The sequence below is a fragment of the Ruditapes philippinarum genome, unplaced genomic scaffold (assembly GCF_026571515.1).
Source record: "Ruditapes philippinarum isolate M1 unplaced genomic scaffold, ASM2657151v2 ctg7223_1_1_1_1, whole genome shotgun sequence".
Taxonomy (NCBI): Eukaryota; Metazoa; Mollusca; class Bivalvia; order Venerida; family Veneridae; genus Ruditapes; species Ruditapes philippinarum.
In genome coordinates, this window is record NW_026853463.1 from 7563 (window position 1) to 79651 (window position 72089).

At 32.5% G+C, this 72089-nt stretch overlaps 2 protein-coding genes and 1 long non-coding RNA gene across 3 annotated transcripts in view; 2 read left to right on the forward strand and 1 right to left on the reverse strand.

Annotated features, from left to right (window-relative positions):
• The first annotated feature begins 6808 nt into the window (after window positions 1-6808).
• Window positions 6809-8870, forward strand: LOC132736930 (uncharacterized). Its single transcript, XR_009626649.1, has 3 exons — window positions 6809-7436; window positions 8129-8212; window positions 8454-8870. It is a non-coding gene; the product is annotated as an uncharacterized LOC132736930 (long non-coding RNA).
• Window positions 8871-16711: 7841 nt separating this feature from the next.
• On the forward strand, window positions 16712-59883 carry LOC132736931 (inositol hexakisphosphate kinase 1-like). Its single transcript, XM_060724144.1, has 7 exons — window positions 16712-16808; window positions 42392-42500; window positions 43793-43919; window positions 48809-49052; window positions 51801-51976; window positions 52658-52833; window positions 54318-59883. The coding sequence occupies exons 1-7, from the start codon at window positions 16798-16800 to the stop codon at window positions 54852-54854; spliced, it is 1380 nt and encodes a 459-aa protein (XP_060580127.1). The 5' UTR covers window positions 16712-16797; the 3' UTR covers window positions 54855-59883.
• A 2619-nt stretch (window positions 59884-62502) lies between these two features.
• Window positions 62503-72089, reverse strand: part of LOC132736932 (uncharacterized) — a 24951-nt gene continuing 15364 nt past the window's right edge. The window contains exons 14-23 of the mRNA XM_060724145.1: window positions 71602-71974; window positions 70909-71123; window positions 70134-70526; window positions 69561-69684; window positions 69041-69232; window positions 68137-68359; window positions 67386-67528; window positions 66781-67076; window positions 65027-65089; window positions 62503-64288 (exon numbers count right to left, since the gene is read on the reverse strand). Of these exons, the coding sequence (XP_060580128.1) occupies window positions 64274-64288; window positions 65027-65089; window positions 66781-67076; window positions 67386-67528; window positions 68137-68359; window positions 69041-69232; window positions 69561-69684; window positions 70134-70526; window positions 70909-71123; window positions 71602-71974 (2037 nt within the window). The 3' untranslated portion in view covers window positions 62503-64273. The remainder of the gene's footprint in view (window positions 64289-65026; window positions 65090-66780; window positions 67077-67385; window positions 67529-68136; window positions 68360-69040; window positions 69233-69560; window positions 69685-70133; window positions 70527-70908; window positions 71124-71601; window positions 71975-72089) is intronic.

Below are 72089 nucleotides of genomic sequence, written 5' to 3' on the forward strand. Positions count from 1 at the left end.
ACAAAAACTACAAAGACTAAGAAAGAATAAAAGAAACATAAAAAAGAAAAAAAAGAACATGGTCAATAAGACTGTATGTCCGTTTACAGACAATATAAGACGTCTGAAAAAAGAAAGAACTGGATATTAGCTGAATGGATTGACAAGGTAATGTTCTTTTTTCTCCCTTGATAATTATTGTATATTATTTCTATGGTATAATATGGTATAACAAGTAGGACGGAGTTTATTTTATTTTAACGAGTAGATATTATTTTCAAGTGTGTTCGTTCTAATTTTTTTTCGTTCCTAAGACAACGAACAGATATCATTTTCAAGTGTATTCGATCTAATTCCCTTTTCTTTCCTAACAAAACTTTTTTCCAGGCCATTTCTACGGAATGCCGTTAGGGCCATCGCCTATGAATGTGTTGATCTGAAACGCGATAGTCGATAGTACGATGGTGAAAACGCGAAATCACGAAACTACGATGGTGAAAACGCGAAATTACGATGATGAAAACGCGATAGTACGATGATGAAAACGCGACAGTACGATACTACGATGATGAAAATGCGATAAACTTTCGTGTTTTCACCATCGTACTGTCGCGTTTTCACCATCGTAGTTTCGTGATTTCGCGTTTTCACCATCGTAGTTTCGTGATTTCGCGTTTTCATCATCGTACTGTCGTGTTTTTCATCATCGTACTATCGCGTTTTCACCATCGTACTATCGCGTTTTCATCATCGTACTGTCGTGTTTTCATCATCGTACTATCGCGTTTTCACCTTCGTACTGTCGTGGTTTTCATCATCGTACTATCGCGTTTTCATCATCGTACTATCGCGTTTTCATCATCGTACTATCGCGTTTTCACCATCGTAGTTTCGTGATTTTCGTGTTTTCACCATCGTACTATCGACTATGGCGTTTTAGATTAACAAATTCATAGGCGATGGCCCTAACGGCATTCCGGAATGCCGTTAGGGCCATCGCCTATGAATGGTTTGATCTGAAACGCGATACTCGACAGTACGATGATGAAAACGCGAAATCACGAAACTACGATGGTGAAAACGCGACAGTACGATGGTGAAAACACGATAGTTTATCGCGTTTTCATCATCGTAGTATCGTACTGTCGCGTTTTCATCATCGTACTATCGCGTTTTCATCATCGTGCTTTCGCGTTTTCACCATCGTAGTTTCGTGATTTCGCGTTTTCACCATCGTACTATCGACTATCGCGTTTTAGATCAACACATTCATAGGCGATGGCCCTAACGGCATTCCGTACATTTCAACTTACATTTAAAAGTTGCCTGCTTTATTGATTTTTTTTTGTATTTTCATTTATGAGGATTTTTAGTATAGGTTATATGATTAGATAAGTTATATGACTCAATATAAACGTCTGTAAGGTTATATAACCCGACAGGAGAGCATTATTTTGCTTATAATGAAAATCATTTCGAACACGTTTATCCAATCAAAAGCGATACAAATATGCAGTATTATTCGTCCCTTCTATATTCACTTTTCGATAATTATATGGCATACCACTTGTCATTTAACCGACCAAAAGCCTATATAAAGATTTCATAAAACTGTACAATTGCCTTATTGAAAAAAAAAATAATAATAAATAAAAAAGTATAAAATGTGCAGATTACAACGGCAGGGAAAATCCTAAAAAGGCGTCCAACGAACTACCCATACCTAGATGTTTAGCTAGCTTCCGTTTTTAACTGCTAATTACCAATTTAGGGAAAATCAAGATGTAAATTTATTTAGTCAACTAACACCAGACCGCGCGGGAGTGCCGGAAGTGCAAGGCCGGTGCCTGGCTTTATTCTGGCGACAAAGGCTAATCGGCAGTGTAATCACTGATCGCGTATAAACACTTAGAAGAATAGGCGAAACAAAGGGGGACCACTGCGTCGGAGTTTGACTTCGGATAAGGAAGATAATTGTTATTTTGCAAGATATAATATAACGAAAATGAGATAAAACTAGAACATGTGTAATGTATATCTATTTTAAAAATGAACTTAAAGACGAGACATGCTATGACTCATGTATAGAACATTGATTTATACGTTTTCAAGGGTCGAATTGCTGTGTTGTATATTCTATCATAGACTATAACAATTATAAATATTAACTTGAACCCAGAATTTTAAAATCAACTAAACGGCTGGAACAATAAGAATTTTAAAATGTTCACTATTAAAATGCATTGTAGAAAATAAATACGTGTCGACCTATCCTACACGTTCGCTACATGTATATTTGTATAAGATAGGTAACCCAAAATATTTGAAAGCTCCATTGTTAAATTATTACGTGTCAGGGTAATCAATACATGTAGTGCTTTCATATCTATAATTAGTAACTTTATAAATAATGAACAGCTCATTCTGTAAACATTATGTATTTCGTAATACGCCATATTTATTATAAAAAACATCCACATAAACAAGCAATTATCATAGTATTGCAAGCAATCCATAAGTCCCCTACCGGTAAGAGCCCAAGCAACATTCTGAAGGGCCATTCACTTAGGTTCCTAATTTAAGTAAATTTGTTGAAAAAGTTCTTTAAAAGTGATCACAGGAAACAGTTTTTATGTACAGACAGACGGACTGAAGGACACTCTAAAGTTATTTTCTAAACATCCCTGTTATCAAAATATAACATTTTTAAAATCCTATCATGATTGAAGAAGTTGTGGAGTAAAAATTACCAATTTCTCAAAAAAAAGTCTAAGTTCAAAAGGGGCATAATTCTGGAAATAGTCTTGCTAGAGTATTGAACACTCGCAAATGTTGAATGACAATAAGAAATATTTATATGAAGTTTGAAGTAGATACATTCAGAAAAAGAAGTTATTAAAAAAAAACAATGTTTTTTTCATGAAAATTTTAAGTTCAAGGGAGGTAATTCTGATAAATTTTGTACTAGAGTTGTAAACCTTGCCACATATGATATGGTTGATGACAAGCAACTTATATTTAAAGTTTGAAGAAAATACCTTAAGAAATAAAGAACTTATAGCGAAAAAACTAGAATCAGAAATCTTGAAATTCAGTCTATTTGTTGCCATAGAAACCAGAATTTTCAACATAGGAAGATAAAAAAGGATGTGCATAATTTCCATACTGCCATCTTCCCATATGTCAAGTTTCATAAACATATTTTCAGTACTTTTTGTGTTATCACTGGATCCAGGTTATGTGTAAAATTTGCCATATTTTCAGTCTATTTGTTGCCATAGCAACCAGAATTTTCAACATAGGAAGAAAAGAAAAAGACGTGCATAATCTCCATACTGCCATCTATCCATATATCAAGTTTCATAAAAATATTTTCAGTACTTTTTGCGTTATCGCGGGATCCAGTTTATGTGTAAAATTTGTCATATTTTCAGTCTATTTGTTGCCATAGCAACCAGAATTTTCAACATAGGAAGAAAAGAAAAAGACGTGCATAATCTCCATACTGCCATCTATCCATATATCAAGTTTCATTAAAATATTTTCAGTACTTTTTGCGTTATCGCGGGATCCAGTTTTGTGGACGGACGGACTGACGGACGGACAGACGGACGGACTGACGGACGGACGGACAGACGGACAGACGGACGGAGGGTAAACCTAAAGTCCCCTCCGGTAAACCGGTAGGGGACTAAAAACCCATTTAATACTGAAAAAAAAAAGGAATTAAAAAAATAAATAATAATAATAAAAAGCATAACATAAGCGTTCTATAACCTGTACTTTATAACCAGCATATTTTTCCTTTAAATATATGAGCTAGGATTCATGTTCGTCGTATTTTTTTTTTAAATAAGAACATTTTTATAAATCTTGATAATTCGCATTGGTTAACATTGGCGATTATGTATACATTTGGTCAATACATAGAGGATATTTAAGTTTGTTTCTACAATTTCATCGGGTGATATGTAAATAAATATTTCATGAATGTTCTGATTATAACATATATATTTTCCCTTTTCTTAACACTACAATTTGGAAAAAAAACATCCCCTTAAATTTTCCCCATTGGTTGAATTTAGAAGAAAGTAGTCCGGCAAGACACCAGTGAAAATACGGAAACTTTGTTTCACTAAAATGAAAAGTACAGAAAATGAAAATACGCATTTCATTTCATCAATATTTCTCAATATTTCATTTATAAGTGTATTATAAATGTACTTCAATTAAAATTTGGAATACATTTTAGGATATAAAAAATTATATCCCCCTCCTTTCCATTGCAAGCCTGAAAAAATCTCTATATGTATATCATGAAGGGAAAGGAAGACTCTAAAAAAACATATTTTATAAGCTGTATTTCTCACACAGAAGCATTATTGGCTACATATCAATTTCGGTGAAATTTATTCGCCAATTTGTTAAAGGCAAACAATCGAGTGGGATGTAAATAAATATTTCATGAGTGGCGGTAGCCACTAGAAAAATAAGATAATTGTCATGCTACAAGATGAAAATAAATCATGTATTTATAGAAAAAAACTTGAATTTTCCGTTTATTATATTCATTTTCTCTATTTTTTGGCATTACAACTGAAAGACTTCCCCTTCAATTTCGTGTACTGACAGAATTAAAAAGAAAGTAGTCTGGCAAGACACCAGTGAAAATACGGAAAATATGTTTCACTGCAGTGAAAAATAAATTTTTACAGTGAGGATACGGAAAATGAAAATACGCATTTTATTTCATCAATACTTCTTGTTAGGTTTTTTGGGGGTAATTTGGTAGATAGGCAGTTAAAGGGGTACATATTTCTTATCGTTTTATCGAACGAAATGAATGAGGCAGTGTATAACTACATTTATGTCAACATTTCAATTTGTTGTATCTTTGTCTGAAGAAGTTTTCTCTGTTTGATAATTTTCAAGAATAACAACTACACTTTGAAATTGAAATGGCCATTTAATAATAAATGACGGAAAACATATAATACAATGTTGATATGAAAGTTATCAAACTAACATAAAATTGTGAAATGGCCATTTAATAATAAATGACATATAAACATATAAAACAATGCTGATATGAAAGTTTATAATATAACATAAAATTGAATACAAAGCAAGCAAACATTTCTGAAAAAAATGTATATAAAATTATATACACACATATCCCGAAAAATTATCAAAGGTTGGGTTCTAAGAATATTGCCCAACCTAAGAATATTGCCTAAAACTGTGTATGAAATTAATATACACACATATCTTGAAGTGAAAAGAAAAATCATTTGTATATAAAATTATAAACAAACACAAAACTTTTTGATGTTTATAAGCTTGTCAAAAATTGAATACTGAATGTGGGTGGGATGGTGGGTTATTGAAAATTGTTATGAATTATTTCCTTCTTCTAAAATGGGCGGATCTTAATCAGCATCAATTATCACATTGTACTTACTCATAACGATAACCTTAGTGTACTTACTAGTACGGCTTTTTCGAAACCAATATATTCGACCTATGAACTAAAGACAACCTAATGAAACCCACCAATCACTTGTAAACTGACCATAAAAAACATTTTATTTTGCAATAAATTAAGTTTTACTTCACTTTTCAATTTGTTTGTATCTTTGTCTGAAGAAGTTTTCTTCTGTTCTGAATTCCCAGAATAAAACTACACTTTGAAAAAATTGAAATGGCATTTAATAATTAAATGACGCAAAAAAATATAATACAATTTTGATATAAAGTTATCAAACTAACAATAAATGTGTGAAATGCGCCCAGTGTGTCAATAATTAATTGACGATGTAAACATTATAAAAACAATGACTGATATTGAAAAAGGTTATAATTACATAATTTGCTATACAAAGCAAGCAAACATTTCTGAAAAATGTTATAAAATTAAGTATTCCAATATCCCGAATTATCAAGGTATATGACTATGTTATTCTAGACACATTGCTTAAAAAAAACCTTGACGAAGTATGTAATGTCCATGGTATATATCATTTCCTTCAATGTTGATTTATTACCTACAATCTTGTTCGTTAATTGCCGATATTTTTTTTTTTTTTTTTTCTACCAAAAAAAAACCCGAACAAATACGACGGCGTACCATTTTAAGGGCAGTGTGACCAGCCTTAACAAGAAAGGCATGTTCCTTAAAAAAAAACAGTGTTATGTGAACTAAAACCACTTTATCAACTTATATTCGTTCTTATAAATACATTTATATTTTTCATATTCTGTTGAACATTAAGTTATTCTACCTTTAATTTATAAACATTTCCCGCCATCTGTCAAATTGACGAGTACGGCCAGCATTCGGAACTGTTCGGAGCATATCGTCGGTGTTGTCCAAATATTAGCGGAAAGTGCAGAAAAGGTGCGCTAAGACAGAATTGATCTGTTTCAGAAAATGTTACTTAACCTCGAGCAAAGTACTCCCAATTGTTACATGTATGTTATATGGTGAATTTGGAGTTACTCCAATATCTTTGCAAATAAAAGTAAAATTATTAACTACTGGTATAAGCTTTTGAATGGTAAAGATTTGTAATTTTTTTTTATAAGACTGCAGTCTCTGTCTATGTTAGATATAGAACACAATTACCGTAGCTTTCTTTTGTTAAGGATTCTTCGGTTATCACATTCTTGGTTAGATCAATCTGTGCCTAGTCCACTTAATTGCTTAATGTCCAGTCTTTAAGCAAATGTTTAATCTACCGTTTATATAAATCAGAATTTTATTCGAAGATTATTTTAACATACTTTCTTGGCAATTATCTTTAGCTTTGTTAAAATTTAAATGTATCCCAGCAAACACATGACGTTAAAATAACGTCAGATTACCGTTAGATTTTGGTCACGACGTCGGCGACCAAAATACGACGTAAATCTGACGTCCAAAAACCGATGTCTATAAGACGTTTCTTTTTGACGTCGTACTAACGTCAGGTTCTGGTCGGTTTCCTGACAGTAGGTAAAAAATTAACGAAAGGTAATCCTTATTCGCTGTTGTAATCATTTAAACTTTTTTTTAAATGATATTTGGCTTACAAATTAAGTGTATATATATATACAAGTTCCTTTCGAAGACCACGTGCGCGGCGCTGCAATCTAATAAAGCATATAGGTGGCGCTGTATATAGGTTAATTACATGTGTTATTGTTATGAAATCTATTTATAGCCACAGATCTGTTAACGAGTTCCAATCATTTAACGTTACAGTATTATCATTTGTGGTACATTATATGTATCAAAATCACGAGTTCTTTATAGTTCTTTAATATTTAGTCATAGTGACAGGAAAAGGAAAGAAAACATAATTATAATTCGAATCTACAGCCACGTGGATGGAAAATTCAAATTCGTAGGCGTTTCGTATGTCAGGAATCGGGATGCATTAATAAAGTGAATATTCCAGATTTTCTTGAACAAAAAGGTCAGTTCAATTTATGTAAATTTATTTCTACTTTGTATTTGAAAAATAATTGCATGCATTCTTAGATTTGATTATCATTATTTGAACAGTTGAAGCAAAATGTCACACAAATTCGCGATAATGTTTGATAAAAAATCATTTCAAATTTGGCATGTTTTAACTCTGCTCGTGAAGAGTTTATAATGTACCTTTCTGTATTACCAAAGAGAATGCTTAGTTTTCATATTCTTGTTAAACTATGATGTTTTTGTCACTTAAAATCTGAGAATTGAGAATAAATTGATACGATTTCGAGCATTTCGGACCAAGACGTTTCGGTCCTAAATAACCCAAGACGTTTCGGTTTCAGACATTTCGGCATTTTCCCAAACGGTCCAATTTTTGATCAGAATAAACTTACTTTAATGTGTTTTACACCAGATTTATTAGTTCTAATAAATGAACGGGAAATAAATGAAAGAGCGAATTGATTGATTATGTAATATAGAATGAGGCTTCATATAATCATTAGTAGGAAAAATGTAATCAAAACAACATAAACTTTTTAACAAAACGTAGTACATAAACATACATTTATTATCAACAATTTCTAAACACTCTTTAATTTGAAACTATGAAAAATTTAAGACTTGCGTAACTGTTCTATTTCAAAAGTAGAATATACATAAGTTAGAATATAATTTTCTTTTCAGGTAGTTCAAGCGTTTGACATGCTCTCAAAGGTTGGAGGGGCAGAAATACGTGATAATGTAAAAGGAAACATGAATCATGGGAAAGTAAGATTTTGTAAATTCTATTACATACTATAATCCATACAAAATTGGAGTTTTAAAGCGTTTTTTTTAAATTTTCAGTATTTATGTTTACTTTTAATTTTTGTTAAAGCTCACTTCTGAAAAGCTAGCAAAGTTGTTCATTAATTTAAGATAACTTTCATAATTTCATAAGGGCAGATAACCATGAAAAAATTTTTGATTGTAATTTTTCCAATTTTCATAAATTTCTTTTTTTTTTCAGTGAAAATGACATCACAAACGCCATTGGACATTAACATGTTACATCCTCCGGACAGAAGAGGGGTGGTGAGAGAAGGTCATATATCTAAAGACATCACACCTCCAAATTCATGCTAATTCTCGTGGATGTTTAAAAGTATATTTGTGTATAACTTTGTGAAGTAACTAAAAGGAAGTAATTTATACGTTAGTGACAATTATAAAAAGGAGGTCAAAATATGAAAAGTACCACTAAATGTTTTAGTATTGCTGTAGAAATATAGTTAAAATACTGAATATCTGTCATTAATTGCTTGAAACATTATTATCCGAATCTTTTAACTTTTCTTAAAATTATAATATTTTCATTATTTTGTTTGATAAGGCAAACTTTGATAGAAATATACATACATTGTTTTGTTCTTTAATATTTGTATATGATTTCTTAGTTTCATTGTCATTGTTTTTGTAATACTTTTTGTTTTGTTATAAACTTATTTTATGTTTTATTTGGTTTAGTTTATGAAAAGTATTTAGCCTTGCAGAATTAACTAAAACTGTATGTATTAGCTTTAAATTGCAACTTTTATCTTAAATAAAAAAAACCCATAAAAACATATTTTTGCTTTTAGTTTTTTGTTATACATTTCATTGGAGTGAAAGTTACTTAAAAGAATGAGTTACATTACATTTGATCAAATCAGGATTGGCCAGAAAATATTTATAACATTGTAAACAAGGAGGATTAGGGAAATGATCAGATTAAGGTCAGAAAATGGTCAGGTCTAGGGCAGAAAAAGGTTAAGATTTAGATCGGAAAATTGTCAGATTGAGGTCGGAAATTGATCAGAAACTGGTTAGATTTAGGTTGGAAAATGGTCAGATTGAGGTCGGAAAATGGTCAGAAACTGGTTAGATAACGGTCAGATTTTGGTCGGAAAATGGTTAGATTTTGGTCAGAAATAGTTAGATAATGGTTAGATCCTGACGTCTATCTGACGTCAGATTATTACGTCAAAAAAACTTTCAAATCCGACCGTTTTTCCGACTGTCATCCGACGTCAGAACCTGACTTAAATCTGACGTCAGTATGACGTCTTGTGTTTGCTGGGATGAATCATAAAATGCAAATTGAGAAAGCTAGATTCCTTAATATAGAGAGAAACTTACGTATATGTACTTTATGTGAGTCAAACCAACTGGGTGAAGAATTTCACTATCTCTTTTATGAATTTCACTATATTTTTAATTGTTCACATTTTATTAATAGTAGACGTAAATTTATTAAACCGTATTATTATAGGTATCCAAATGCATTGAAATTAGAAGATCTTATGAACAGTAAAAACAAATAACATTAAAAAAAAACTTGCTTTGTTTTGTAATTAAATAATTACAACAAGCAAATAATAAGTGTAATGTTGTATCATTAGTCCCCTAGAAAGTGTTGTTAATCATAATGAAGCAAAAATTTCAGTTATTATTAAGAATCTAGCCATATTTTTATTTTATTTTACGAGTACAATATAATTGTCACTCATTCTCCTGTTTATGTATATTTTTTCTGTGTTCCAGTTGTTACATGTTCACAATTTTGTATTTTATATCACATGTTCTTATTAACCATGACAGTATTGAATAAATCTTAAATCTTGAAAACCTTAGGTAATATATTTATATGCGGGTAGCTGGAAGCTCCGAGAATTTATGCAACTATATAAGTTAACAAAACTTCGTATACTCGTGGCAAAATTTACAATTTGTCAGGTGTTAAAAATACAGTTTATTTAAAGATGCGTAATTTTTATTCTCTAAAGTATCTCCCTGCTTAAGCTGAAACAATTGAAAATGATAATTTAACATAATAAAAGTTTTTAATTTGAACTAAAGATGAGTTTTAACGTAATCGAGTACTTCAAAATTTTCTAAGCCTTGTACAATTATATTGATAAATAAATTAATATTTAACACATTGAAATGCTTGATGGCAAGTAAAATCGCAATCTCAACTTATATCACATACATTTGTATGTGCTCCTGTCTAATTAATAATGATCTATAACACCTTGTTGCTATTTATCAAGAAGAATTGCGTCTAGTTAGAAAAATCCAATTACAAGTACATGTATGAATTCATTTAATGCGCATTTGATGACCTGCTTAGTACAATCAGAAAAAAACATATTAATTGCCACATGGAAACTAAGATATATTTGAAGTCCAGTTACCACGTAATACACATACAACAGCCACAGACGTTTTCAAATTAATCGTCACTACAAGAAATTGTTCACAAAAACTGATATATTCATTTATGTAAATATATTTTTCTAAGCAGTGCTCACATCTAATCTTCAATGAATCGAAGGAGTGTCCACAAAAATAAAGAAAAAAAGGATTTACAAACATAAGAAAGCATGTTTTTCACTGCAAGATAGAACCAAAATCACACGAATACCTCAATTAATTTGATATAAACCACTACATACTGATATACATCCCAAAAATGCACAAAAAGATTGTTATTGGTTACTTTAAGAGAATAAACTTTTTAAAATTTCGAAATTTGCACTTCATGATCGACTTACTTTTAGCATGATACATTTATACCTGAAGAAGTTATATTAATGCTACTTAAACATTTTAATTATATACCTAATATATTATTTTATCGAAAAAAAAAAAAAAGAACGACCCACACCTATAAAACCATTGCTTTGCCTATATATTAATTTGCCTGGATATATTTACTATTTACATCCCTCTTTTTGCTGATATATATATTTTCGGTTAATATATCGTACAAAATATAGGACACGCCCGCAGCTGATTGTCAAGGGAGGTAATCGTGAGGCCCGTAATCAATTTCGTTGCTGTTAAAGCGCGTGTACTGTAGCGCCCTTGTTTTAGTTTAATCGCATTTTATTAAAACTATTAGAGAGTTTTGCCCTACCACATTGTCCCAATAATAGTAAAATGTGCATAAGTTCTGCTGTATCTGAAATTGCATGTACAAGAAATGGTACATAAAAGCATATAAACATTTTTTTTTGATTAAGTCCATTGTCGGGTCATGACGTTATTTAAGGAAATATAAATCATAATAATTTTATTACAAGTTTAACTTACCAAATATCATTCTAGGGCAACACTAAATGAAGGTTATAAATAGGAGTCAAAGTAACAGATTTATCTTTGAAATAGTTATTGATAAAAGCTTGGCAAAGTTCTCGGAAGCAAAATCGTGGCATGACACTTACATACATGATACCGACGTGTGAGAGATTGATTGTCGTAACGAATAAATGAACTTGTTGTAAAATGTGTACTCAAAACAAATCCATGGTCGCTCTCTCTAACACTCGCTTTCTTCGTTCTATATTCTATTCGTAAAACACATTACATGTAGTACAATTTACGTTAGTTGCTTTGATTTTGAAACGGGCTATAACGGACAGGACAATTAACATTTGAATAGACCATACAATGCTTTTTCTGATGAATTAACATGCATGGACTCAGCCAATTGGAAGGGGGAGCACTATGTTTTTTACAGAAAACGAAAAAGAAAAGTAATTAAAACAAGCAGGAATAACATTTAAATATTAAATTTGAGATACAATATATGATGAGGAATAACATATTTGCCATTTTGTTACTAACCTTTTCTGCGTATGATCAATGATCACAAATGTACTGTTTTTCTATCGTCTGCTACAATAAATTTTGTTTACATTTAAACTAAAAGTGAAACTTTCAATATCAAGATGGCGCAGTCCATTCATTCTGAATGCTTTGAAGTTCTAGGTGAAGTTTACTATTGTTAGGATTTAGTGAATTTCAGGAAACATAGTTCTTTCTTCTCATGAGAATGAATAATTTAGTATATGCTTTTTATATATATTGCTATCTATTATTAAAATATATAAGATTAAATGTAAAATAATATGTCGCTGCAATTATGGAAATTGTTCACATTTTTATATACATGCATGAAAAAGAATTGGCACAATCATGAAAATGTGCCATTCTGTCTTATATAATGATAGATGTTATCTTAAAATATTTTTTGGTGTATTTCATATTTTCAGCATTCCAAACGGCACTTAAAACAAATGAAAAAGTCTGGTTGAGACAAGCAAAGAAACGAAGGGAGAAGGCGTAAAGAGTTTCACTTTTGGTTAAAGGGGGCGAAATATGGTTGCAAACTTGGTGTAATGGCGTCCTTGTTGTCAAACTAGCTTAAAATGTGTCCAGGTATATGGGTTTCTATGTTATTTTGAAATTTGTGAATACATACTTGTAATCAATGCAATGTCGGAGTCACAATCAGATTAAGGTTTCAGCTTTGTAGTTCCAGGCAGATGTAACAAGTTTATCGAAGGTATTAACTGGTATTTGGTAAAAAAAAAATGTACGAAATGTATGAACTTCTACCCTTGGATGAATTTGATTTGCGATTGATGTGGTCAATATGCTTGATATTGTTTTTACTTTAATTCACACATCCTTATAGGTATTTGATATCGATGGTCTCCACTTTAAAATGTCGGACTTACATTTTTTTTCGATTTTGCGTTTTTGGAAATTTCCGAAGCTTTAATTAAAGTGCTCCCGCTTCTTTTGCCGGACTCATATTAAAGTCAGCAAATCACAACCTTCACATATAGAAAAGCCGAACTTTCATGGGCCAACTCTTTTAAATCAGAAAATGCCGTAGCTACACAGTAGCTCCGGTGTTAAAATATTATATAATTATGTAGTTACACGCTCGACACAAGTTTATATTTGGGTTGAGGTTGATTGCGTCAATGGAAACATCTTTTTTTATTTAATTAGATTGAGGTTGAACTAAGTATATTTGTGAACTTTTTCCAGTCCAGTAAAAACTTCTTATTCACTTTATTTGCTTCAGGGTGCCCTGCTGTGGTAGCTTGGGTGTCTCAAGGGGCTGCGTCCTGTGAACGTTGCCTTTGCCTTGTTGATCTCTTCAGCACATATGGAGCTCAAATGCAATTTTGAGCAGCGATTCCCTTTGTTTTGTAGCCAAATCTCAATAAATGTTTAAATCAGGATTTGTCTGTATGTTAAGCATCGGTCTGTAGTGAGATTTCGTAAAATCTCTGTTTTTTTTGAGTCCGTTTAGTGACATTTTTTTCATTCACATTCCATGTTTGGACACACCAGACCCCACCCACGTCGAAAGAATATCTCGATGAAAACTGCATAGAAATCCAAAACAAAAAATGGGTAATATAGAGAAGAGTCAGGAGGTAGAATCACATTTCGATTTTCTTAAAAATAGGATTAAATTTATATATATGTTTAAAAGATGAAAACTTACCCTGCGATTGACCTTTTTCTACAGTCACATCTGGTGTTATGCTTCACATCTGGTGCAGCGGAAATTCACATATAATTTTTACTTGATGCTCATTTTTTGAGATACATATGGGGTTCCACCCCCGTTATAATGCACTAGTTTCGTGGCTGGCGTAATTGTCCTGTTTCAGAGACAACATTGGGTTTTCTTTTACATGCCCTCTGAAGAACACAGTAAAAGGGACCTAGGTTTTTTAAGGTCACTCTGGAAGACCATTAGTTATGTCGTTTTAGCTCTGATCGGAAATAATGGACAAAAACAGGGCTGTTGTAATCATTGCGCTTGCTCCCGCGGACTTCCACAGTGTCTATACATCACCCACCATACAGTAGGACCTATCTAATCTTCACGTGATCCATACCGCCATATATACCTATGCACATTACCGTTCTATCTCAACATTTCATTACACCGCACTCCCAGCGATCCCTGACTTGTATCCTCATATTATTTATAGTTTGTCGATATTGCTCACTATCTTCTATACGCGCGCGCGTGTACATGGCATTCAATTCGTCATAGAAATCCTCTCTCGTCTATATATCGAGCGATCTGAACGCACCTACTTATCTCGTCCATATGTGTGATCGCTCATAAATACGCCTGCGTTCGAGGGTACGCACTTGTGGACTAATGAGAGCCAATGACAGCCTTCCGAGATCGCTCTCTCCCACGGCATTTCACCATCTTATTTCTAGCCGGCAGATTCACCGCATCCTAAAATATGTTACAAAGATCTGTTCCTTTTTCGATTTCGACATTTTGCCTTGGTTAAACTTTTTGAAAAGGTCCATTTCTCAAAAAAATTTAAAGGTATTCACTTCAAACTTGGTTTACTTATTCACTAAGAATTCATAATTCATTTTTGCTCCTTTGTCGATTTGGATTTCTTGATTAACCTTTCAGTTGAGGTTGTAATATTAGTGAACAATAACACTTTGATTGTATTCCTTAAGGAGGGATAACCCTAAAAGTTGTTTTTTTTTCATTTTGCCGTATCTTCTTGTAATATTTCCTTTTCTTATAAAAATCTGGAAGTGATCCCTCGGAAGCATTAATCACAACAAAATTACATATGCAACATCCCTCGAGCCCCCTAGCATCGGCTTGAGCGGTACTAAATTCTAAACACTTAATAGTGCTGGCATCAATGATCCCGAAGGACCAGATAAATATAACAACACTAAATCGTCAGTTATATTCACTTCACACTTGAAATAAGTCATATTCCTACGCAGTGGCCCCGGTTGCTTCATTACGAAGACAAAACAAATCAAATCAGTGTGAGGTGTTTGGCCACTTTTTCAATTTCAGGGAAGGGTAACTTTTCAAAGCATTTTTATAGAAAAATGCTCTCTTTTTCAGATTCATACATACATTTATAAGGCTTATAAATCACTTTTATCACTTGATTATAATGCGTTTAGTTAGCCCTCTAAAGAACAACAATATTGCGTTTTGATTGGATTATTTATATATATGGCTTTCTCTTTATTAAGCCCCCAGTTTAAAAGTGGAAGCATATTTCTATACGTCCTTGCGTTTGTGATATCTTCATTGTCTGGTCAATAACTATATAATGATTTGGCCTACAGTCCTATAAGATTTAGTGTAGAGCATGATAGAAAACCCTATAGATTTGGTGTCAAAGGAACACTAAATGCCTTAACCTACAGCCCTATGATTCGGTGTGGAGGTTTGCCATGACTAGAAGATGAACCTATTGATTTTTAGTTTAATAAGTCTAAGGTCAATATCTTCATGGACTTGACAAATAAAAGATTGTCCAGTCAATAACTAGAGAACACTTTGGGATTTTGGCCTAAGAATTGGTGTGGAATTTGGTCATGACTACATGTAGATGATAACCCGTGTCGATTTTGATATGTGAAGTTTGGTTATACATATTCATACCTTATTTTTGTCTCATTCGTATGCACATATGTACAACTTTTTCGGATAAAACATGCATACGACCATTCTATTTAAGAATTTCAAGAGACATTATATCAATGAGGAACATATTCAAGACCTATTACATTTAGAGTACAATTACAATTTATATAAACAGAATATTAAAAGCCATGACTTATACTAATGTAGGTGACCCCTATTGATTTAGAAATGTCAAAGATAAAGGTCAGCATAGCCTTGACCTGTCAAAGCTTGACCGACCAATGCCTACAGGCATATAATTAAGTGTGGAGATTGGTCTTGACTAGTAGATCAGTCCTACTGGTTCTGAGGTAATAAGGTCAATGGTCAAGGTCATGATCAACTTGGTCACTAAAAGGTTGTCCGACCATAACCAAATAAGAAAGTTGGTTCTACTGTCCTTATATTTAGTGTAAAGAATGAAAAGACTGACACCGAACCTGCAACATTTTCATTATTTTTTTTTTACTTTTGTGCTTTCTTTTCCTCTATTTGATCATGACTCTTTTGATTTGCAGGTCATTTTCTTTTGGATATCAAATATATGTAAACATTCGTTCTACATTCTATCGAAGATTACACTCTGTTTTTAAGTTGTTTAGCCCTATATACATACCACCATATTAACATATACCCTGCTCCTCTGACATAATGATAGTGTTATATTTTTGCAACATCATAGATCACAGTTACATGAACATAAACATAGATCTACATAAAACAAATTACCATTTAACAAATAAAATATCATTTTATAAGATTAATATAAATTAACTAAATTATAGACTTAAGACTATACTGTATAATATAAGTTAAGACACATGTTGCAATCATGAAAAATCACAGATAAGATTATGACTTCAACAAACTAGAAAGAGTCCAAACCCTTGCACATTCAGGGTAGGTAACCGCTGCGTGGTTTGAATGAACCCGAATCAGGGCCTCTTATCAAGGGAGGTCACTCCAACTATACTGCAGTTCTATTTTAGTTACGCATCTTTATTACAAGTCTACATCCACTGAGAAATATTTTATTCCAAGAAAATTGATGTTACGAAGGTATTCTTATGATATTATTTTTGTAATTCGTATTATCATGGAATTTTCATTTCTCTTACGTATCCAAAGATTTTACATTTGATCCGCTCGAAGTGGAAACCAGGAAAATTTACTGAATAGAGAATCTATGTGGGTGGGGATCGAAAAGTGTAAAATCTTTATTATGATAAATTAAATCATGGTAAGCTATTCTGGATAAATGTATTGTCTACTGACATAAATATGACGTAATTTATTTGATTATACGGTTTAACGTATTTTAAACATCTCTTTTAAGAGAACAGGTGAAGATTTCATTTCTGCAGTGTTTCTATACTCTGAATTATGAAAGATAAATAAAGTGATATAGAAACAGTGTTTAACTTTTAAGGCATTTTATTCAGAATATATAATGGAAAAAGGGTTTGTTATTTTTGTTTAAGTTTTTTAATGAGTATTTTAATCACAAAATTATATGTAACATGTACAAACAATATTTATACTGTAATAAGATATAAATCTTCAATACTTATGTGAGCAGTTCCCGTACAGAAGCAGTACCCGTATTTTTCGTTTATACAATATTTATCGAAGGATATAAATCTTCAATATTCACAAATATCATACAAGTGTTATTGTTTCTGTTGGAAAATTAATGGCTGGACTTTGATAAGTAATGTTAAGTGAAAAGGGTAAATATATGTAATGTAAATAGCAGAGATCTGCCGAGGATGCGATTTTGCGCCATTGGCGCTAAAAAAATGAGAATGGGGCAGGAAAATCGGCAGCAAAGGGCCATGGGCGCATCTGAAATCTGTGCCAGACTTATAAGAAAACAAAACTGTCTGCTGGGTTATTTAGTCATCCAGTCAAAACTGGTACCAACAGCAACATGTTACCCATTCCCCTGTAATTACGCATATTCTTGAGTTTATCCATTCCCCTATAGCTTTTGTCCATGTTATCTACTTACTGCACTTCTCATAATCCCTTTCCCACACAGATACTCATTTCTACTACCGTAAATTTAATCAAATAAAACAAACAAACAAATTATACAACTACTTAATATTTAAAATGATTATCGGTAACTGAAAAAAAAAAGTTGCTATTTTAAGAAATGCTATAAGTTACAGAATAATCTGACAGGTGTACAACTTGATCACCCCTAAGGTCACTCAAGTTCACGCAAGCTTTGGCTGATGAAGTGTAAAAAAAAAAATGTCTATTTCGTCATCAGAATATTTGACAGGGTGATTAACCAATCAGGGAGCATTGTTCATGATCAAAAGGTCTGTCGGCAAGTGTCTTTGATGTATGCTGTCTACACAGAGGCATACAAGGGGCAATAAAATTCGTCAATATACAGTGGTAAGGGACATTTGGTGCAAAGTAGGAACAATTAAATGGATAATGCACAGTATTAGACATTACAAGTAAGAACCAGCACATTATGTGAATAAATTTGCATATCAAAATTGGAGATAGATTTGCTGAAGAGATCATGATTAAGCGAGCTACATCATAATAGATTCTGTCTTAACTGGGCCTGTGTATAGCCAATGAGGTAATACAAAGGCGGTTTACTGAGATTGGTATTAAGTTTGCTTTGAAGTTGCTAAGAATTGGGCTGGATTTCACAGTGTAAGAGTGTTCCAATCTCTAATAACAGTTCTAAGGCAGAAATAAGTACTGATACTTACATAGTTGAGTTTTAGCATGAATGTTTGGAATATCATTTGTATTTCAAAGTTGATATCAAGTTTTTGTTTCAGGGCCTTTTTACCTTCTATAACAGGGGCCGGTATAGGGCTGCTTCCCCAAAGAAAATTTCTTTAAAATCATGCAGTTTTCCCCAAAAATTGAATTTACATCAAGTTTTTTCTTCCCCTTTTGCAAATATACCATGTAATTTTTCCCCAAAATTAAGGGCTGGGCTGCTTCCCCAACCTGTGAAAAAAAGCCCTGTGTTTGTTGTGGTATAAGGTGAGAATGGTATTAAGGTGTTAAGATTGTTTTTCATTTTTAAAATTTTATCAGTTTATGTTTTTTACTTTGTTTTTGAAGAGTTTTCACTTTTAAATCATAATACAGCTCTTCTATATTGCATAGTTCAGTTGCACTAAGCGACTATTCTTGCAGCTTCTATTAGGATAGATTTGATACTTTGTTTTTCTGCTTGTGTACAACTATCCCATACTATGTCACTATATTCAAAAAAGGTCTAATTAAAGTAAAAAAAGATAGTTTTAAGTAAAATTTTCAGTGACTAGAATTACAATGCATTTTCTTACTTTTGAGACAGTCAATAAAATATATGTTTGCCATTTGTCTTAATGGTGGTAAGTTGATGTTGGTTGAAATTTTGAATTGGTAATCTTAAAAGCAGGATAAGTTTATTTCTTTTATGAGAGAAATAAAACGTTCTGTTGTGTTTGGATTAAAGCCTATTAACCATGATGTTGCCCATGTATGAAATTTGTGTAAGTCAATGTTGAGTTAAGATGCTGTAGTGTTTCATGTATCAACAATTAGATATAAGCTAGTGTCATCAGCAAAGAGACTTATCGGGGTCAGTACTCACAGTGATGGATCCTCATTAACTAGAATACATACATACATGTACATACATACAAAGAGACCTATATTTGAATTGACAATTTAAACAATGTCATTTATATAAATCAGGAAGAGCAAAGGTCCAAGGATAAGGCCTTGTGGGCCAGGGTGCCAGCTGCAACAGGGCACCAATCAGATAAAGAGTTACGAATAATAAGTTGTTGTTGTCTATTTGAAAGATATGAGTAGAACCACTGAAGTATTGTTTCGTGAATACCATTAGATGAAAGTTTACTCATAAGACCCTTATGCCAGACAAGGTCATATGCATTTGAAATGTCACAAAAGATCATTCTTATTTCATTGCCATCATAAGTTCTTGTTTTAAAAAACTGTTCAGGTAAGAAAGTTTTTAGATAATTCAGGGCCCTCATTTCACAATTTTTCAGTCCCATTCTTGTCCCAAATTAGTGTATTTTTATAAGTTTCTGAAATTCACTAGCCTTTTAAAATAAAAGCAAGAAACAAGTAACAATATCCTTCAGAAATTTGCTTTTTGTAAAATGAAGTGTGCAATACTTAACATTCAAAGTCTCCCTTAAAATGATAACAGGAACATATTCAGCAAAAAATATATAAATGTTTATTATGGTCACAGTCTTGTAATATTAAGGTTGAATTTGCCACTTAGTTATTGTTTTATTCTTGTTTTTCTTTATATGTTCTATTTTGTATCACATTTCCTAGAAATATATTTATGCTAAGCTGATTTTACAGATTTGACCTATATCAGCAATCAGTATCTGTCTATAACTTAGATTAGGCTGAATTTGAAAGGATTCATTCTCTGCAAAATTCTGAAGGTTTCTTAGTTGTAAACAGAGATTGTTTTACATGGGGTATACATGTACCTGAACATTGTGGCATGCTTCTATAACATAAATAACATAATGCTGACAGTGCAGATTATTGCCATATTGATTTGCCATGTCTTTAAAGGTCCATTATATTGTTATCAGTGGCTGTAATATAGTGTGAAGTACCCAATATTTTGTATGGTATCATTATTATATAACACAGGTACATTGTCTATAATTGTATAACATAAATGTTTAATTAACATTGTTTCTCTAAGGCAGTATAGGAAGAAAAGAAAACCTTTTGAAATGTTTTATGGTCACTAGGTAACAGGTAAATTAATATTCCCTTTAGTTATTTATGAAACAATTATGTATTGATGTGTATTTTGTATGTGAACTGCAAGTTTTATAATACAATGGATATGGAGGATTTTGTAGGATTTTCAAACTATGACTTGTCTGACAACTTAACAGTTGATAATCTGTTTGATCTGTATGTCAGCCCAACAAGTGACAATATTTCTATTACATTTTTTCAACAATCAACACATGCAAAAATTCTTCAAATTTTAAAGTCTATGTATCAATTAGAACCTACAAAGGACAATACTGGGCTAACAACAACAATAACTCCATCAAACAAGAAAGTTGTTATTATAGTATATAACAAAACAATGAAAATGTTGATCCAAGGAACTGGATGCAGGGTATGGCTCGACACTGTCCTCGAGCATATTAAATGTAACTTAAAACGGTCAGAGTGTAACAATGCAACGACCGATCAAAAAATGCAAACCACGTTGCCTCAAGCTCCAACAACCTCAACACCAATGTAAATGGCTCAACACAGCATCATTCACTTCCTCTGTCACCATCTCCTATCAGTAGTCCTAATCTAACACCTCAAAAGAACCTCACCAAATCAAAATCAACTGGTATTTTAAGTACTGTATCTAGAGCAATCTTTGGTCCATCTATAAACAGTGGGATGTTGAAACTTGGTAAAGAGTTGAAAAAGGCTAAGAAAACTGAGAAAAGAGGTGGGCAAAAGGTTGATTACCAAGAATTCAACAGACAATAAACTATTATTCAAGAAACTGGCAAGAAACCTGTACAAAAGCTACACAAAATTGGACAGTCAAAATGGAATACACCAATGAACTATAGAAATATGACAAAAAGTAGTGAAGAGACAGTGCCAAAATCCACCTCATCTTATTCTAATGAAACATTGCCAAAACAAATCCTGCTTGAAAATGAATTTCCTAATGAAACAAATGGGGCCAAATATGAAGAATCCAAAGCAAAGCAAAAGAATGAAGATCTACAGGGGGCAAATGAATTTGATTGTAATATATACTTGCCAAAATATTCGATGCTTGAAAAATCTGCTGATTTGATCTTCCACATTATAAAATGCGACACAGCAACTCTGACAGTGTGATTTTGAGGATAATACAAGAATTGAATACGCTGAAGAAAAAATCAAAACAACTATCATCAGCATATAAAGAACTTGAAGCCACAAAAGAAAAATTGAAAACTGCAGAAACAACATGAAAATCATCAGCAGGAAAAAATAAATCTAAAATCCGAAAATGAAAAACTCCAGTCAGCAAACATTGATATCAGAAATAAGGTCTCGGCCAATCATATAACTGAAAACTATGAACTTAATGCCAAAATTCTTACCTTGGAAGAAGAAATGACCAAACTTTTAAATATCAACCAGTCATTAAAGAAAGAGAACAAGACACTACGTGATAATTGTCTTCAAATCAAAATCTACAGGAAATTAATGACCTACATGTACTCCAGACAGAAGTAACTTCTATTTAAGAGACACTTGAAAACCTCATGACTTCAGTAAATACCGTACAGAATAGGACACAAAATATGGCATCAAGTACAGACATATGTCTGCTTCAACATGAGATGTCTCTGCTTAGGAAAGATCTTAAAAACAGCCAAACAACTGAAAATCAACAAGATACAAGACTAAGTGATACTGATCATTCAATGCCAACACAAAACCAAAAACCTAAAACCAATCAGGAAGCAGAAAATGAAGAAAATAAAAAGAAACAATAGAGTATAGGAAAAGTCCTTATCATAGGTGACTCTGTCACAAAAGGTCTCAATAGACAAAAAATGAGTACAAATAATGTGTCTGTAAATATCAAATCAAATCGAGGTTCTACAGTTAATGACATAAATAATCTTGTTACAGAACAGAAAACACATCCAAATACATTAGAATCAGCAGATATCATCATTGTACATGCAGGAATAAACAATATTTCAAATGCAGATAAACCCTCCAGCATATGTGAAGATTTTACTAAACTGACTGACACATTGAAAACTCTAAACAAAAGTGCCAAAATAGCAATTTCCTCGATACTTCCAAAAAAGAGAGACCTTCTATCAAAAGACAATATTATAGAAACAAACATACAGCTCAATTAATTGAACAGATACCAAACAAAAAAGGAGAAAAGAACAACGCACTTAGACGAAATCGAAACCAGTAAAACCGTGGCAACCACCTTTTGAATGCGCTTTAGACACGAAACCAACAACTATACCAAAATTTAGAATCATTCAAGGACAAAAAAATTGGCTAGCCAAAAAGTTTACTCCGGAACTAAATTGCCCACAAATGATAAATGAAATGACAGTAGAAGAACCACTTTCACCATTACTGAACTCTCCATTTAGATCCGATGAAAACTCGCCGACACATACAATCTCAGATGTAACAATTTGCCAAGATGAAAAAGACGATTTGCTCTACACAAAACACACGGACATAAAGATCTACTCGATCTATGGTATTTTTAATTAAATAACAATAACTCCATAAGAACTATAAACATTTATTATTATTATTTTCTAATTACTCATATAAATAACTATATACGGACAAAAGAACCACCTAACAATAACTTCTATAAATAGATTTGATCACGTGACAAAAAGAACCGTCAAAACTGTACCTTAGATGAAAAATTCTGATATATCTGTACCCTAATGAAGGCTATTGAAAAGCCGAAACGTAGGTCTTTAATAAAATTGTAGAAACCTGACCCACTTTGTTTCGTGTGTTTCACTTTCCTTATTCAATACATTGCGCAAAGAGAAAGGATATATCTTCATTGATACCTATAAAGGTTTCACTAGCAACAATAAAGTTAGCCAAAGTCTTTTCTATGATGAGGTGCACATTAATGCTGAAGGCTCTAGAACACTAGGAACCTGAACTTTGAGATTTGAAATATTTTTGGTTTGGTTGACTCTTCATTGTAAAAAACCAGTAAATTTTCGATTTGCCAGCACCACCAACATCACTTTCATGGCCAACCTCCACAGGGTTACCAGAAACTAAGGAGTCGCTGGCCTCAAAATTACTGGGTACTTCCACCATACTAGGAAACAACTCTCCACAGCCAGAAAGTAGCAACAATGTTAACTCTGACACTGCTCATACAATTAATGCAGAAAACTTGACTGAAATTGAGATCAATGAAAATCCAAATATACAACCATTCTTCAATAAACAAGGATTAAATATTTTTCATCTCAATATCCATTATCTCTACCCAAAATATGATCAGATGAAAATTTTATTACATTACCACAAAGAAATTGATCTACTTTGATTATGTGAAACATTTTTAAATAGTCATTTTGAAGACAGTGAATTTCAACTTAATAATTACAATATGTTTCGAAGAGACAGACAAAGTAATGGAGGAGGATTAGTTGTATATGTAAATTGTAAATATTTATAGTGTTCAAAGACATGACCTTGATAGTGACATGCTTGAAGCCATCTGGCTTGAAATAAAGTGTTCTAAACAAAAGCCATTCATATTTGGATATATTTACAGACCTCCATCTTCAGACTGTGCCTGAAATCAGGAATTTGAACATATTTTAGAGCGGCTATATTCAGAAAACAAAGAGGTTATCATAACTGGTGACTTAAATTATAACATGAGTAATTTAGATTCAAATTCTACATGGAGGAACACTATAAATGCATATGATTTGACCCAGATGGTTGAGAAACCCACCAGAATCACCCATCAAACTTCTTCCATCATTGACCATGTCTATACAAATATGCCATGTAACATAGTTGAAATATGTGTTCCCCACATTAACCTTAGTGACCATTATCCAGTCTGCTTCACACGAAAACTGTCATCACAAAAGGACTCAGGACCCACACATAATAGGATTAGATACAGAAATGTTAAAAATTTTGATGAACAAAATTTTATCAATTCTCTAAAAGCACAGCCATGGTCTGTAATTGATATTTTTGATGACATAGATGATTCACTTGAATATTTTGTCAACCTATATAATGATTCACTAATTAAAACAAAAAAGGGTAAAACATAAAAATCTACCAGACTGGTTTAATACAGAAATATCCATTGCTATGATGACCATGCCAAAAGGTCTAATGATGAAGATTCCTTCAAATACTGGAGAAATAAAACAAAATCACTAATAACAGATGCAAAAAAAGTCATTTTATACAAATTCAATAAATAATAATCCTTACAACCCTAAAAAGCTATGGAAAAATCAAAAAGACATTTCAGGTAAATCATCCAAATCTCAAACTAACTTTATTGTTGACATATCAGGTAATCCTATACAGGACACACACACCGCTGCTGAATATTTCAATGATTTTTTTGCTAATGTATTTAAAAAAGCTCCAGAAAATTGTTCTTTACTTTCAAATGAAGACAAAACAACAATTCACGAGTTCACCACTAAAAACATAAAGTGCAACTTCTTCCTTTCAGATTCCACAAATACAAGAAGAATTTGTCATCAAGCAACTCAAATCCCTTGACTCAAATAAAGCAACAGGTTTGGATGACATAGGAACAAAATTTTTAAAAATCTCAGCTGAAGTAATAGCAAAACCACTCACACAAATATTTAACCAAAGCATTTCAACATCTGCTTTCCCTACATTTTTCAGAAAAGCAAAGATAATACCAATTTTAAAAAAAGGGAACAAATCTGATGCAAATAACTATCGTCCTATTTCCATTCTCCCTGTTCTTTCCAAAGTACTAGAAAAACATGTCAGTAATCACGGACACCTTAAAAATTTTCTTGAAACACATTCATTATTGCATAAGACTCAGTCAGGTTTCCGTTCAAATCATTCATGTGAAACAGCATTAACAGCTATCATTGACACTTGGATTTCTGCAATCAATGACAACAAACTTGTAGGCACTGTTTTTCTTGATCTAACTAAGGCATTTGATTTACTTAATCATTCACTCTTAATTCAAAAGAGGACACAATATCAGTTTGCAGGGGAAACACTTAACTGGTTTAAATCTTATCTCTCAAACAGAACACAACAGGTCTCAATCTCTGGCAAATTATCAAGTGCCAAAGAAATATCATCTGCAGTCCCTCAGGGTTCTATACTTGGCCCCGCTCTATTCATTCTATATATAAATGATATGCATTTAAACCTTCCAAATACATCTACTGACATGTTTGCAGATGATACAACTGTCACCTCATTTGGATCATCTATTGACTCAGTCTACAGATCACTTCAAAATAGCATTGACATCATCTACGATTGGTGTGCAAGAAACTCTATGCTACCAAATCCTCAAAAAACAAAAGCAATGATAATCTCCCCATCAAATATTATTTACAACACAATTAAATCAAGCAATAACTACAGTTTCAAAATGCAGGAAAATGACATTGAATACTAACTCTGAAAAATTACTAGGAATTCATGTGGATCATAGATTATCATGGAACTGTCAAATTGAACATCTGATTAAAAAATGCAATTCATTACTGTATCTTCTACTTCGTATTAAACAATACCTAAACAAACAAATGAGACTAATTTTTCATAATGCATACATATTGCCACACCTAGATTACTGCTGCACTATTTGGGGAAATTGCAATGATGAATTACTGAACAGCTTATACAAATTTCAGAAGAGAGCCGCCCATATCATACTTGATGCAGACATTGATACACCCTCAGATATATTGTTTCATGAATTAAATTGGTTAAAAATACATGACCGCATACATTATAAAAAGGCAATTATACTTGTTTACAAATCCCTTAACAATCTATTACCACAATATATGTCTGATTTATTTTTCGCACACAAATCACATAACTCTTAGATCACACACTCAACAGACACTACATATACCCAAACCTAGATTAGAATTTTGCAGAAAAGCTCTTGCATACTCTGGGCTTAAAATCTGGAACAAATTACCATTACATATCAGGCAATCAAACAGTCTTGCACAATTCAAAAAAAACATACTTAAAAAACATACTTATGTTAATTTTCACTTTTGATAACATCCAATTCAATGTTGAATGTATGTATATATTATCAACTCATGTCTTTTGTTTGTTCAAGGTTGATCTCACATATTTCAATGCTGAATGTATAATAATGAAATCAACTTATGTAATTATTTAATCTGTTATTGATGTATTGTATAATTTTATAAATTGTTTTGTACATTGTTGAGGCTCACAGGGAAGACTGGGCTTGCCCAACTTTGTTGCCTCATTAAATAAAGTCGTTACTTACTTACTTACTTACTTACTTACTATATAATTTATAGAGACAATTTACAAGTGGCAATCAGGCTTTAAATGAATGTGTCAGCTTGTTGTATTTCTATGGCAATATCATATATCATATAAGCTGCATTCCCTTGTCTAAGGTGATTATCTGTCAGTACAGTTTACTCAAGTTTCTTGTCCAGTTAGAGAGGCCAGTTTCAACAGTTACTAAAATTTCAAAAATATATCCAGTTTCCATAAATTATGTATGAATAATAATTGACTAATTTTAAGTGATATGAACATTATGTGTAACATGTGGTTGGGAGATGAAGCTATGCAAATTAGCTGAAACAACATATGGGCATTATAATACAAGTAAAATGGTTTCCTGCGGGGAACATTTTTAATGATATAAAGATATTTCATTTACATGTAACTATTTTCAACATTGTTAATAAAGTTGACAATATAGAAGAAGGTCTTTGGAAACTAGTGACCGTTGAAGACCAGAGACCGGAGAAGGTCGAACATAAAACAATTATTTCTTTTTAAGAAAATGATTAAATACCATTTTCTGAATAATTCCGAGCAAAAAAAAATGAAGTAAACACACGCAGAAAATATCTCTATTTTAGTATGGCAGATGCCACTACGAATATTTTAATTTTGTAGATTTTCAGTGTAAACAATTTATAGTTTGTAAAATTTGAGATAGATATTAAAGAAATATTGATAATTTTTAAAGTTTCACATCATTCAAGTTTTTCCAACTTAAACGGTAAAATAATTACAGAAAATTAGAAATATCACGTAATAGTTTTTTGTTGTTAATTAGGTGTAATTCGGACTTATTCCCTAGAGGTAAATCCGTAACGTACCGGCTAACGGTATTTAGCTAGGTTTTCGAAAAGGTCAATAAACCAATCATGTACGGTTTACAGATCACATGCTCCTCCATGTACCGAAAGCAGGTCACGTGCTCCTCCATGCCTCAAAAGTTAAACGCGTACCAATACCCTGTGGTCTTCGGACAGCAGGGAATGAAAAATTGTGAAGATTTGTAATAACAAAATATAGTCATGAATATCCAATAACAGTTTAAGTCCATCACTGTGAAAGAATGAAACTCAGTATCAATACGAGTGGGAAAGCTTGGCTCCAATGCAGATTCAGGTTGCATGTTTATACATAAATCTTTATTTAGCAAATAATTGTGACATATCTTGATTATGATTTCATATAACCACACATATGCTGTAATATCATACAGAAAGGAAAAGGAGTCAGTGGAAAAAGGGCCAAATAAAAACTCAGTAATGAAATATCTAAAAAGCTTCTCCCAAATTGGGGAAAAATCAAAGAAAATTTATTTTTTAAAATAAGGGGGTTTTTTTCCCTCAAACTTTAAAATTTTTCTTTTAACTTTACCCTTGCTAATTTAACCTTTAAAATTGGAAAAAAAAGGTTTAGTTTTCTTTAAAAACCCAAATTTAACCCTTTTTTTGAAATAAAATAGTTGTCATGTTTGGCCTGTTTTTTTAATATATTGATGAAAGAAATTTGATGAAAATCAGCAAAGTTTTGGGGTAAAGGGGCCTTTTTCCCCCAGTGGAAAATAAATTTAAAAGTTTTCAGGTTGGTATGGATTCCCCCTTTAAATTTAAACATTTCCTAAAAGGCTGTTCCCCCTTCTTTTTTAAACCAATTTCAGTGAGATGGGGAAATAAAATCTTTTTTTAAAAAATAAAACCATATGTTAAAGTTTTATAAAAAAAAAATGTATATAATAAAACCCCACAACATTTTTTTGGGTTTCCGTTTTTTGTGTTTTTTTACGAAAATCTGTGTGTCTGCCCCGGGCCCATTTGCCCCATCTATCCCCTTACATAAAATTTTCGTTATAAATGTTTTTTAAAAACGGGAAAAATCCAAAGAAAAAATACACAACTTGTGCAAAAAGTAAGTCAAAAATACAACACAGTACCAAAGGGATAAATTGAGGGAAATGTGGAGGGGTTTTTTTTAAATTTTTAAAAAGTTCTGTTAAAAGAAAAGGGTTTTTAAAAGAAAAGATGGGTTTAAAGCATGCAAAGTATAAAAAATTTTAAAGAAAAATAGTATTTTAAATTAAAAAATTTTTTAAAGTAGGTTCATTTTTGATAAAAATTTTTAAAGGGCCTTTGGAAACTTTAAAATGGGAATTTAAAAATAAAAGCCCCAAAACTGAAGATAATTAAAAATCATTAGAAAGGAAAATTTTTCCCAAATGCCAGCAACCCTTTCGGGATGAGGAGATAAAAATTCCCCCATTATTCCCCCCGGGTTTCTCCCTTCACTTTATTTTAAATTCCAATACATTTCTAATACTTTATACATACTGTAAAGGGTTTTCCCTTTTGAAATATAAAGAAACCGGGAAAATAGAAACCTAAACCGGAAAATTTCATTCGTTGAAAACTCAAAGTTTATTTTTTTTGGGTTTAAAAATTTAAAAACAAAATTTGGGAACTTTTTCTTTTGGGAAATGATATCTTTTTAAAACAACGGGGTTTAAAAAGGACATTTTGAATATTTTTTATAAAAAATAATTACTGAAAAATTAAAAAAATGAATAAAATTTTTTTTTTAAAATTAGGGTTCCCTTAGCTTAAAATTTTAAAAGGTTGGGGAAATTTGAAAAATTTTAAAATTTTTTAAATAATAAAAAGAAAATTAAAAACTTTTTTTACCTGGAAAAACAGGGTTAATTTAGCTGGGGTTTAGAAAATTTTAAATAAAAGGTTTGGGGGTTTAGAATAAAACATTTACAAAAAGTGTTTTATTGCAAAATTTTTTGCACAGGATGAAATTAAACAGTTGATGTCGTAATGATTTTCTTTTGGGGAAATTTAAATTTAAAACTATATGTGTAAAATTTTTTTTTAATTAACATATTAAATGTTATTAGCTCATCAGAAAAAAAAGGGTTGGGGTGGGGCTTTTTAGTATAAAAAGGGGGATACTCCGGGCGTCATTGCGTAAACAACTCTTTTTCTAAAAATGGAGGGGCAGTTTTCCCTAAAATTTTGGGGCCCTTGGGAATTTTGGTGCAGCCCAAAATTTTAATTTTGCTCATGCCATTTCAATTAAACCCCCCCTTTTAGATTTAAAAAAATAAAAAACCCCCTTTAAAAACATTTTCTTCAAAATTAAAAAAAAATGTTTTGTCTGTAGAAATTTTTTGGGAAAACCCCTTGTATAAAAATTTGGGCTTTTTTTTAAATTTGTTTGGGCCCCTTTTTCGGGGGAACCCTCTAGAGCAAAAAAATGGGAAAAATCTTTAGCCCTCTTTTTTCTACAAATCAAAAATTGATGGAGGGACCCCAAACTTTTGTCTGTAGAAAATTCTTTGGTAGTCATTTTTTTTTACTGAAAAAAAAGTTTTTTTCCTTTGGGTGAGCGACTCGGGGCCATAAGGGCCCCCCTTGTTTTTATTTTTCCCTTTCCCAATTAATAATTAAGTTTATTTAAAAAGTAAAAAGGAAAGTCATGAAAGCATTTTAGAAAGTTAAAAAGTATTTGATTTTTTTTTAATTTTCCCCAAAATTAAATTTTTTCCCTTGATTATCATTTAAACCCAAAACACCAATTTTTTGCTTAAAATTTCTTTTGGGTTTGGGTTTTTTTTTTTTCAATCGATAAAAAACCCAAAACTAAAAAATTAAAAGGGGTTTTGGGGAAATAAAAAAAATATGCAAAATAATAAATTTAAGCATTTTTATAAAGGAACAAAATCACCAATAAAATTTAAATCTTTAAAATTTTATCTTTTAGGGAAAATAATTTAAACATTATATTTTTAAAAAAGTCTTTAAATAAAATACTGATAAAACCTTTCCCCAAAGGGTAAAATTTTTGTTTAAACTTAGTAAAACCGGGCCGGGTTTTTAAATTTTTTGAAAAAATTTTTGCCCTTTAAAGTAGTTAAAAGTCTAAGGTAAACTTTTTTCAAATTTAAAACCCTAAGTACCCCCCTTTTTAGAAACAAGTAAAAAAAAAATTTTTTTGTAGGGAACGGGTTTGATATTTCAAAAAAACATCTTTTAAAAGCAAAATTTTTTAAAAATTTGGGGAAACTATACAAAATCAGGGGGAACTTTTTTTTTAAATTCTACATTTTTGGGCATCTTTAAAAGTTTTTTATTGTAAAACTAATACGTTAAAATTATATCTTTTTAAATTAATTAAAAAAGAAATTTTTTAAATTCAAAAATTTTAAATTTTTTTAATGAATAACTAAAACCATTAGAAAGCGCCCACAAAAAAACCCAAAAAAATGCTTTTCCCGCAGCAGGAAATCCGACCACCCTAGGCATCCCCGCAGTCTGATCGGGGAATCCATGCTTTTCCCCTGCCCATTTTTTCCCACTTTTAATAGATTTGGGTGGGGGCGAACGGGCATGGATCCTAAATCAGTCTGTCCCCTCGCGAATTGCGCGGGCCCGGGGTTTTGGACCCAAGGGCCGGGTAGCAAACCCCCCCAATGGGGGGTTTTTGTCGTGCCCGGGTTTTTTTAATGTTTTTGGGTGAGTTTTGGGTTAAATTTTGCAATTTTCTTTTGCATTTCAGTTAAATTTTTGATTGAAAGTGTACTATATTTTTTTTTAATTTGTTTTAAAAAAAAAAAAAACCTGTTAAATTTTGAAATTTTAAAAAATTGAAAAAAATTTTGCCCCAGTCTAAGTTTAAATTTTTATTTTTTTTGGTAATTTATATTTTCGAAATAAATTTTTTAAAAAATTTTCTGAAATTAAATTTAAAAATTTAAAAAAAAGGGGGAAGGGGTGAAACTTAAATGGGGTTTTTGGGTGGGGAAAAAATGTTTGGGGGTCGGGGAATTTTAAATTTCCCTGTTTTTTTTGGGGTGGGAACCCTAAAAAAATCTTCTTTTTAATAAAACTTTAACTTTTGGAAACAAATATTTTTTTTTAATCCCATATTTTCCCAAAAATTTTTTAAATTTTTTTAAAACCTGAAAGGTAAAGGCTGACTGGATGAGTAACCTTAATCAGATTTCATTTGAAATCATGTTTTCATTGAAATTGATAAATACTCTAAGGGCTATTTTAAGCCATTAAAATTAATGATATAAATTATAAGGAACTAAAGTAATAGACATCTTATTTTTTTGGAAATTTGGGAGTGACTTAATCTGAAATAATATTAGATAAGATCTAGTTTGTATGATGTTAATTTGACTGTATGTAATATAACTGTGGTTTAGTTTAAAAAAAAAAAAAAACAAGAAAAAAAACATGGAAAAGTTGAGATAAAGGTAATTTAAAAAATGGTTAATTGATTTTAAAATCAGAATTATTTAAAATAAAATCCTTACATTTTATATAATTTGTCAATTTATATATCTGTTTAGATTTGCCCGGTGTATTTTGTACTTAGTTTTTTTTTTAATTTAAATTTTTTTTTTAAGAAAAATAAGACAAAATAAAAGATTTATTTAAATTTAAATTCCAAAACAGAGCGGGGGCAAAATTTGGGCATATATTTGAATATGGTTAATGGAAATTTGTTTTGGACAAATTTAAGGGTTTTTTTCAAATTTCTTTAAAACCCGGGAAGGGGTTTTCCCCCCCAAATTCATAGAAGGGAAAAAAATTTAATTTTTATTGTTTAGTAAAATTTTCCCTTTGTTACAGTATATTAAAAAGATTTTATTTTGAAATTTAAATTTTTTTGGTTAAAAATTATTGTGGGAAATAAGTTTAATGATGATTTAAAATTATTAAAAAAAGGTTTTTTTGAAATGTTTGTTTTTCCCTTCCTTTTTAATACCTGAAAAAAAATTTTAGTTTACCGGCCCGTTTTTCTGACTGCTAAGGAATTTTTATTTTTTAAAATTTGGGGGGTTTTTACATTTCTTTTAAAGTTTAAAAGAAATTTTTTTTAAACATTAGGGTTTCATTCATTCGAAAATTTTTGAAAATTTTTTAAAATTTTAAAAAAGAAGTATAGAAAATAAAAAGTATTGTTTATTTCAAGTTGGTCTTTGTAAAAAAAGGGAAATTTTTTTGAGAAAATGTTTTGAGGTTTAAAAAATTTTAATTTTTTAAAAAGAATTTTAGGGGGTTTTTTTTTTAATAACAAAAAGGGGTCAAAAGGTTTAAATGGAATTTAAAATTAAAAAAATTAAAATGGCCCGGGTTTTAGTTTTAAAATTTAAATTTAAAATATTTTTATTTTACCCTGTATATAAACAAAGTACCCAAAAAAAATTTCCCCAGCAAGGGGCAATTTTTAAATTTTCTTATGTTTTTTCAAAACCTTGGGTTTTTTTGTGTTGCAACCCGTTTTGGGTTTTAAAATCAAATTTGGGTAAAAAATTTTAAATTTTTTTCTATAGTTTTTCCCGACCTCAAAATATAAAATTTTTTAAAATTTTTTTTACCTTTTCAGTAAAAAGGGATCATTAACATACTTTTAAAAAAGGGGTTTTTTCAAAATGAAAAAAAAAGAAGAAGTTTTTTCTGGGCCCAGTCAATATTGGGGAAACCTTGGAAAATTAAATTTTAAAAATTTTTTTCTCTGTTTATATTTCCCGGGGATTTTTTGGGTTTTAGTGCAATTAAAGAAAATGATTGAACTGTTGTTAAATGGTTTTAAAACCCCCTGTTTTTTTAGTTTTTGCATTTTCCCGGAAAAATTCAAAAGAAACATTTGCTGTGACAATTATGTGTGATAATTTTAGCCAAATTTCCCTTTTAAAATTGTAACAAAAATTTATATTAGCCCTTTAAAAAGGAAATTTAAATTAAAAAATTTATTTTTGTAAAAATAAATAAAAACCCTAGTAAACCCCAAAAAAAAAAAAAAATAAAATGGAAAAAGATAAAAATATGGGAAAATTTAAAGTTTTTATTTTTTAAATAAGAAGCCTTTTTTAAGTAAATATCCCATTTTTTTTGTTATAAATTTTTTAAAGTACCTGCAATACTTAAGGGAATTTTTTTGGGTTTTTGTAAATCCTTAAGAAATGCCCCCCCCCCAAAATTTACAAAAAAAAAGAGTTAAACCCAATTTCAATAGCAAGGTTTTAAATTTCAAAAACCAAGAATTTAGCAAAAAATTTTAAAAACATGATGAAAGCTTCCGGGATAAAAAAATCCCAGAAGAAAGCAAAATTTTGAAACAGTTAAAACATTCTTTTTTTTTTTTTATGAAAAACTTTTCCCCCACAAATTTAAAAGAAATTTTTCTAAAGGGGACATTTAAAAAATAAAAATTTTTTTCCCCTCACCCAAATTTTAAAAAAATAAAATTAACTGATTTTTTCCCCTTTTTTAAAAAATTCCCCCCTTTTTTTCCCCCCTTTTAAACAATGTCCCCCCTTTTTTGCTGAGCTCTGGCACCCTTTAAAAATTTTTAAAAAAAATTTTTTGGGAAAATTTTTGAAAAAATTTACCAGGATAATGAGTTTTAAAAATTTTAAAAAAGCCTTTTTAATTTTTTTATGAAAATGGGGTTGCCCCCAAATGATTTTTAAAAATTTCCCAAACCCGTTATGAAAATTGTTTTTAAAAAAAAACAAAAATTTTATATTTGGGGATAAATTTTTTATTGAAAATTTTAGGGAAATGGGCGGGGATTGAAATTTTAAGGGAAATTTACAAAACAAACAAAACGAAATTAAAACCCTTCCCACGTCTGGGTCGTAAACCAAGCTTTGGAAATTGGCCCAATTTTCTTAGTAAAATTTTTACAACCAAAATGGCGGGCCCAAACTGTCCCGCCCAACAAAAATTAGTTTTCCCGGTTTGGGCCGGGAACCCCTTCCCCTTAAAATTCCCTAACTCCCCTAACCCGTACCCTAAAAGGTAAATTTTCAACTCCTTTCCCCGGGGCCTAAATTTTTTAAGGGGGGGGTCCCCGTTTGGGGGCCCCGGAAGTTAACCAAGGGAACTGGGCGCCTTTTCTAAATCCCCAAAGGGGAGACTAGAAACTTTTCCCCCGGGTTTATACCGGGGGGACTGGTACCCGACCATGGGTGCCAGAAGGGGTGGACAAAATGGGCCTTTCTTGACTGAACCGTAAACCCAAATTTCAACCCAAACCCCCCAAAAACCCCGAACTCAAATGGCTTTTCCGACACTTTAAGGGAAAAGCTAAGGAGTTTTGGGGCTCCTCAAACTGACAAAGGCTGAAACTTGGGGTTTCAGATTGTCTTCCCCGGGTGTCTTTTTCCCGCAAAGGAAAAACAAAGACAGTAGAAAAGGCCGACTGCAAAAAAAACTGTTTAACAGATTTCCCTTTTAAACCCTTTTGGGGGGGAGATCTTTTGGGGAAGGGGAAACCCCAAGAACCTCACAGAACCCCCCTTTGCTTGGGTTTCCTTTTGATTAAATGGGTTTTAAAAATTTCCTGAAAAAACCGGGAAACCAGCACACCCAAGGGGAAGTTAACCCCGGGCAAACAAAAATGCTATTAGACCCCAAAAACCACCCGATCACCCCGCTTTAAAAAAAAACCCAAAAACCTCCCTTTTGTTTTTTAATGGGGTTTCACCTGTCAAACACAATTTTTGGGAAAAATGCCCCGGGGGGTGGGCTTTCCAAAAGCATGTCCTCTGGGTAAAAAATCTTCCCAAAAAATCCCGGCACTGGGCAAACCCGGGGAAACCCCCTTTCTGGGGCCCCCAGGGAAAAAATCCCTTTTAAAATCCTTTTGCCCGCAACGGAAAAAATCCCACATTTTAGGAATGGGCCCCCCATATCAAAAAATGTTCGGTTCCCCCTAAGCAACCTATACTTACCTTTTCTTTCCCCCCCATGGGGGGGATTTGGGGCCCTTTAAAGAGGGACTGTTGACCAAAAGGCCCCACCGGGCCCTCATTGGGGAAAAGGGCCGGGGTGGCCTTTTCTGGGATCTGAAAATTTGGGTTTTTTTGAAAATCAAAAACCCCTAGAAAGTAAAAGAAACCCTGGTACCCCCCGGGGGCCAACCCAAACCCCGGAAACCGAAAGACTCCAAATTTGGTTTTGGGGTTAAACCCCAAAGGGAAACCCCCTCAAAACTACAAAACTGGGGAAGAAATTGACCCAATTGGGAATGGGCCCCTTTTTAAAAAATTTCACATCCACCACAAAAAATTTTTCAGCCCGCGACCAGCAAATTTCCCCCTCGGGATGTCCCACTTTTGGGAGTGGGGGATTTTTGGGCAATTGCGTCAGCAAATTGGGAAAGCTCGCGAATCCCCGTGTTTCAAAAACCTGTTAAAAAAATGGGGAAAAAGCTTTTTCCCAAACCATTTTCCCCCCTGCCCCTTTTTGGCTCCCTGAAATTCCCTGAACCCCCTCAAAAACTTGAAAAGGTTTAGTCCCCGACCCCAAATGGTCCTTTCCCAGCAAGTAGTGTCGGAAATGTTTTTGGGGAAAAGAAAATAAATGCTAGCAGCTCTTTCCGGGCATACAAAAAACCCCTGTTGCTCCTTGGGAAAAAAGCACAGCTTTCCCAAAAACCCAAAAACTTTCTCTTGGGCCCTCTTTCACCTGCAAAAAATTTTTCTTTTCCCAAACGAATCATTGGGGAAAACGACCGTTTTCCAAAAATAAAATTTGTCCTGTTTTATTTGGCAAAAAATAAAAAACCGGAGGTTTTGGGGAAAAAAGGGGGTTCAAAGGGCCCCGAAAAGACTCTGCTTTTTTCTTTTGCCCCAGACAAAGTTGGCTTTTCCCGTGACGGCGGGGACAAAGGGGGTGCTACCCTAAAAGGGAAGGGCCTTTAAAAACACTCTTAAAAGTAGTTTTTCCAACCCCAAAAAAACCTCTCTACCCGCTTGGGAAAATGTTTGGAACAGGCCAAAACCCTTCCCCTACTGGGTTTTGTTTTCTGTCCCTAGGCAATGCTGTTTTTTTGCCCACTTTACGGCCTAAAAACTCAACTTCTTTTTTGGAAGAAGGGTTTCATTCCCTTTTGGGTTAAAACTTTAAAACTTATGCCTCCCCCCAACTCGAAAGGGCCCTCCCCCAAGTTTGGGGAGATGGTCCTCAAAAAAATTTCGTCCCAAACACGATGATTCAAACCCCAAAAAAATGCCAGGATGGGTTCCCTTTCCCTGTCAAAACCCCTTTAGGACTAAAAATTTCCCTTAAATCTGGCAAAAAAATGGGGGGGGGCCAAACCCCAAAAAAAAACCCAAAACCTTTTCTTTATGTTCAACTGGGGAAAAAATGCGGGGTTTTTGGGATCCAAATTTTTTAAAAAAACCCAAACCCCTGCCAGCAAATGTGCCATGCCCAAACATTTTGAAAAAAAAAGGGGAAAAGGTACACGTCTTTGACTGTAAAAATTAAAATTCAAAAGTCCTAAAAGTCCTATGAAAAAAAAGGGACAGAGCCGTCATGTTTCCTTTAAAAAACCCGGGCAGATGCCCAAATTTTGGGTTTTGGCATCTTGCCCCACCCCCGCCTTTAAGGGGATTTTTCCCGAGGGTGGGGCCCTTTTTCCCCCCCGCAAAACATGCAGGCTTTTCTTTATACCTTCCCTTTACAGGGCCCTTCCCCCTTTCCCCCGGTTAAAACGTATCACATTCCCCCCATCGGTGAAGTTTTACCAAAAACCCAAATTCAAAACCCCTTTAAAGAAGACCCTCCCTTTGGAAAATCAATCAGGGAAATTTCCTAAATTTTAATCCCCTTGACCCTTTTAAACAAAGGGTTTCCACAAGAGGGGTTCATTAGACCTCCTGGGAGGTGGGGGTGGTATTGGGGGCCCAAACCGGGACCCCGGGTTTTAAAAACTTTTGGGTTTGGGGAAAAAATGTTTCAACTCACACTCATTCCCGGGCAACTTTAACGATGGCCCTATGCCCCCCCTATCTCTGGGTTTCCCCCCTTTGCAAAGGGGATTTGCTATCTGAGGATTAAAAAAAGACCCCCAAAAAAAGGGGTGTTTTGTGCCTTTAAAAGTAAACACTTTGGGGAGGCCCGAAATTTTTCTGGGGTTTAAATGGTTTCCCCGATATAGGTATGAGGGGAAAAGTGTAAACCTGCATTGGAAAATCTTCGCCACAGATGTGGAAAGGGAAAAAAACCTTCCCCTTAGACAAACCCTGACTTTGGGTATAAAAGGGCTAAACGGATGAATGAAAAATCTAGGGAGGGTGCCCCATTTCCATCAAAGGGAAAAGCTTTTGCTTTTGGGTCATAAACTAGAAAAAGATTTTTTCCAGGATCAAAGAAGCAAAAAAAAACCCCAAAAAGCCAAATTTTTTCCCCAAAAATTGGGGGGAAAAAAAAATTTTTTAAAACCCCTTTAACCCCTGGGACCAAACCTTCAAACCCTTTAAACCCAAAACCCGGGTAAAAAAGGCGCCATAGACAAAATTCCCTGCCAGCAAGTTTTTTCAGCTTGAAATTCCCCTTTTCCCTTTGGGGGGGTTGTGCCTTTTAAAGGGAAAATTTTAGACCTTATCAGAAATGATTTGGGCCAAAACCCGGGCCCGCAAATAAAACTACCCAAATGCTTTTTTTAAAATTTGGGCCCCCCCCTACTTGGACCCCCCTGGTAAAAATGGGGAATAGGAAAAATTTACCTGAAAGACAACAATAGGGGCTGGTTCGATCCCCCCCGGCTTTTCTTTGGCCTTTTTTAAAATTTGGGAAACCAACCGGGGTTTTTTAAAATTTTGGGAGGTTTTGGGCTGCAAAACAGGGGCGGGAAACGACCCCACCCCTTTTTTTCAAACCCTCCCCAAATTTTAGTTTTTAAAAGACTTATGGTTGTTCCCTTAAACTTTGGGGCAATTAATTTTTTTAAATGCCCCCAAATTTTGCCACAAATTTTTAGGGAAACCGGTTTATCTTTCGGGGGGTTGGGGCAATTTTTGAAAAAAAAGGGTTTTTTGGGCATCCCTTTGGGTCCCGGTTCCCCTTTAAAGGGTTTGGGGTTAAAACATTGGGTTTTCATAGGCCTTTTTCTGGGGGCTTTCCCGTGATGGTGGGAGGCAAACCAGCAAAAACCCTTTTTTCCCGGTTTTTTTTTTTCCCGGGCAAACCAAAAACATGGCTGCAAAACCCCGCTTTTAAAACCCCCCTTTGGCGTTTTTATTTGTATGGGCCCCTGACAGGAAACCTTTTGGTTTGTTGGCCCAAACAAACATGGTGGAACCCGGCCTTTTTGGTCTTTTAAACCCTACCCCGAAAAGAATCTGGGTTTACTGTTTGGAAAAATGGACAAACCCCTCTGGCAGCTTTTTTAAAAAGCTTTTTAAAAAACTAAGTTTAGCACTCGGGCCCCCCACTATTTTAGGGAACCCCGGGTTTTTCCCCTTTTTGGGTGAATTCTGAAAAACTTTCCTGTGGGCAAGCTGGCAACTCATTTTTTGGGCCCCAAACGGGGCCCGCCAAAATTTCCCAACCAGCCTCTTGTATGTTAAGCTTTAAAACCCTTTTTGTTTAAACAAGCCATAAAACCTTCGACCGGGTTTCCATTTTAAACAAACGACAAAAGGGACAACTTTTCTTATCATTCCCCCTCGCCTTGTTTAAAAATAGCGAGTGAACTTTAAAAAGAACGGTTTCCCCAAAAAAACTTCTTAAACCCTCATAAAGATAATGTTCGGGTAAAGGAAAATACCAGTTTTCTAACCCTAGAAAGCCTTTTGGGGATGGGGGCCCGGCAAAAAAGAGTCCCCCTCAATGCAAAACACTATCCCCCAACCCGGTCCCAAAAAGTATGGTACGTTTAGGGGGGGTTTTCTGGGAAATGGTAGGGGGGGGGTTTGTGGATTTTTACTTTTTTTGGGAAATAAAAAACCGGCAGGAGTCCCTCAAAATTCAAAAATTTTTAAAGTGGGAAAAACCCCTTGGGCATTTTGTTTTAAGGGGGCAAACAAAATGCCCCTTGTTGCTGCTTGTGGCGGCCAGAAAATTTGGGTTTCCCCCTTTCACCACCCCCCAAATTTTTCCAAAACCCAAAATGTGGCCCCTTGGCTTTAATTTTCTTCCTCCCCCGTCCCCGTCTTGTCTACCTCCCAAGCTAGAATTGGCCTAGGGTTGTTTAGTATTCCAGCTGGCAAGAGGGCCATATTTTTGGGCTAAAGTTATCATAAACAATATTCAGGGGGGAAATTGCCGACGGGAAACAGCCCTTTTAAAATCTCCCTGGTTTTAATACCCGAGCTCTCCCCCCCACTGGGAAAAGAGTGCCCCCTTGGGGTAGGGGTTGCACCCAAAATTGGTATTTTCCCCGAGCCCCTTTTTCCCCCAACGCAAATTAATGGGCCCAAAAAAAGGGGGGTTTCAACTGAATAAATTTATCATGCACCACACATTCAAGGGAAAACTTCGTTCTGAATAAATTTATCATGCACACACTCCTGATATGTAAATATTTGAACATTTTACTGTCTTCATGTTGTTTGAATAAAGAAAAGGCTAATGTGTAAAAACAATAACTTCTTATTTATGTTTATAGGATTAAATTTATTTTTGTTTAAATCATTAATATTTTTTTTTTTTTTTTTTTGATAAAATATTTTTTGTTAATTTTCAGTAACTAAAAGTTTATTTGAGTGTGAATGAAAACTTGTGGGCAATCTTATATCAATCTAATTTGATAAAACTCTTTTTATGTATACAAGAATCATGCATTACCAAAGGTGGCAAAAAACATATTGATGGCTTTTTCGTTGAATTAAAAAAATTGGAAAAGAAAAATCAAGGAATGAAGAGTTACACAAGAGAATTGTTTATAGTACACACAATAGTGATCTAGATTCTTGGGGGAAATCAATGTGTGGACTGGAAAAATCACTTTTAGGTTTAGACATTTACTGCAGAAGGAAACATCATTCATTTTGTGTGTCTGAATACTCTATAAAAGACTATGTGAAAAGAATATATTTATATACTGTACTATAAAAGTAGAGGATATATATGCCAGATTTAATACCGGATTATTACTTCTCATCTTGATACCAGGAAGAGATCTTTGTCTGCCGATAAATGCTTGTAAGATAGCTTATTGAAATATTTGGCAACAATAAGATGTCAGTCTGCTGAAGCTAGTGTATTTCACAATATAATTATCTAGATAGGTGGGGAATGAAGGATTATTTAAAGTTTTTATTTATTATTTTGAGATCCTGTTGTCATGTTTTCTTGTACAATAATTATATTAAAAAATGAAATCTGTCAATACACTCTATTCATATTTCCTGGATGAGTTTATTTCCATTATTATAATAATGGTACATCATATACATACACACATACAAGTTAGGATAAGTGTATTGATAACTTGAGGTATTAAACCGTCAGAATACTTCACAAACCAGTTAGGATGCTTTCCAAAACCATTTAGGTATAAATCATAATAATCATGTTTACTCTGTTGATTATCTTCTAAAAAATTGGAGTAACTGTGTGAACTCTTTTGAAAAAAGAATTTACATTAACTATATCTCTGTTTTTCGAAAACTGATGATAATTGTGAGTGTACATGACTGTTTTTCCAAAAATGATTTAGGTAAACTTTCAGAATGATTTTTTGTGTCTTTTTAAAATGTGAATATCAACATACAAACATAACAACACACAGGGTATTTAATCGATCTCAAACTCAAGGTATAAATTTATAAATAAAAATAAATCCTCAGCATTGTTTAACATATTGTTTACAACACCAAGGGTAACCAAAAACAGATTGTAAAGTAATAAACAATTTGTCAAGATTGACAAATATATCTTCTATATAGTGAACACTTCCATTATTTACAACATAAGCAAACAATGTATGCACTTATTGTATATGTTGCTCTTTTGTAAGTGTGTAATATTGAAATAATTGTTTTGATCTACAATATTTAAAAATGTCAAGAGTGACTGAAAAACATGTCTTTCATGTTAAAGAGACAACCAATTAGCATGAAAATTTAAATGATTTTAATGCTAAGATAGCGGGAAGTACTTAAGAAAATTATATTTTGACGAAATATTGTAAAATAGAAAAAGAAAAAAGTGTTAATATGCAAATTAATACATGTAGCTCAAAAATTTTAATGTATAATTCTGATTAAAATATTTATATACATGTATGTTAAGTGTTTATTCTTCCACATATTATTTGCTTTATAGTAAATGTAATGTCCTGCATTGAATTAAATATCTGTAGAGATTCCACCTAAACATTTTATCATTGTGAAATCAACTAGATTATTGACCAGGCTTAATAACTGTTGAATTGGCCTTCCATTTATTCCATCATATGATAAATAGATTTATCAAATACCTGTGTAAAAAAGGTATTGCATGGCTGCACATATATTTTGATGTGAAGTCGTTTGCATTATACAAACAAAATGTCAAGACACCCTGAAAAGGTTTGCTTGAAACTTCTAGATTATCATTCATTTCTACTGTAAAACCTATTTCATGTAATTGATAAATAGAAAATTAATTTTGTTTAACTTCATTTCTGATTTTGCTCAACATGTTGAATAAAATCAGTATAGGATATACACTCATTCAATATTACGATTATAAAATATAGTTAATGTATATAAATGACTATTTCAGTTATGAGTATATAGAGGCTGGGACATCATCCGAGATGCCAGACTATAGCAGCACCGATGAGGATATAACTGACACAGAACCCGTCCAACTTGAACCATTTATACACCAGGTATGTTGTCATACAACATTCACTGTCTTTTCTTATGTACGTTTTATCACATACCCATGCTGATTTTGTGACCCTGTAAAATGGGATTGCACGGCCGTGCATATATTTTGACTTGACATACAAACGTAGTGTAAAGATGCGCTATATGTTAGCATTTCACTTTAGGCACGTCATGGAAAAAAAATTCTTTTGTACTTTAAACAGTCTTTCTTTTGGGTATGTGACAAAAAAATATTATATTTGTGTACCTAGGTTCATTACCAAATTTATTAAACTCGTTTGCCAGAGGGTCACATAATATAATTTTATTCAACTCATTCAATAAGTTCAGTATTGAACCTACACTCATTCAATATCCTTTATAGAATTAATGTTTGAGTTTGAAACTACATCTCCTTAGCTGCGGAGAAGATTTTGACGGAGGACTGAAGCAAGTTTGACTTTCTACAAATTTAGCTAAAATTATTCAAGTCTATCGAATCGAACGGCTTCCTTATTTGAAAATTGAAAAAAAGTAATAATATTTTGTTAAGTTGTGGGCAGGTTTTGTTGAAACAAATGGGAATGGCGATAGGTGATCCTGTACAAAAGTAGTTAAACTTGTTCCAGCTTGGTGAACAACATAGCACTCACAGTTTCCATAACCTAATCTTGAAAGAAAGACACTCTTAATAGCATAACATAATGCTTACAAAAATAAAGATGTTTCATTAAATAATCCTTACAAAGACACACACACTTTTATATAACCTTTAATGCTTATAAAAAAGGAAATTATTAATGAATGGTGTTAGAAGTTTTCATTTCTGACAAAGACTCATATATAATCTGTTTACATTTGCATCCTTGTAAAAAATAGTGCAATAGATTCTAAACTAGCCAGGAATGAAAGATTACCTGTAAACAAAGCCAGGTTGATACAGGTAAATAATTATATTCTTTTGAATCTGTAAATAACATATGTTATCTTGTCCATTAATAAATGCTGATAAAAAACTGATATTTCATGCATAGAAGTGATTTGTTTTATTAGGATTACCATAGTCATGTGGTGAAAGTTTCTGACTTTTGAATCACTTGTCTGAAAAATCATATTTGTAGAAATGCAAATTGTTTTGTGGCCAAAATCTATCAAGATTTTTATAGAAGGTTGTGGTTTCTTCCAAAGTGATGCCTGCTTATGCCTGAAGAAGTGGATTTTACTTTCCTAACTCCTATGGTAGATCTTGAAAAATCATCAATTAACCTTAATATTGCTAGTAATTAAACTGAATATATATTTATGATTTCAGGTAGGAGGGCACAGTTGTGTATTGAGATTTAACGAGACGACATTATGTAAACCATTGATCACCAGGGAGCACCTTTTCTATGAATCACTGCCATCAGAGCTGAAGACTTTTATACCAGCATACAGAGGTAAACAAAACACTCAGGGAACAAGCTTTTTTACCCTTCCTCCACTGATTCTTTTTGAACTGTGACACAATGTCAATTTCTTGACATCAGATTGCATGGTATATATGGTCTGGTTTAATTTAGTATTGGTGGTATGCCACTGTTGGTGGTATGCCACATTGTCATCAACACCCAAACTCAAAAGTTACCAGAATATTTTCAAAGAATAAAAGATAAACTCAATAAAAGCTAAGATATTATCACAAATTTTTATTATAAAATTCAGCCAAAGTAACATACATGTATCAACAAAATTTATATGATTAGTAATAAATTTGAATATAAATCAGTGAATTTTTTTATGGTTAATTTTCCAGTCCAAGTCCAAGTTTATGTCCTCATTAACCTGTCCTTCAATGTTTATGAGCAGGACATGAAATGACTAAAAGTAATAATTATATAGACATGTATGGTAATCATTTGAACAGAAATTGAACTTGAAATTATTTCGTTTCTTAGTGGAGGTAATGATTTAAGGATTGTCCTTGTATTTAAATACACTGGTAGATAAATTTGTAGGCACATCTTCTTTCATTGCCAGTTACATAAAGTTTCATCTTATATGATCATATAGGAAATAAATATTAAAACATTTTGTTAGAATGTACTGTGATATATCAAGATGTTTTGGCAATGTTTTTATGCCCCCGCCATGTAATGGCCGGGGCATATAGTGTTACCCTGTTCCGTCCTTCCGTCCTTCCGTCCTTCCGTCATTCCGTCCTTCCGTCATTCTGTCCTTCCGTCATTCCGTCATTCTGTCATTCCGTCATCATCAGTTTCCGTTCATTATCTTAGTAACGGTTGCACACATTCAACTCAAATTTGACAAATGGATATGTCGTGAGAAAATACAGGTCAAGTTCGAATTTGGTCATGGTTTGATGATTTTTGGCAGAGTTATGCCCCTTTTACTTTAAAATAATATGAAATTTTCAGTTTCCGTTCATTATCTCCCCAATGGTACAACACATTCAACTCAAACTTGACATATCCACTTGACATATGGATATGTCATGAGAAAATACAGGTCAAGTTCGAATTTGGTCATGGTTCGATGATTTTTGGCAGAGTTATGCCCCTTTTACTTTGAAAATGATATGAAATTTTCAGTTTCCGTTCATTATCTCCCCAACAGTACAACACATTCAACTCAAATATGTCATATGGATATGTCGTGAGAAAATACAGGTCAAGTTCGAATTTGGTCATGGTTCAATGATTTTTGGCAGAGTGATGCCCCTTTCACTTTCTGTTTATTATCTCCCCAATGGTACAACACATTCAACTCAAATTTGACATATGGATATATTTTTGGAATGCCCAGGCCAAGTTGGAATTTGGTCATGGTTCAATGATTTTTGTCAGAGTAATGCCCCTTTCACTTTGAAAATAATATGAAATTTACAGTTTCTGTTCATTATCTACCCAACTACTCAAATTTGACATATGGATATGTCAAAGGAATGGGCAGGTCAAGTTGGAATTTGGTCATGGTTCGATGACTTTTTGGCAGAGTTATGTCCCTTTCACTTTGAAAATAATATAGATACATCTTAGGAATAAGCAGTTTAAGTTTGAATTTGGTCGTGGTTCAATGATTTTGGACAAACTTATCTTTCTTGAATGTTGTAAAAATTTTGAACTTTCAGTTTCAGCACTGAAATGTATGTAGCCATTATATTGGCTACAAATATGAAATATGCTATTTTCAAAAGGTTTAGACTGAATAATTTCAGTGCCTTGAACATTGTATGAAAATGGTTTGTGTTAACATTGAAAAGTTTTAAGGGCTTTGAACTTAAAATGAAAAAAATTATTTGTGCAAACAAATTTGGAACTAAATATTATAACATCTGAAATTTTGGCTGCATGCGGGGGCATCCGTGGCATGATGACACATTTCTAGTCTTAATTCAGAAATTTTACAAATATTTTAATGTGAGTGCATAGAATAGAAAAAAGTGCAGTTTTTCACGTTTTAAAAGTTTTAAGGAAACATATACTCTGAGCCTATTATTAAACACTCTGGTCTTAAGTGGAAACTTTGCTGAGATTTCAAGTTTGTACGAAAGAATAATTTTAATGACATCAAGTAAAATGTCTATCAATTTTATTATTTTGAATTGAACTTTTATCAACTTCTCCTCAAAATGCCCACTTGAACAGGAAAAAAGAGTACAACAAACATTTTATGTGCTTACACTTGAAATGATTTACTGGAATAGGGCAGGTTTATACTCTTAACATTTCTAGGCCTACTTTTTTTATCAGAACTACTTGAAAGCCTCAGCAAATATTCTGAGTATGACTGTCTCAAGTATTTAATTGTTTAAAGTAACAAAGTAAGAAGCAAAGATGGTTACCACAATTTCAATCATGTAACACTTGTCTTAAATGACATGTTACAAATCAGATTGTGCCAGTCATATGTCTGTACATATAGGTAATATAACTACAGGGTGTAATCATACTGTCCCTCTAACAGGAAACTTACCAACTGTTCTAATGTCACCGATATCTTCAATTACACATTGATTTTGTATATGGCTACTGTCACAAATTGAAGACAAGGTTATGTTTTTGATATAATCACTTCACATGTTCATACATTTTACCAATGCCTGTTGAAAACATTAGATGCCTCTTGGTCATGTCAATGAAGTAAGCCACAGACAGGAATGTTGTTTGAGAGGCAAACTTAGTATACACCCTATGCTAATTTGAATCTACAGCTGGAAGGATCAGTCCTAACAAGTCACTGACCTTAACTACTTGACCTTAATTAACCCCTTAGTGGCTGAATGGAGCTTTGCCAGGTTGTTATTAGGGAAACAAGACTTCAGTTATAGTTACCAGTTAAGTGGTGAGAGAGAAAGTACATTACTTTGGTAAATAAATGTGTATACATGTATATCAAACTTTGATAAGATTTGTACATATTTAAAGCTAAAATAATTTATGGTGTTTATATTATAAGACATTTTTGTTTTCAAGCATCAGGCTTTATCTTAGACATGAACTTTCAATCATCATTTTGAAATGTCATTGAACTGCTGTATTGGTCGAGTAGATAATTGATTCATAATTTAAGGTCACACATAGGACACTCTTTGTAAACTCTTTTGTAATAAAAAGATGAATGTCTAATTTTATTGTATTCAAGGCTAATCTATAGAATAAATTTATACATGCACATGAACTATTAAATTTTATCTGTTGGGTTAAAAATAAAAAAAAAAACATTATGTATATGAAAAAACAAAACAAAAACACAAGTTTTTTGGCATAATTTTTATGAAATATTTCCTATATACAGTTAGAACAGAATTTTGAATCAAATGTTGATATAACTTTACTATTGTTGAATTAACACCTGTAACAGCTGGGGAAAATAGTAAAATCTAGGTCTTGTTCACATGACAAAGCTAGACCTGGTTCACTCCTTAATTAATCTGACTGGCTTTTACTGTCTATGTCATAATAATCTAAGAATATCACAAAAATTGTCTTGGCCAACTTCTAAAATGGATTTGAAAAAATAGGTTCTTTATTATAATACATTACATACTTTTTTTCAGAACTGCATCTTAGATAACTGACCAGTGAAACTGTCTGTACACTCTGTAATAACTATTACTTAGACTATTTCTTGGTTTAAAGTAGATCCTGTATGTCCTGTTAATAGTGTAGTCTATAGTAAATCAAATTTTCATTGAATTATGATCTGTTATAAATCTAACTGAACATAATATGTTTCAATTTTTTTCTCCAATTTTCATCAAATAGCTTTCGGGGAGACCAAAAAGGACTGACAGATCCGAGTCTGTGACTGGTCACAAGAAAATCATCATTTGTTGTTGTCAGATATTCTGTTAATGTCAGTGCTACGAGGTACTGTCATAGCATGCATAATTTACTGTTGCTCTACTTGAGCATGCAACATTTTCATTTATCTTGTAAGACAACGTTTTAAGGTTCCCATTTAAGCGATTTACAATTACAGAATAAGTTTTTCCTTTGTATAGAAATGATCAAAATTTGATCTTTACGGTCCTGATAATGCTATGAACTATTGGGATATTTTCTGGCCTCTTTGCATTCAGCAATAAAGATTTGCTAAAAGGTTTGAATTTTTTGCTTTGCTTTGCTTGGCTTTTACATCGCTGTTTGAAAATTTTGCGTAATAAAGAATTTAAGAACAAGAAAAACACATTTCTCAAGTGTGTGAACCTTTTAATCATTGCCCTCTCTCCTGATTAGAAACTTAACAGCGACAATGTTTCACATTTATTGTCATTTTATTGATGTTCCTGAATATCAATTAATTAGTTTTAAGCTATAAAATACTAGTTTGTTCAAGATCTCCCGGGACAGACTGTGAAATTATGTACTGAATAGAATGTGAGATGTAAAGAATTTTGTTCTTTTAAGTTAACAACAGCAAAAAAATAAATGCACTTGACATATTCATGAAAAGCAAAATGGGAAACAAATACATGTATTCTGACTAGAGAAAACATAAACATACTAAATTGAAAACCTGTCATATTATTTGTATGTAACAGCACAATTTGGTTTAAAACTTCCATTTTTCAAGCACTACAGTCATGAAGGTATGTTTAAATCATTTTCATCTATGGTTTCTGACTGACATGTATCAATATTACTGTGACAATCATGTGACTACCTCTTGTTTTAACCTCAGAGAGATTGTAAGTTTATAACCTATGGTAACTAGGGAATCATATGCAACCTTCTTATTATATAACCATTAACCTATCATTTCTTTACAATGTAATATACATGAATGATTTTAAACTGATTTAATTCTAAGCTACTGGTTGCAGGAATCATTGAAGTGGAACTTCAGGAAGATAATGATGGGGAGATAACTCTGATTGGGCATCCTATGCCATCAGACAGCAGTGAAGGTCAGGGATCAACATCTCAGAGGTCATCACCGAGGGTGTCTCCAAAACAGTTTGAGAGGGCAAATTCACCACTGTCAAGTGGAAGTGAAAATGAACACCCCAACAGTCCAGTTATACCCTCCAGGAAGAAACATTCAAGAGTTGCTGGCAATTCTTATAGGTAATGTTCCTTGACAATGCTATACTTTTTTATGCCATCATTTAAATTTTTAGTCCTGTTGTAAGCATATCTCTGCCACAGATTAAAAAAAAACAACACAACATTGTGCCCTCTTTTGTGCTTCAGGAAAAAATTTCAGGGAGCATATAGTTGCAGCTTGGTCCTTCCATAGTTTCTGTAATACTGCCTCGCTTTCCTTCTGTTTCTCTTAGCAACTTATTTATTGACTGATTTCTTAAATTATCTTTCATATTTGTTAGTCTTACGAAAATATTTAGTTTGTAACAGAAAGATGCAAATGCATCAGAAAAGATCCTGCCTTGACTGGGATTCGAACTTGCAACCTCCTGCTTACAAGAGAGTGACAATGCTCTAGACTACTTAGCCAAAGAACTGATTCCCTGATGCAGTTGTCAGAGGTTGTACTGATTGTTATGAAGGTAGGTGTGTATTCCAACTGTAACATTTAGGAACATAGCTTTTGTAATTCTCTTACTTTTGGTGGAGGGTCAAGGTTAATGATGCTTAAGATAGAAATTATTTTGCTATATTTGGCATTGAAATACATTGACAACCATGCTAGTATGGAGAGCATCTATCACCTGCAGTGATATGTCTTGTTTTCAATAAGCTCCTTTCTTTGAAATTCTCATATATGACCATTGTCTTAACTTGAAAATTTTAGAACAAGAATGACAATTAACAATGTACAGGTGGTCATCTCTGATTAAAAAGAATTTCAGCAGGTCAAATCTTCGTCAGAATGTTTATTTCAATGATATACAGATCATGTTTGAGTATACATGTTGTAGGTCATCTTGGATCAAAGACTAGGTCACCAGAAAAATTTGAAAAAATAACCTTGTTAACACTTTAGCTCTCACAATTCTTTATTCATTAATTATTAGTAATTGTAAGAAAACCAGTTAGTGCCATCATGGCCCTCTTGTTGACCTTAAAGTTTTTTTTTAAATCGTACCCTTTTCCCTCTAGAAAGTAATAAGCAAGCTGTTCTATAGGCAGTTCATGTTATTTAGGGGTTTTAATGTAAAAAAGCTCAAATTTACCAGCAAATTGTATAGAATCCAGTTATACTGCACAGAATGTGCATGTTACCCTGACATTATACTGGTTTTTGTTGTAAAGGCAAATCATCATCTTAACAAACATGCAAAGAAGGACAAAATCCTTTACCACCTTTAAGACTGTGACTGTTTGAGCAAAAAATGTTATATAATCCAATGGAGTGACTGTAACCCTATATTTTAACATATTCATGGTCTTCATACAAACCATGGTATACATGTATGTCATTTGCTAAGTAATGAATAATTCATATTGTATAATGCTGTTTTATCTCTAGTTTAACACAATTTTCTCCTATTGGTAAGCCAAATGTCAGGAATAATAATGGAAAAACATAGAATAAAGGGAAAATGTCAAGATACAGGAGAAAACAATAGTGTCACCTGTATGTAGTAAACATATGGCATATAGATTATTTTGTTGTTCAAAATGATTTTTTAAAATATTTGAAAAAACTATAATGTTATTGTTAGGTAAGCCAATGATTGATTAATAGAGCCAAGATTCACAGATTTCATGTTCTCATGTATGAGTACAACAGGTAGACTTTTAGTTGGTTTGGAATGACTTTTCATAGTTAATAATTGATGAATAAAACCAAACTGTAAACAAATCTGTGAAACATCCAGACTATAATTATAGTTTATGTTATATGACTACCTGCTGGTACAGATTGAATTCTCTAACGAGGTTGTTGGAATGGTGTCAGATTTTCTTAGTATTTGTTACTGTCATACAAGATGAAATCCGTTCAGATGACAGTAATTAACTTGACTGGTTTTGCTGATCGAATTTCGAGAGAAAATAATGAGTTTCCTTGGAGACATTTTGATGTGACATTACAAAATTACAAGGTTGTCTCAATATAAGTGATTTTCTAACATTTGTCAAGGTATAACACATTTGATGATTTAGTTTAAAACATATTTATTAAAGCTCGATAGTGAAACAAGTTCTTGCAACTTATATTTATCACTTTTAAGTCCGCTTCCAGGAAGAAACATGGTCGTGACCTGATTAGGGCTCGAACCCATGATCCCTGGGTTGAAAGGCAGACACCTTTACCACTAGGCCACCACTCCCCTTTAAGCATTGGTTTAAACAAATGATATAGTTAATGATTGTATGAAAGGGTTAAATGGACTCTACTGAGGTATTTTGACATGATGGGAATGGAAATAATTATTTTTAAGATAAATGGTCCATTTGATGTAGGGCTGGACCAATAACTTGTTTGAAAAATTGAAGATCATTTGCTCAGTCCTTTTTCCAGAATAAATGTTCTAATTTTGAAAAAAACAAAAAAACTCTTCACTCCAATCGGGCACAGAATAGCACAATAATTGGATTTTCAATTTATTTCTAATTATATTTCTTAATTATCATTTGCATATCTTCATGGTTAAAGTGACCCAGTTGATCTATGTAAGAAATTCAAATTTTAAGTTATAAGGCCTTTGGACCTCAGATGATTTAGCTGCCAATATATAGCTATATGCCCTTTATCATATCTAATTCCTTCATTTCTGACAAGCATTTTCGCATTTTATTAAAATGTGTATTAAAATTTTCAGGGTCATTGTTGTTTCTCCACACACTTTTTTCAGAATAAAAAATTCTGATGTGCTTAAAAAGTTAGTTATGTTGTTAATTTATTTACAGTGTCCGGCTATTAAGAAGTGGAAGTATTGAAGTTAGTACACAGACAGATACAGTTTTCCACTCTCCTGATCCCAAATCTGGACCAAAATCAGCTAACCTCAATCCCTGGAGCTTGAAATGTCATAAACGATCACTAGCAAAAATGAGGATGGACAATCAAGACTCTAATTTTAAAAGTGAGAAATGAAATTTGCTTTTTCTTATAATTATATTTAAAGAAAAGACAGAGTATGTATGTACTTCAACTTTGATACAACATTTAAGTGGGTAAAATGATTTGAAGTAAAGGACATATTCTATTTCCCCATTTAGATCATTGTTGAAAAATAAACTACATTTATCTCTGTTAATAATACTGAACTGGCCATGATGGAATTCCTATTTGAACTAGGACTTTTAAACTATTGCCTCTTTCATTATGCTGAAATTCAGAAACCAATTGGATCTTCACTCTAGGTCTTTATTAAAACAAGGTCTATTTGATATTGCACTCAAAAACTAGTGTCAGCTATAATAACGTCAAATTTCAATTTGCTAAATACACTCTTTAGTTGCATTCAGGTTCATACATACCAAGGTGGTGCCTCAGTGGCCAAGTGGTTAAGGTCAATGTCTTAAGAGTCACACACATGTCACTGCTGTAAGTTTAATTCTCAAAATGAAAAATGAATTCTTTGATAGGATGGCAAACTATCCAGCTGGTTAACAGAATACTCTGGTGCCAGCTTGTTACTGAAATAATGCCCAAGGGACACCTGAGGCCTTCCTGAACCAGTAAAGCTGAAAAATTACTGTATAGGTGTGAAACAAAACAAAATAAATAATACTTACTAAGATGTTTTCCTGTTTTTGTTCAGAGTTTATATTGCTGGAAAATGTAGCAGCAAAGTTTAAGTATCCATGTATACTAGACTTAAAGATGGGGACCAGACAACATGGCGATGATGCTCCAGAATCCAAGAAAAATAGTCAGATGAGAAAATGTGCATCGACCACATCCAGTGCTGTTGGTTTGAGACTTATTGGCATGCAGGTAGTCTTTATTGTATTTATCCTGGCATAATGTTTCCTTCCAGTGTTCTACTGTAATTTTCAGAAGTTGTACACACTTGTCTTCTTTATGATTTTGTCATTGTTTTCTGTCATCAGTTCCCTCTCATTCTTTTTCCATCTATGAAAAAAATCATCTGTAAGGGGCAGACAACCTCTTTCCAGGACAAAAGAGTCTTTGATTCTGGTAAGTGATCTCTCTTATCTTATCAGATATAAAAATAGTGGAATTAAACCATGACTCATTACAAGTATAGTCAAATGTATTAGGACCACCTATTGCATGTAGGTGACATTTATTCACATGTTAAAATATTGTTTGATTGCTTAACCCTTACCTTGTTAGAACGGAAAGTGATTGGTAACCATCAGTTTAGAGCTAGATTGGTGTGCACATCTGTCCAGGCTCTATACTCTTGGTAGCTCAATTTTGTATTTTTATATTGAAATCCCTAAAACTTTAAAAGGATTGTCACAAAATTGAAGCCTGGCAAATATTTTTCACAAATTCAGCAGGTGAAGGGTTAAATTGGATAACAATTTTGTGATATTTAAAGGGAACTGGACTCTGTTCACAGAGGGTCTTGAGTACAAGTTTGACTATACTTGTTTAGTTTTGAACATGCCTTTGTATTTGGCAGGGTTGAGTATGGCTTCAGGGCAGCCTAGAATGTTAACAAGGATGCAACTGCCTTGGCCGTGATTTTTTCAATGTTGGCAACTTACAAGATTGGTAATTCTTTATACCAGAAAAATTTAAAAATGCTTTAAAAAATGTACTTTTCAAAGAATTTTGATACCTTTTTTACATGGAAAAGAATGAAAATATAAGAAATTAAATTTATTTCATTAATTTTTATAGAATCTTTGTGTGTCTAGAATATTCAAATTTTATATGTTAAAGGTATTCAAAACTGAATGCAGATTTGAAAAAAAAATCAAATGTCAGTTTCTAGATGGAGCACAAACTATTATTAACTTGACCAATGTCTTTTATTTAACTATTTAAAATTTTAAAGGAATCATGACTTTTTAATTTAATGCTATGAGTATGGTTTAAGGTTTGTTATTATATGATTAGCTTTAAAGTAATTAAAAAAATTCACTATCTGAAATAAAGCATAAATGTAAAGTGTGAGATATTGAATTATTGTGTTAACTATGTTTGCTATAGAAAAGTTTTTGACTTGGAATTTTAGAGTGGTATGCTACTAACTTTTTATTATTTGCTGCTACATAAAATCTGAATATTTATTCTTTAAAATATTAATTTTCTGTTAAAATGCTTTAGTTTTAACAGCTTGTGTTTTAAAACCAATAGGAAATTGTTTGACTACTGTAAATGCTTCCTATTTATAGATTATTACAGTAAATTTTACACTGTAGTAATGCTATGATGTAAAACTGTATACTGGAGTGAAGTGATAAAGATGATTTATTCATATGTTTGTTTTATTTTGACTTCAGGTTTACCAGTCTACCTCTGGACAGTTTGTTTGTCAGAACAAGTACTTTGGTCGGAAGCTTACAGTACCAGAGTTTAAAGAAAGTCTTGAACTTTTCTTGTATGATGGTGAGAAATTGCGGCTGGAACTTGTTGATCCAATTTTAAATCGTCTTCAACAACTTTACAAGATTGTAAAAAAACAGGACTCTTTCAGGTTCTATTCAAGTTCGTTATTGATAATGTACAGTGGGAGGGGGATGGTACAGGATAGTGACTTAGAACATGATACGTCGTCCGATAAGGAAACTGTGAATTCAGTAGTTGACACAGAAACTCAAGTAAATAGTGATGAATTAAACACACCTGCTCAAGATGATAATTGTTTGGTGGATGTTCGTATGATAGATTTTGCCCATTCCACACATCGTGGATTCAGTGATGATGCTCCGCATAAAGGCATTGACGATGGCTATTTGTTTGGGCTGCAGAATCTCATTACAATATTTGAAGGTATAAAACAAAGGTTCTCTTCACACTCGGAGGAAGAAAATGGTTGATTTTGAAGTACCTTGTTAAAAAAATGCTGCATTTGCTCCCACTGAATTACAGGTATATTAAGGACCATGTTTTAAAAAAGTGATAATTCATATGATTTCACAATATCATTTTTAAACTAGTCTTTATATCTGCATTTGCATGAATGTTATGTTTAATTTGCCTGCTGGCATCAGGTGAACTTAGACATTAATATGGTCAATATGCATGCTTCATTATATGGTTCTGTCATAACTGCTCTCCATACAGATTATATCCCAAGGTTAAAATCCTATCCTGCCCCATGTAACTGCTTGGGGTTTGTAACTTAGCCTTTGATGTTAAGTGTTTAAGATCAGTGATAAAAATCTAAAGGCTTTCATTGATGCCTGAAAATATACCAGAGACACTTGCGAAGTTTCTCCCTTCAATTAAGTAGTTGATAGTTGCAGTATCAGTATTTATTGAACTGTGATTAAAGTAGCTTAAATTTCAACAGAACTACTCTTATGCTGTATTATAAAAAAAACTGCTGATCAGATTATTTTTTATTTGAACAAGATTCTTATGATTTTGGGGAGGTGTACCTGTATTTTATTTATATCAGTTGCCTTCGAATGTGACGAGGCAACAGTTTTACTCTGCATGGTATTGTACTGATATGATAAAATATTTATAACTTAGATTTCTTCTACTTGAAGCTTTTGATTTTTAAGTTCTGTTCGTTAACTGGTTAGGAAGTTATGTTTATTGTAAAATTGTTTATGTTACTTTGATTATTTAAATATGTGACTAGAAATATTTTCATATAAGATGCAGCCTGGCTTTTAGAAATATCCACATCCATTTGTAACTTACCTTTATTACATAATTATTCCTCATTTTGCATATGTTAAAACACACTGAAATATGTTGTGCATTATAAATACAACAATTTTACTATGATTATAGTATATTATTTTGTTGTTGCTGGGTTTTTTTTATCCATTATTAGATATTATGTAATACAAGTAAAGTTTACATGGTAGTTTTCTTTAAAGCAATGTGAAATTTACAGGGTTACATATTTTTAACATATATGATACGCCAGAAGTTTTGTGTAAAGTTTAGCTATGTATTGTCTGTATATTATTATTTTTAGTGAAATTATTAAGTTTTTTTTTTCATTTCATTATTGAGAATTTTTAGTGTTATAATTATATATTTAGTGAATTGAGAAGGTTGTGAATAGTTTAAGTTGTCCAATCACCTTAACTGTCTCTAAGATTGTTTGTCTGTCTGTTTGTTTGTTTGAACATGTATGAAACTATCCTTATATCTTTCATTTAAATTTTTAAATAGTTTATCATAAAGATACATGTTTATTCAGAGAGAAGTTTATTATGACGATTTATTTCCAGTTAGAAATCCTCTAAACTGTACAAGTAAAAATTACTGCCTTCGTATCTTTTGACAATATAACCTAATTGAAAAAAAAAAACAAAAAAAACTTTTTTATATGCGGAAAATTCGAGCATGGCCACAGGCTCCAAGAGCTTTCCGTAATATAGGTAGCACCTAATTATATATTAACACTGAACATCATGCTATTAAAAAATTCTGATTTTCATGGTCTGAAGCTTCCATCAATTTTCAGCCATTTTTGAAACACACATTTCACTGTACACGTTTATTTATTTATGAGAATTTAAGGTGCTCCATAATTATTGCACATCATGATAAAACCAAAACAAGAAATTTAGAGTTTAAACAATTCGTCACAATTTGCACTCTACAGTTAATCTACTAGATATATACTGAAAATGACTGCAATAGGGCATTTGTTTTGTTAGTGCAAGTTATTTAACATAGTTGTAAACTGTGTTAACATTTCCTTGTTTATATATTCATTTCTATAGTATTAAGTGACGTTAGTCAGTTGAATTTAAGAGTATTCAATTTGATACGAGAATTTGTTTCTGTATATTTTTTAAAAAGAAAATCAGAAATTTTATTATGATTAAAACAACTGGTTTAAATTATTGTTATCCTTTTTTCCCCTAATAATATGACTTTATTCATACACATCATAATTTTTGTTAGCTTTATTACCGTAAAGTTGGTTTACTGTATAGAAAGTTAATATTGTACAGTTGATAATTCCTTAGTATTTTAGCCATAGATATGGTTATATATTCCCTTATACTCCTGAACAAGCTAGCTTATGAAAGGTTGGGGATTCTCCCGCTCATGCATGAAATAATAAACAACGAGTGCACTCACAAGTGAAGCTGGAAAGTCATTGAGTGACCATTACAGTGTTAGTGTGGCATAAAATCCAACAATTTACACAAAATGATTTATTTGATTTGTCTATCTACTTTGACCATAAAATTATGTTTTTAAGGTATTTAGTTTAAACTTCTGTAAAAAATTATATGATTTTATCACACACCCGTGCCGATTTTGCGACTCCGTAAATATGGTATTGCACGGCTGTGCATATATTTTGACGTAACGTCATTAGCGTTATGCCAACATAGTGTAAAGACGCGCTAAATGTTTAGCGTAAATCTATAGGCGCGTCACTGGAAAATGACTCTTATTTCACTTTAAACGGTCTTTATTTTAGGTATGTGATAGATAGAATATTAAATTCGTGTAAGTTCATTACTGAATTTATTGCACTCGTTGAATAAAATAACATTATGCTCGCCAGAGGCTCGCATAATATAATTTTATTCAACTTGTGCAATAAATTCAGTATTGAACTTACACTCATTCAATATCCTCTATATATGGTAAAAGGTAATGTTGATAAATATTTCTGGAGAATCTTTTACAGTTTAGTAGTTTCAGATAGATTGAATGTTCAAATATTAATTATTCAATCAGTTCTTAAATTATTGTTACACTATTGTTATAAAACATTATATCAGGTCTAAGAAGAATGCTTTAACACTACTTGCAGATTGATTGCAAAATTAACTATTACAGATATCCAAAATTCAGAAAATTCCGTACTTTTGATTTATACAAACAGATTTGGGAAGGGAAATTTGTTTTTTAGGAACCTATATTGTTCAACAAGAACAAACTTTGAAATATTTTTTTAAAAAAAATCAAAAGAGGAAATGGTAATTATTACCAAGTCATGAAAGATAATGTCATAAAATTGACAATTTTATATGGCAATGCTTATACGCACAAAGAATGTTATGTATATTGAAGGAGTATATAGTAGGGGAATATGTGTTAGAATTTCCATTTCATTATTTGTTATTGTGCAATATTTTGTTTGAGAAATTTTACCATTACTTATATTGTGTTTATTTATATACCTGTATTGTGTATGTATACTAAATGAAGAGGACATCAAAAACAGACATTGGAATATTGTGATTTTTTTTGCATTTTTTTTTTTCTCTTTTTTTCAGACAAAAAAATGTCATGTGTAGTTTAAAGCGAATGAATTTTATATATACAAGTTTGAGTAGTGTAGAATTATTATCCCTTTATATGGCACAAAAAAGTATACCATTAATAATTGTATGGAAGTGAATTTTTTTTTGGCAAGCTGAACGTACATTTAATCAACCATCTATCAGAACATTCCTAAATTCACCATTGTCACTCAACAACACTCTATGGACATATTATATAGAATTTTTAGCCTTAAGCTCATGTACATAGTTATATTATTTACACTTATGTGTAAAGTTACATAATTTTTTTTCTGTATTCAGAATTTTTACTTTCCATGAAAGTCATCATAAACTTGATATAAGCCATATCTACAATTTGAGCCACGTCACGACAAAACCAACATAATGCATTTGCGACCAGTAGGATCCAGACCAGCCTGCGCATCCACGCAATCTGATCAGGATCCATGCTGTTCGCTTACAATTCCTATAACAAGTAGTGAAACTGATAGCGAATAGCATCGATCCTGATCAGACTGCACAGATGCGCAGGGTGGTCTGGATTTCATGCTGGTCGCAAACCCATTATGTTGGTTTTGTCGTGACGCGGCTCATTTATATTATTTTTCTACATCTAGTCCATTGTAGATAAGTAATAAATCAGGGTTTCAATTAAAAAATGTTGTAAATCAGTGTTTATTTTAAGGAAATGTTATGTCACTATTTGGACATTAGCACATGAATAATGTCAGAATATTTACTGCTTGAATATACACAGTGTTATTGACTTCTCTATTCTGCCATAAGACTTGTACAGCTTCCTTATTTAGAACTGTTTATTATCAATTTGGGGATATCAAGACGCAAGTTTGTATTTGGTCAGCAAACAGTATAGAGCATGAAGTATGGTCTCTAGTGGTCAGTCTGTAAAGAAGTGCAAGCTGGCCTGGCTCAATACTGGGGCCAAAAGCTCATCACATTTAGGTCCAGGTAGGTCAGGGTTAATAATTTTAAATACCTCAAATTGCTAACAGACACTTTCAAATTCCAAAGGGGATAAAGATATTACTCAAGTACATCAGGGTATGGGACATATAAATCATAAGAAAAAAATTAAATTCTCTCAGTTTACGTGAAAATAAATCTTTAGGCTTTTTATTATCTTGATTATCTCACTTTTCGAAGACATGACCCACTTGCTGGAGTCAGTTAATCTTATTGGTTAAGGTGTTGTTTTTTTTAAAGTCATTAACATCAATACTTACAAATGTGTAATGTGGATGCATTTTGACATGTTCAACCTGTCACACCCATTATCAGGTCAAAAATTAAGGGTCAGTATGACCTTTTATTCTGATTAAGTCTAGTAATATGCATTTCACGATCCTGCACCGAGGAATGAGGATTGAGCTGCTCCTTGGACAGCTTTTTTTTTTGGGGGGGGGGGGGGGGGGGGGTTAGTTTGTTTATTATGAATTCTTTATATTTTAACATAGAAATGATCATGTAAGAATAAAACCCTGATTTTCATTATTGCCATTTCATGTTCAGATTTTGTTACTGAAAGTTTTGATATTGTTGTAAAATGTACTGATCATATTATTCTACATTGTCAGAATCATTAAATACATTAAAGAAGTTTAAGTTATGTCTGTGTTGTTTTATATCACTAGAATCATCTACAAATGGAACTTTCAGGTAAAGTGCAATAACTATTTATCATGAGCTGGCTCGGAGTAGATTTAAGGATTGGTGAATATCAGTCGTCAATCCACATTTAGTTTTTATGCTTTCCAAAAGGAAAACATATTGTGGCCTCCTTGTCAGTCTGTCCATCCGTTGTGCTTGTCCGGATCATTACTTGAAAACCCCTGGACATAATTTGAGTGCAGTGCTAAAGAACCATAACTCTGGACCGCCTCCATTGTCGAGGGGTTAGAGTCGATGACTTCTAATCCAGTTACCTCTCTGGCGTGGGTTCGATCCCCGGAAGATGCTTTGGTAGTTTATCAAGGAGGAAGGTAGTCTAGTACTGGTGTAACTCTCCAGGAACGATGGTTAGGAAACTACCCACCTATATGACTGAAATACTGTTGGGAAAAGGCGTAAAATGAAACAAAGAAACTGTTTTGCCCCGATTTTGAATTCTTCCCTTTTAGAAAAATCCTGTCTGGGACATAACTCTAAAACTATGAAACTTTGAAGGTAGATAGATCTCAATGGGTAGATGTGCAGTGCACAAGAACGGTAACTCTGCCATGTCTCATTTTGAAGTTATTGTCCTTTGTTCATTTTTACACTTTAAACTTTGTCTGGGACATAACTCTAAAATTATATGAGATATCAACATGAACCTTTGTAGGTAGATCTCATTGGGTAGTAGTGCTGTGCTAAAGAACCATAACTATGTTCCAAGCTTTTTTGAATTATCTCTTCTAGAAAATTCTTTCCTGGGACATAGCTAAAACTATAAGAGATATCAACTTAACTTTGTAGGTAGATAGATCTCAATGGGTAGATGTGCAGTGCACAAGAACCATAACTCTGCAGTGCCTTGCCTTATTTTGGAGTTATTGCCCTTTGTTCATTTTTACACTTTGAACTTTGTCAGGGACATAACTCTAAAATTATAAGAATTATCGACATGAAACTATATAGGTAGATAGATATCTCATTTGGTAGAAGAGCAGTGCAAAAAAAAACGTAACTGCCTTGCTTATTTTAGAGTTTTTGCCCTCTGTTCATTTTTATACTTTGAACTTTGTCTGGGACATAACTCGGAAACCAGAAGAAGTATCAACAAGGTAGATAGATCTCATTTGGTAAATATTAGCAGTGCAAAAGAACCGTAAAACTGCCTTGCCTAACTTTTGGAGTTATTGCCCGTTGTTCCTTTTTTCACTTTGAACTTTCCATGATATAACTCTGAAACTAAAAGAGACATTTACATAAAAATTTGTAGGTAGATAGTTCCATTGGGTAGATGAGCAGTGTAAAAGAACCGTAACACTGCCTTGCCTATTTTTGGAGTTATTGCCTTTTGTCAATTTTACACTATGAACTTTGTCTGGGACATTGCTGGGAAACTACAAGAGGTATCAACAAGAGATAGATCTCACTGAGTAAAAGTGCAGTGCAAAGAATAGTAACTCTGCCTTGCCTAATTTTTGAAACATTGAACTTTGTCCGATACATAACTCTGAAACTATGAGGTGTACTTTTCTGTGTCCAAAACCTATTCAGGGAGCATCCCCCGGTTGCAACCGGCTCTTGTTTAACACAAGTGGCCACATTTTTGCCTCAATTGTCATGAACCTTCTTAAACTTGGTAAAGATTTTTAACAATTTCAAATATGGTTCATCATAGTCACATGACCAAAAAGTACAAAAATCTTATTAATATTTTAGAGGCAAATGTTTGTTTTGATACACAATATGGTGTTAAAAACAAGGTTGCACAGCCAAAAATATTGACAATCTTTGATTACACTACAGAGGTAAATTTTTCAGCCCAAATATCTTAGAAATTGTCAGAAAGGTTGTATGGATGATTTCAACATCAAGTTTGACCCTCACATTGACATTGTAACCTCACATAGTTCACAGAGTGAACATTGTTGCATGCAAACATGTGACCTAAGGTTTCATTCTTAAGTTCAGAGGTTATTTAAGATTGTCTACAGAAAGTGTTTGCTGACTTAATCATAACTAAATTCTCAGTTAAACAGAATAAACAAATCAAATTGTTATTCCAGTAAGTCAAATTTTGAAAACAGATGTGGACAGAACAAACATTTCAGGACATGTAGAGCAAGGAAAGCTATGAAGCATTGCCTAACAAAGTGACTATAATAATATGGCTATTTTGATGGTTCTACACCTTTTGCCAGTTCATTTGTTAGTAGAGTCATCCCATTACATTTGAGCCGCGTCATGACAAAACCAACATAATGGGTTTGCGACCAGCATGGATCCAGACCAGCCTGCGCATCCGCACAGTCTGATCAGGATCCATGCTGTTCGCTTACCAACTCTATTACAAGTAGAGAAACAGACAGCGAACAGCATGGATCCTGATCAGACTGCTCGGATGCGCAGGCTGGTCTGGATCCATGCTGGTCGCAAACCCACTATGTTGGTTTTGTAGTGACACGGCTCATTTGTTATTGATCAGAGCTTTTAATGAAAATTTCTGATTCAGTAAACAATGTTCTGTAAGCAAAATCTGTGTAGTAAAGGTTTAAAAGTCAACATAAGTAAGTGAAAGCTATTTCAAATGTAAGTATTTCTTGTCACACCCTTTATCAGGTTTTTAACATTATACAAACATTTAAACATTTCTATTTCCGTTTCACTTTCCGGTGCAATCATAAGAGCAAGTATGGTGTCAATTATGGAGGATGCCAGGACATGGGTGGGGTAAAATAAAGCAGTAAAATAATTTGTACATTTAAAATCTGTTTAATGAAAATACATACACATGAACAATACATACACATGAACAATACATACACATGAACAATACATACACATGAACAATACATACACATGAACAATACATACACATGAACATGTCATTTTTAAAAAGTTCTCTTCTCACACTCTCACGCTCTCCACACAAAAAAAATATCCTCTAAGACCTGTTTAATGGCCAACTAACTGTAAATCAGGGGGAAAAAATAATCAGAATTTTTAATAAATTTTATTGCTAATGGCATGAGTAATAAATAGAGATGAAAGCTTGCTTAATTATTAACTTATTTCTACAGATTATTTTGAATTAGTAAAATGATAAAAATTACAGTCACAAATGTATCGGTGACAAATTAATAGTAATCAACTTCAACAAATTTTTTTTATTTAATTAAAAAACAAAACAATTAAAACAAAACGTTGAAGGCCATTAATAAGAAAATCATCATTCAAACAGATTTACTATCAAAGAATTTTTTAATACATCCAAAGTTGTGTAAGAATGAAATACTATGCATGTAATATACCCTTCTTATTTGACTTTCACACCTGTCTGTGAATTGTAAAATATACCGTACATGTATCAATTGCACAAATAAATCTCATGAAAAGTTAATACTTTTTTTGGTAAATATAATTTGCATGCTCTAAAATATTATACATTACAACAAACGAGAGGCTACAGAAAAAACAAACAAACAAAATATACATATGTATATAAACATCTTATAATCACTGATGAAAAGTAAAATACTTATAAGCCTATTAAAATGCATGTATTATATAGTTTAGCTGAATGATAACACATATTTTACTTTGTTTAATTTTGTGTAAATGTAACTTCTAACTAATCTTGGAGATCTGTTATTAAAAGAGTAGCAGGTTATCATATTTAAAACTTCCATTTGACAACAAACATGGAGGTTCATTGGAGTCTATATGAGCCGCGTCACGCCAAAACCAACATAATGGGTTTGCGACCAGCATGGATCCAGACCAGCCTGCGCATCCGCGCAGTCTGATCAGGATCCATGCTGTTCGCTTACCAATTCTATTACAAGTAGAGAAACTGATAGCGAACAGCATGGATCCTGATCAGACTGCGCGGATGCGCAGGCTGGTCTGGATCCATGCTGGTCGCAAACCCACTATGTTGGTTTTGTCATGACACGGCTCATATATATCTACAGAGAGAGACAACCCACTAAAACGCCTAACTGAAGCACAGTGAAATTTTTTTCATATCTAACTATACAGCACATGACATCTATATTATTTATCAACACATCAAATGAAATAAACATTTAAAAAAGTAAATCAATATGAAAAATCCTTCTTAATTCAACTTTAAAATCAATATAAACAAATTCTAAGAATACAATGTAAGTACATGGAATAATATTTACACATGTTCGCATGTGATCAAGAGATAACTGTCCAATAACATAAAATTATTTAAGTTTCTTGTTTACAAGATATTCTATCCTTGCACAAAATTGTAAACAATTAAACTTCTATAATGATCCTTAGTCATCTGTTAGTTTGATTATTTGCTTCTTTTCCTCTTAGAATAGGAATAACTGAAAAATAAAAAGATATAGTATTGTAAATACATTGTATCAAACCCTCATGAAGACTCATGAGAGTTAAAACGAAAACATAAGTTTACATCAATAAACAAACCTTAAAACCTGTGTTGATCATTTGTTCCAATTTTATTAATAATAATATTGTATATAGCACCTTGTAACAAGTACATTTATGACAACAGATATCTACCTAGATGTATTTTCTTTGTAAAAGAATACTTTATATGATTAATCAATTAGTATATGAAAAGTATAATAAAGTTAAAGTAAAACATATCTCCACAGATGTAGGTTCAAATCCAGCAAGGAATGTTTATTTTTATTTTTTGCCAGTCAATTATCTAATTGGTTTACAGAAGCTAAGCAGTTTTCTACCAGTGCAAATGCTCACTAAATACTGCAAAGACAAACAGATAGTATCTTCTTCAACTAGTACAGCTGAACAGCGGCCACATGATCTTAATAGTAATCCAATATCATAAAGAAATGACAGAAATATCTACAATAAAATTACTTAGTACTTAAATTCTTTGAAGTTACTAACCAACATACATTGGTTTGAAGCTTTTAATTTTTTAAAAAAGGGGAAAAAAGAGAAATTATAAGATATTTCTTATACATGTGTGTATCTCTAAATTGAAAGCTAGTTCATATTCATCAAAATTGTTTCAAGACTATTTCAATCATATTCAAAGTCATTATTTTTGCAATAGGAAATAAGAACCATACCTGTAATTTCTGTGAGAAGGTATTTTTTAAATTCACTGCTGTTTGAACCATTTTTGTGATTGGCTGAAATTGAAATTATTCAATGTACACAACTGTCATAACTATTAAAGTGTCTTTGAACGTAAGATAGTACCAAATAATTAAATTATCAACTAAAATCCATATTTATCATCATTCAACATGACTCAATACAATATTATCAAAATTTCATTTTTCTTAGAGTCAATTAAATCATTCAAAAATATGGAAAGAAAACATAAATTACACAAGCAATTATCATAGTATTGCAAGCAATCTATAAGTCCCCTACCGGTTAGAACCCCAGCAACATTCTGATGCTCCATTGGCCATTCAATTATACCATTGAATGAATGAATGACATCAATGAACTTAAATCTTTTGAGTTCTAAGTTTGTATATATCATAGTAATGTGTTAGTTTCCCTGCCAAGTAAGGAAATTATGTTTATACAACAGATAATCAGGTCCAGTTTTCTCAGGATGAATAAGTATAACAAATGTTTCAACTTTTCTCTATTTTAAGTAAATTTGTTGGAAAAAATCTTGTCATATTATTATGATGTGGGAGTTTCAAGTAAATCCTAAAAAGATTATGAGGAAGTTGGGAGTAAAAAAATACCAATTTTTCAAAAAAGTTCCAAGGGGGGAATAATTCTAAAAATAGTCTTGCTAGAGTATTGAACCTTCTCATATATGTTGAGTGATAATAAGAAACATAAATATGAAGTTTAAAGCAGATACATTAAGAAATAAAGAAGTTATTAAAGAAAAAACTTTTTTTTATGAAAATTCTAAGTTGAAGGGAGGTAATTCTGATAATTTTTGTGCTAGAGTTGTAAACCTTGTCACATATGATGTGGTTGATGACCAGAAACTAATATATAAAGTTTGAAGTAAATACCTTAAGAAATAAAGAAGTTACAGTGAAAAAGCGTAAAAATCGGAATCAGAAATCTTGAAATTAAGTGTATTTGTTGCCATAGCAACCATAATTTTCAACATAGGAAGAAAAGAAAAAGACATGCATAATGTCCAGACTGCCATCTACCCATATTTCAAATTTCATAAAAATATTTTCAGTACTTTTTGCGTTATCACTGGATCTAGTTTATGTGTAAAATTTGCCCTATTTTCAGTCTATTTGTTGCCATAGCAACCAGAATTTTCAACATAGGAAGAAAAGAAAAAGACTTGCATAATCTCAAGACTGCAATCTACCCATATTTCAAGTTTCATAAAAATATTACCAGTACTTTTTTGCGTTATCACTGGATCCAGTTTATGTGTAAAATTTGCCCTATTTTCAGTCTATTTGTTGCCATAGCAACCAGAATTTTCAACATAGGAAGAAAAGAAAATGACGTACATAATCTCCATACTGCCATCTATCCATATTTCAAGTTCCATAAAAATATTTTCGGTACTTATTGCGTTATCGCGGGATCCAGTTTTGTGGACGGACGGATGTGCCACTAAAATGGACTAAAGGGCCATTTCTTTTGTTATTTTCTTTTGTTTAATAGAGGGCCATGGCCCCTTATTCTATTGTTATGGAATGAACTCTATTGTTCTCTTTTGTTCTGTTTACAGTTAGATGGCCCTTTAGTCCATTTTAGTGACTCGGACTGACGGACTGACAGATGGACGGAGGGTAAACCTAAATTCCCCTCCGGTAAACTGGTAGGGGACTAAAAAAAATTATTCAAATTTGCAAGAATAATAATGCAGTATTACCTTGTTGAGCAGAGGTTGTCTATCACAGCGTCGACAAATAGAGCGTGGAGTTCCAGACTGGTCAAGCTCACAACTACATATTTGACAAGTGGATTCTTTCTGTTGTACACGGCCACTAAAACTGTCCATAAATTTCCTCCGCTCTCTCACATTGCCTACCAATAGGTTACCAGAGTCAAAGATAGAACCGCTACTGTTTAACGCAAGAGATGAGCAGTAGTCTACCGGAATGTCAAGGTCAGAAAATACATCAACGTCTCTCCTCTGTCCAAAAAACGCCTCGTCATTGTCTATACCTGTGAATAAAGTATTGTTTCTTTCTATAATACTGAAAATATCTAATTAAAGAATTCCTGAATCATGTAAAAACCTTTTTTCTTCTAAATTTCAGCCTTTAGAAGATATCACATTTATAACAACAAACATGGGATGAATGTGTTATTTCTAATATCGAAGGAATGATTAAATACATAGTGTATAATCACATACATAATATTGTTCAATATATATAATAAAAAAAAAAAACTCTCTTAATAAAAATAACTATAACTTTTAGGCAATTATCGGAAGACATAAATAAATAAATACAATGTAATAAATTTTACCGAATATTTGTGATTTTGGACTTCGGTTAGTGGTAAGACGGAACCCTTGCTGCCTCAGTACATGTAGAGATATATCTAATGTTTGTAATTCTGATAACAGTGTGTTGTAACTATAGCCATTTGCTTCCTCACATGGTGAACAACTGAAATAACAACAAATGTTTATATTACATCAATAGTTACATTATGAACCAGCCAGCTAACTTAACTAAACTCTTAGCAAGCTGCTAAAAACTAAATCTACCCATGTGTCCAGTGCTGACCAAATTCAGCTGCACATTCATGTCTTCTGATCATGGTCTGTACTGTTTGCTATTTGGTCAGAACTTATATTGAAAATTCCCCCCCCAAAAAATATGAATGATTTTGTCCAGATTGAAGGATAAACAAGTCTGTGTAAGATATTAAGCATGGCAAGGACTAGCTCATTTATCATTGCAACATGATGTACTATGAGTTTTGGCTATACGTAAGTTTTATCAACATGCTAACCACAATACAACTTTGACCTTTGGTCAAAAGTCTTGGACGAGTAAATACAGAATGTTATGAAAGTATAAAAAAATTAAATATAGAATATGATTTATCCAATGAAACTGGATTTTACATAACATAATTTTAGTTGTACATGTACTTATAAGGGTAGTGTCAACATATGCAATAGCCTAGCAATATAACATAGAAATGGAAAAAGCAATTTTACTATTTTTTTTTTTCAATTAATTTGTGTTACATTAACTGTAGGACATACCTAACAAGTACTACAGTTTTCTTGATGGCCGTTCTGAATGGAAGCTTGCTTGCATACTCCAAGGCAGACAAAGGATCTGTGTAAGGGCCAAGATTGTTGAATCTCAAGTTTTCAAGTCCCATGGCAAACTTTGTAGCATCATTAAAGAGTTGTCCCTCCATTGTATGTGAGTCTATCATGCTTCCAGCATATCCTACCAAACTGTACCTGTTATCTGAAGACCCTATATTACAAAATAATCAACATTCCAGACAAAATTACTTAAATACATGTATATATTTTGTTGCCCAAAGGTATACTTTTATACTAGAATTATGAAAAGTATATTCATTTAATGTTCACTACTAGCAATGATAGCTGAAATTAACCTTCCCTGATATAGACGAGATTCGACAACTTTTGGTAACTAGTAACCGACACTGAAAAGCCTTTTACTCTATCTGAATTCATTGAGAAGTTGCAGCACTTTGAAATTAGTTTTGATCTAAAAAACAATGCAAAATAGTGATTTTTGGCAATTTTGAGACATCCCCCATTGCCATGGTAACAGGAAATTTATGTTTGAACATGCTGTTACAGAGGCTATGGTCTAGTCAACATTTGTATCAAGTTTCATCAGTGTTGAAGCATTTTTCATAGTTTCATAGCAGTTTGAACTTGTTACAGGAGGCTTTTCAATGAAAACGGCCAATTTTCGCAATATGCTCATGGGGTAAAAGGTTAAATAAATACCTTGAATATCTTTAAAATACATCACAAGTAATATATGTATGAATTCTTTCAGAAATATTTGACCAAAATTAACATATTATGCAATAATGAATTAACTCGGAATTAATCTTATTTGCAAGAAAAGATCAAAAATATTTTTTTTACAATACAAGTATATAAAGAATTATGGTACCTGATTTAATGAGAGACTGTTCAAGCCTGTAGATGACATTTTTCAGTTTATCAGAGATGTCTTTGTTGCATTGGCGTTCCTCTACCACAAATACAACATCCATGGAGTTATGTAATTGTTTGGTACTAGTTTGTTCATACTTGAGAGGTTCATCAGAGCCGTACTCCACTGAGTTAGTTGCCTGACACTTCACTGAAATAACAAGTCCGAGTTCACAATATCTTTATCCAAATTATTATGTTTTTGCTTAAAAGCAATAGTGATAAAAGATAGCAGTCAACATGCAAATCTCATCATTTTTGTTTTTATTGAATTACTTAATAGTCAAGTTAATGAAAAACTAAAATTTAAAAAAAATCTTAAAAATTTAAAGGTTTTCACATTATATTTGAATTACTAAATTATTTTAGTTCCAAAGTTTGGAGATTTTCACACTATGTTTAAATTACCGAATTATTTTAGTTACGCACCTTATATTCGGACTTAGAGAATTTTCACAAAAAATCTATAGCAAACATACCACATGAGTTTGGGATGTTGACTGTGATGCCATGTCTGTGACAAGTTTCACTGTACAGTGTGGCAATATCACATACAGCTGATGGCTCAATATTACAACTATGCTCGTACATATCTGGCTTTACCTGAAAAACAAAAAGGTTCAATTACATTTTGATTATAAGTTATTTACGGGTATTCTAAGTTTATTCTACAAAATAGCTGAATCAACAATTTTGACATGCATTTATTTATGCAACTCCATGATTTTGAAAATAGCTGATCATTAAGCTGTAATGAAAAACTTTCTCTCTTTGGTAGCACTTCAAATGTACTTGTTTAGTTAAATGGGTGCCAGTATATGGCTTACAGATTAACCCTTTCTCTCCCAACACAATGGGTTTACCTGTCCCTCTCACAGAACCATCTATTTACAAACAAGAAGGGTATCTTCATGTAGGAATATGAATTGATTTCCTTGGTTTAATATTGGTTTTTTATGACTTTTAGCAAAAGGATTAAGAAAAATTTCCAGAAAAAGTGTAGACCTGTACAAAAAATAATAATAATGTATACAAATAAGAAGAACAGTTACCAATATGAAACAAGGACGGAGAGATGAACTTGATGCATCAAACACTGCTGAACATTCAGGTGATTTCACCTTTGGTTCATTTTCTGAATAAGCCATGGTAGATCTACAAGAACTGTCCACCTCCCATGAGTTCAAGAACTTTCTCAACTTTGGATCTGTCTCACCCTCTGGGGTTGTCAAATCATTATTTGGCTCGTTATCAATGTTACCAAGTAGACCTCCAACTTTACCATAATACCAGCCACTTAGTGCAACAATATGGTAATCTCTGCTAAAGTCGGATACCACAGACAGTCCAATACTGCTGTCCAGGGAAACTGTATTACCATTTCTGACAATTGTCAGTCTGTCTGAACGGAAGGGTAACTCTGTTGGCTGGCCATCTACCTTAACCTACAACAGTCAATCATCATATATATCACAGCTCTCATAATTTGTCAATTTAATCATTTTATTCCCATCTATCAAAATTTGCTGTTTCAGATAGAAAATATTTATGTATTTTGTGATTTCTAACACTTTTTACAGTACATGATCTTTTATCATAGTGAAAATTATCCTGCTGACTTTGTATAATAGAATTGTCCTGCTTTCAATTTGGAACTTTCAATTGAAGTAAAATGGTTTTTAATACCTCAATACATATATTGGCAGACTAATAACTTTGGGTTCTAGCAGGTACTGAGTTAAAATATGATATTCAGTTCCGAATTTTTAAAAAGGAGAAATCTTATTAAAAAAAAAATTAGCAATAAATTGATTAAAAAATAAATACCATGTAATTTTGGAACATTTCTACCACTTTGCCATCTACAATGGCAATAATAGACTCTTTGGCAAGAGTCCTAGACCCACCAGTGTATTTGAGAACGACAGAAAAGTTATTGGTGACAACATCTTGAGCTAGAATATAACTACATAATCCTGATACATCATAGTGGTGACCATCAAATGTTGTAAAATGCTGCTTGCCAGATACTGTACCAAATACTGTAATAAAATATATATAGAATAATTAATGACAAAAAAACACCCCAAAACACAAAACTTATATCTAAACATGTACATATACATAACATGAAAACACAACAACAAACAAAGAAATCCTTTTTTAAAAGTGACAAAATACAAGTTTCCTGAATAATCTTTAACTAACAAATATTTAAGAGGTATTATGTTTTTCTTCATTTGTCATTTGTTTGGTGTAATTTTAAGTCTTTATAAACAACTTTTACAATAATGAATTGTCTTTCTTGACTTTATTAAGAATATTAAGTTTATCTTTTCTTGTTTTGTAACTAAACAAGCAACCCACTCCTCCGAATTACCAAATCGAAAAACATGTAACACCAAACTTTGTAATTTCATATCAGATATCACAAGTAAACATGTACTCTTCAAATAAATAAATAAATAAATAAAATGGAATTATGCATTTTTTTGGAAAGCTAAAATTTCAGTATATTACCATCAAATGGTGGAGTCCAGTCTTTACTCATGCTCCAACGTACATGAGGTAATCTATAGTAGAAATCAGACAAACAGATATCTCTCCTCGGGAAGTATTTGTCAGCCAACGCTTTAACCTTCTTCATATATCTATCATATGTCATTTTCATCAGTGATTTGAAGTTCTCCATTGGATATGGCAGGTACAGATCAAATTCAACTTCTCCTTTTTGAAGGTCGAATGTGACAACCTTTGACTTGTGAAGGTCAAGGAGACCAAGTGGTAAATCATTGAAATTTTCCATGACCTTTGACCTGATAGCATCATGAATGTCTTGGATAAGTTCCCTCAGTGAAACATTGATTTCTGTGTATGTATACAACCAGGATACCTAAAAATATAACACATACAAAACAATTATTATAGGTATATAAAAGGATTCAAAAAAGTGTCTACATGCCTCACAAAGAACCAAAATATAGCAGACAGTTTTGAACAATTTAATA

Coding starts and splice junctions, on each gene's coding strand:
- LOC132736931 (XM_060724144.1), top strand. Junction 43,920..48,808: donor TTTTATACCAGCATACAGAG/GTAAACAAAACA, acceptor TACTGGTTGCAG/GAATCATTGAAGTGGAACTT. Junction 51,977..52,657: donor TCAAGACTCTAATTTTAAAA/GTGAGAAATGAA, acceptor GTTTTTGTTCAG/AGTTTATATTGCTGGAAAAT.